General features: G+C 36.4%; 2 protein-coding genes and 1 pseudogene across 2 annotated transcripts; all 3 read right to left on the bottom strand.

Annotated features, from left to right (window-relative positions):
* Positions 1–12,692: 12,692 nt before the first annotated feature.
* LOC143531814 (putative inactive beta-glucosidase 14) lies at positions 12,693–15,216 on the bottom strand (annotated as a pseudogene).
* Positions 15,217–29,603: 14,387 nt separating this feature from the next.
* On the bottom strand, positions 29,604–53,829 carry LOC143531813 (putative inactive beta-glucosidase 14). Its single transcript, XM_077027026.1, has 11 exons — positions 53,779–53,829; positions 51,942–52,008; positions 51,784–51,842; positions 51,631–51,706; positions 51,474–51,557; positions 51,310–51,397; positions 51,127–51,226; positions 46,743–47,111; positions 46,567–46,669; positions 29,794–30,066; positions 29,604–29,680 (listed from the first exon to the last, which is right to left on the bottom strand). The coding sequence occupies exons 1-11, from the start codon at positions 53,827–53,829 to the stop codon at positions 29,604–29,606; spliced, it is 1,347 nt and encodes a 448-aa protein (XP_076883141.1).
* Positions 53,830–60,268: 6,439 nt separating this feature from the next.
* LOC143531832 (beta-glucosidase 18-like) lies at positions 60,269–63,117 on the bottom strand. The gene is made up of 12 exons (XM_077027039.1): positions 62,899–63,117; positions 62,760–62,826; positions 62,607–62,665; positions 62,139–62,214; positions 61,987–62,061; positions 61,803–61,890; positions 61,479–61,731; positions 61,276–61,391; positions 60,949–61,201; positions 60,772–60,874; positions 60,595–60,703; positions 60,269–60,486 (listed from the first exon to the last, which is right to left on the bottom strand). Exons 1-12 carry the CDS (start codon positions 63,115–63,117, stop codon positions 60,273–60,275), a joined length of 1,632 nt encoding a protein of 543 aa, XP_076883154.1. The 3' UTR covers positions 60,269–60,272.
* Positions 63,118–72,089: the final 8,972 nt, after the last annotated feature.

Raw genomic sequence — 72,089 nt, 5'->3', positions numbered from 1 at the left:
CCTCCACTACTAAAGGTTATCAAATGAGATTCTCTTTTCTTAAAGAACAAGTTTACAATACCTAGATTATGGGCCACCACAAAGTCTAGAAGATCTAGCCCAGCCTCATTCCTATCACCAAAACCGTAACCCCATCTATGGCTTGAAAACCATTGCTATCCTTGCCAATGTGTCCATTGAAATCACCTCATATACAAATCTTCTTATCCCTAGGTATGCCCCTCACAACTACGTCTAAGCAATCCCAAAATTCTCTCTTTTCCCGATCCCCTAGTCCGACATGTGGTGCATAAGCGCAAACTACTGCCACTATTTCCTCCCCTAGTACTAATCTTAGCAGCATAATCCTATCATTATGCCTTATCACCTCTACCACACTAGTGTGAAGTTCCTTAGCCACTAGAAACCCCACCCCATTCTTAGCCCCGTCCGAACCCGAGTACCACTCGAGTATCACAACTTATACCCATTGAACTCGGTTCCTCTATTCCCTTTCCATCTAGTCTCTTATTAAAAATAAGGATGGATCAATGAGAATGTGCATTGACTACCATGAATTAAATAAGTTCACAATTAAGAATCGTTATCCGCTCCGAATCGATGATCTGTTTGACCAACTCCAAAGAGTAAGTTACTTTTCAAAAATTGGTCTTAGATCAGGATATAATCAGCTGAGGGTTCAAGAAGAAAATATTCCAAAAACAACATTCCGAACCAAATATGGACATTATGAGTTCACCGTGATGCCTTTCGGACTCACTAATGCTCTTGCGGCATTTATGGATATGATGAATCGAATTTGTAAACCATATATAGATAAGTTTGTTATCGTCTTCATCGATGATATTCTTATCTACTCCAAGACAAAGGAAGATCATCGGGCTCATCTTAGAATCATGCTCGAAACATGATGTGCCTAAAAGTGGTATAAAAATATTGCAATAAATCAACCTAGTACAACGAGTAATAAAAACCTAGAATACCATAAACCAAACCACTAGCAACAGGCAAGTGAACTTATCGGGTGTAGAATAGCTATGGAAAGTCCGGGAATATCGAACCCTAGAGACACTAATTAAATTAACGAAACTAGATTCTATAAGCTAATATTAATAATTAATAAAAATGATTATTTTTGGATTTTTTTTATTTATTTTATTTTTAAACTAATAATTAATTAAACTAATTAATTAAGCTAAAGTGAACTAATAAATTAAACTTAAAATTCTAAGACTTGGATGAAAACCACTAATGAGAAAGACGTTACCTAGGCTTGAAATCTTACTTGTGAATCTTGGATGCTTATCGGCTATGGAAACTGTGATGGAACTGGGATCTAAAGATACGACGCCCTAGACATCCTAGTGGATCCCTGATCATTCTCTGGGTGTCACCTAAAAGGATTACCTAAGGGGCGATGACGCAAACCGGTTGGTTGGATTACCTCTCAGTCTCTCCAACAATATTAAAGTACTCTAATGACTAGATCACCTCTCAGTCTCACTAATCACAATACATCCGGGAGTGTAAGGGACGTAAGGAGTAACCTAAAGATGCTCAAAAAGACTTGGGATAGCAAAAATCAAAAGACAATAAGGGGGAAACCCACTCTCGTGTAATCTATACCCAAACCGCCTAATGAATAAGACAACCCCAACTATCTATTACCTCTCAGTCTCAAGATAGGTAGAGCACTTAAAATCTCTAAACCCTCAAATAATAGTTCCTGTGGATTATGTCGACTATAAATCATAAACTAGTTACGAACACACAGTAGGTAACCTAATATGCGTCTACATATGAAAAAACATTCACAAAGACACATATGGAACAATTGAATGTAAGTAAATTAATATTAAGCATGCATATTCATCTTAAAATCATCAATAAGTTTGTTACAATAATATTAATCCAACACCAATAACCCAATACCGACAAGCAAACCAAAAGTCAACAAATATTCATTCGAAGCTTAGGTAACCAAAAATGTTTTAGCCAATAATCATGCTCAAAACAAGAAAATAATAAATCGGTTCAACTAGTTTCATAATAAAAATAATAAATTTAAACCAAAGAAACCGTGTTTAGATGAGTAGACGTGAACCCGAACCCAAACTTGATTGACTTGAGGCTGTCTTCTTGTGTGGCTCCACCAAAGAATAATAATAATTAAGATGTGGCAGTAAGCTTTTTATGAAACCCACGTGAAACCCAGTAAAAACCTTGGCTCTCTTTGACTTCTGCTCGGCTCCTCTGATAGCCGCTTCCCTCCGAAAATAATAATAATAATATTTTGTGTGTGGCGGCCATTCCTTCTGTCTCCTATTAATAATATTAGTATGTTTTCCACCAACAAAAGCATTGGAGGACTTCTTCAAATTTACCCTAGTGGGCCCCAGCCCTATTTGATATGATGAAACAAAAGAATCAACAAGTTGCTTTAATTTTATTATTATTCTTATTTTTATTATTATTATGATACGTAAGTTTCTTTCTTTTTTTTTATTACATATAAGGTTAATTATAATAATAAAAATTAGTAATTAGTAATATATAATATATGCTCGACGCTTTATTTGTCGGTTTCCAAGTTTAGTAAAAGTGCTCCAGTTTAGTTAATAGTCTCTAGAAACCGTTAAACCCACATGTGAACTAAATATTAATAATATTCAATAAAGACTTGGCTCAAAAGAACTTAAAAGTGTCGGAAATATTTATAAAATGATATGTATATTTTAGCGAACATCAAAACATTAAGAAAAGAAAAACATTATGCCAAATTTTTAAAGTGTGAATTCTGGCTATCAGAAATAGAGTTCTTAGTCATATAGTAAATGAAAAGGGTATTCAAGTTGATACAGCAAAGATTGAGGCTATTACCAAATGGAAAACACCCAAAACCCGAACACAAGTTAGAAGTTTTCTAGGATTGGTTAGTTATTATCAAAGGTTCATTCAAAATTTCTCTAGAATAGTAGTTACTTTAACCTCACTCACTAGAAAATCTGTTAAGTTCGAATGAAGATCAAAACAAGAAGAAGCATTTGAAACTCTTAAGCAGAAACTAACAAATGCACCTATCTTAGCCTTGCCTGAAGGTCTAGATAACTTTACCGCATAATGTGATGTTTCGCACATAGGTATAGGATGTGTATTAATGCAAGTAAAGAAAGTTATTGCTTATGCTTCTAGACAATTAAAAGTTTATGAGAAAAATTACACTGGAGCTATAATTTTCGCATTAAAGTTATGGAGACACTATCTGTATGGTGTTAAATTCATTGTTTATACCGATCATAAGAGTCTAAAGCATATATTTGATCAAAAGAGTTAAATATGAGGCAAAGACGATGGATGTAAACTCTCAATGACTATGAATGTGAAATCATTTGTCATGAAGGAAAAGCCAATGTAGTGGCAGATGCTTTAAGTAGAAAAGAACACGATAAGCCGAAAAGAGTTCGAGCTCTTAGATTGGAACTTAAAGTTGATCTGCTCACCCAAATTAAAGAAGCACAGAAATTGGCACTAGAAAAGGAAACATAAAGGCTGAAAAAGAAAATGGTACTATAGATCAATTGGTCAAGGGCGACGATGAAATATTCATGTTAGGTAAGAGAATCTGAGTACCAATGGTAGAAAATTTACGAGAAAAGATTTTGAAAGAAGCTCATAAGTCAAATATATACAATGCATCCACGCAGTGATAAGATGTATCATAATCTTAAGGACGATTATTGGTGGATTAGTATGAAAAAAGAAGTTGCCTTATATGTGGCTCAATGTTTAACATGACCAAAAGTCAAGGCAAAACATCAAAAGCCATTAGGTTTATTACAATAAGCAGAGATACCTATCTTGAAGTACATAATAACCATGGATTTCATCATGAAATTCCCAAAGACTTCTCGTCAAAATGATGCAATCTGGGTTTCTGTAGATAGACTTACCAAGTCTGCCCACTTTATTTCAATTCAAGAATCATTTAGTATGGATAAGTTAGCACATCTATACGTAGAAAATGTTGTATCTTTACACGGTGTGCCACTATCCATCATTTCGGATAGAGATAGTCTTTTCACCTCCAATTTTTGGAGAAGTTTTCAAAAGAAATGGGTGAGCGGTTAAATTTAAGTATAGCCTATCACCCTCAAACAGATGGACAAAGTGAAAGGACAATTCAAACTCTGGAAGATATGCTTCATGCATGTGTTATAGACTTAGGAGGTAGCTGGGATACTCATTTATCTTTACTGGAGTTTTTATATAATAACAGCTATCATACAAGTATTCGAATTGCACCATATGAAGCATTATACGGACAAAAATGTAGAACGCCTGTGTGTTGGTCTGAAATCGGTGATAATCAATTATCAGGGACTGAATTGTTCAAAGGACAACTGATCAAGTAATTCAAATTAGAGAACGACTGAAAGTAGCTTGAAATAAACAAAAGAGTTATGCTGACATACACCGAAAACCGTTAGAATTTCAAGAAGGAGACAGATTATTGCTTAAAGTATCATCTTGGAAAGGTGTAGTACGTCTTGGTAAGAATGGAAAGTTAAGTCCACGTTTCGTCGGACGATTCAAAATTCTTAAAAGAATAGATCCTGTAGCATATCGTTTTGAACTACCAGAAGAAATGAAGGGAATTCATGATGTATCTCATGTATCCAACTTACGTAAATGTTTGATTGACGAATCACTTGCAATGCCTTTGAAGGATGTGCAAGTAAATGAAAAGCTTAAATTTGTAGAAGAGCCAGTATAAATTGAGGATAGTAAATCAAGTTCCTTAAGCGCAAGAGATTGAAGCTCGTAAAAGTTTGGTGGAATTCCCGACGTGGCCCGGAATTCACTTGGGAACTTGAATCCGAAATGAAGAAGAAATATCCGCATCTATTCCCATAAATCTCAAGTATGAGATTTTTCTAAAGGTAGGGAGGATGTAACATCTTAAAAATACCCTATTTAAGTTTTGGGCTAAAAATGTCAATTCTGAAAATTAAAGGGTTAAAAATAAAATTTTTGGTTTTCTAGACTCATTGCGCTACGCAACGGGATAAATATAACCCCATCGTGCTCTGCGAAGAAAATTCATCAAAATCAAGAAAACACTATAAAAAATGCCATTTAGTGGCACACATTTTTTATGGCATTTAGTTTTTGTACCACTATTTTAGGTTTTAGTGGCATTTAGCACTTGTGTCACTAGAATTTAGGTTTTAATGGCACTTTGTGTATGCCATATTTTCTTAACATGTATTTTTAATGGCATTTATTATTTGTGCCACTAAAAGTCAGGTATTTAATGGCACCTTGGGTATGCCTTATTTTTCTTAGCAACATTTATAGTGGCTTTTAGCATTTAGAATTTAGCATTTAGGTCATGCATATTTAGGCATTCATTTGTGTAAAATTCAATGAAAACGACACCTAACGAAATAGAGAAATAATCAAAGAAGACTAACTAGGACACTGAATTACATCAATTTGTCATGAAGTTACAGAACATAATCAGATTACCCGTATCCGAAAACCCATCTGACCCCGATCTCACTCGTACCTAAAGAACCGTTACCCCCATTACGCATATACCTGAATGCCATTTAACCAATTATTATTCGGGTCAGGTTTCAATTTGCCTTTCATACATCTAAAACCCCAATAAACGAAACCAATTAATCCAAAACACGAAATCCAAACCTGATATACATCGATGCATTAGAGGATGCTCATATGGGTTCTCTGTTTTTTTTAGTTAGAAATGAAACTGGGTTCTTTATGAGAAAGTTGTGAGTAAAGGAGAGACAATATTATATGAAAGTTCAATTATTTGGGTTTCATTATCATATTGTATAATTTTTTTAATATTTTCTGAATTTGGTTGTTAGTAGAGGAGAAACAAAAGATAGTGATAAAGGTACAAAAATTATTATTTAACTGAACAGAAAAGAGAAATTTAGTTATTTTTAGTGTAATTATTATGAATATGCATAGTAAATATATTGGCAATGCTCTTAAAACAACCAGGTATAAGATATGTTTAGGTAGGGAAAAAAACGCAATATGCCAAACAATAAAATTACGTAACAAATAACCGTAGATTACTAAAAATTTTATTTTGTATGTGTAAGTATATCATTTATAATTAATTTTATTAGTTAGTTATTTACTATAAATTATATTTAGCATTCCTTTCTAACTTAATTAAACTTTTTAATCCCCCACTAAAATCTTCTCTATCTTTCCTCCTAAAAATTCATGTTCCCGCTAGTTCCAGCCCCAAATCTGTTTTGAGGCCACTCCCACAAACCCTAATCGGAGCCTAACCCTCAAACAGAATCAACGCCGTGGTCTCCCGTCGTCGACTGAATGTAGCGGCTAATGAAAAAGAACCTGAACTTCATAATTATTTCTCATCACGGCTGAAAGCAGCAACACCTATGTCCCTGTCTGTGCCTTTGAAGCAGTGTGACTTCAGCCTTCCATTTGGCTTCATTTCATTTCTCACACTCAGGCTTTGGTTCATATGCAGTAGCGGGCTCTGATTCGAATTTACCATCTATCACCTAAGGTATAAGTTATAACGCAGAATGCCTTAATATTGTTGTCAATTCTTCTAATGATTTGGTTTCCATATGTTACAAATGTTAATTTTATTGTTATTATTAATATAATGGTTTCAAATGTGAATTTCGCCCGTGTATACGCACAGTAGTTAGTTTGTAGGTTGATTATCCTAATTTTTTTTCAATCTTAGCACAAATAATGATTATCAATACCTAAGAGACAACTCCACTAGCTAGTCTTCTTTTGATTATTTTTCTGTTTTTTGCAACATTGCTATAATACATGTATCTATATGTGTGAGTGTGTAAAACTTATTATCTATGATTGTGAAATGAATATTCGTACTCTATTTGTGGTTTACAAGCTATTTAGGCTCCGTTTATTTTATACAGGCATGCATACACTTATAACTATTTCAAAGTGTTTTTATCTTTTGTTTTGTATTTTTTTTTATCAAAGTAAAGCAAAAATTCACTACAGTTCATGGTACCCAAGTGTATTTCTGCAATCTTGAAACAAGTGTTGTTATGGATTGGAAAGGTATTGTTGACTATGGTTGAAGCATTGTTTTGTGTAAGATAAAACTGTAAACCATTGTTTCCAACACTAATAACACATGGTGCGGAGTAACAGTGAATGCAGCCAATTATGTTCTGGTCTAAGTATCATGATAATCAAGTTTAGGCTTATAATCTGATGAAGGTACTCTCTAGAGGATCCAGGAAGGTATCTGTTGTACATATTGTTTTCTCTCCATTAATTCGCAGTTGTACATCTTGTTTTAGCATCTAAGTGTTGCAACTAAGATGCTGAAACTGAGTATAAGAAAAAAGAAAAAAAATACAAAGCTGAGATTGTGAACAGACTACTATACTTGTATTTAGTAACGTTTATAAATTCTTTTAAGAGTCAGTGAACGTTTCACCAGCTCATCACGAACGTATTTTCCCAACCATTGTAGGTAATTAATTGCAGGTAGCTACAGTCAAGGATTAGAGTCATGGAGATAGATGATCGTGATAAAAGATGGCTAAATTTTGATAATAATCCATGTAATAATATAAAAACAATATTTTTTAACCGAATACTCGGGTATTTAATTCCCGATTAAGTTTTCAATGTAAATTAATATTTTATAAAGTCTTCCGCTAAAATAAACCCGCAACTCTGATACATTTACAAAATAGGCACCCACTGGGTGTCACACTCCTAGACCCTGAGTCAGGGTGTGACATAGAAAATCTTTGAAATGGCCCTATTGCATCTGAGCATGTGGTTGATCAGCCGAACACCATTCAACTGGCCACAGATGTTCTCATTAATGCTGCGTGTATCTTCCATCCTGTTGAAAGCCTAACTGTTAAACTTTAGACGGATCCCATTGAACAACTTGATCCGATTCCTTAGATTCCTATCCACCGATCACACCCAACAGAGAACATCAATGCCTTTTTGCTTGTTTTATTTCTCAGGTTGAACCTAACGACTTTCGTGTAGCTCTCAAGGAGAACTCCTGGGTTGAATCCATGCAAGAAGAGCTGTTGCAGTTCAAAAGGCTTAATGTTTGGAAGTTGGTAAAGAATCAATAGAACAAGAGACCAATCGGTACCAAGTGGGCGTTTAGAAATAAGAAGGATGATAAAGGGGTTATTATCATAAATAAAGCTAGGCTGGTGGTACAAGGCTTTTCGCAGTGTGAAGGCCTTGATTATGATGAATATTATGCTCCCGTTGCTAGGCTTGAGGCTATTCGTATCTTGCTAGCCTATGCATCGTATATGAACTTCAAAGTATATCAAATGGACGTGAAGGCTGTCTTCTTGTACGGGAAAGTAAAAGAAGAAGTGGAGCCTAAATGACCGCTTAAGTGTTTGAAGAAGGTCGGGAACTCCAAGAAGGCCCCTTCCTTGATAATCAACCTTTCCACCACAGGAACACAAACCACCACTCGACTTACACAAACTACTCAACCTGACCCTCACATTGCCTCACCCACTACCTTATCCTGCACTTTGGCTGCCATGAAAGGCAAACAAGTCAAGGTTCCCCGTCGTAAAACCAAAACCAAACATTCAACCAGAACCATACTCCATGACTCACCCGTGACCAGCCCCGAACTTTCCCCTTTACAACTTGCACCCATCCTCGGATCATCTCTACCCGACATATACATTCCCATAACCTCTCCAGACCAACCCATACAAACCTGACCCTTCCAACAAACACACTCTCCACCAACTTTCACCTCACCCTTTAGGTCACCAACATTTACCTCAACGCTTAGAGCCACAACCTTCTGGTCATCCACATTCCCTTCCTCGCCCTCTACTTTTTCACTTGCCATCCCACCACCTACCCAAGCCTTAACCCAAACCCAAACCATGCCCTTAGCCCTAAATGCTTCCTTTCCAACCCAAACCATAACCTTACCTTTACAAACAACAGCCGAACCTACCCAATCCTTCACTCCTCCCACTACCACAAAATCCCCAATCCTAACCCCAACACCCATGTTCGGTGGTAAGTACAAGAAGGCTTCAGTATACACTAATCCTATCCTTGATAGGATTATATCACTGGAGGAATCAAACGCCAAGCGGGCTGATCGAGAAAGGTGTTGCTTGAGTTTGTGAAGGACCAAAAGAAAAAGACAGTAGAGACTGAGAAGGAGAAAGCAGTGTTAGTTGAACGGGTGGTGCGATTGGAGAATGAAAAAGAGGCTGACAGAGCTCTCATTACTAGTCAACAAAGGACGATTAAAGTTCTCCAAAAGAGAGTTGACAATCAACATAATTTATTGACCGATTAATCTCTGTCACTCGCTCAACACCATGATGATGGTGTGAGACTGGAGTCAAGAGTCTCTTACCTTGAAAGTGATTTGCCATCTTTCTCTCGCATTGGAACAAGTCTAAGGAATGCTTTGGTGAAGGAGATTGATAGGCTGCTGCTTGAAACTGAATGTCTGGAGGCTAGGATTACCTTGCTTGAGGATATTCAAGGATCTTCAAGGAATGTTGGTACTCTTATAGTTGAGAATTTAGAACTCAGATATGAGATTGGTTGTTTGAAGGCCAAGACTAAAGAGCATGATCGTTTGAATGAAGCTCAACTAAAAATGAATGAAGACTTGGTCAACAAGTATCTAGCCGCTTCAGAAATAATAAAGTTCACATATCAAGATAGCGATGATCAGAAGGACTGTTTAAGGTCCGTCTTTGGAGGTTGGGTGAGCTTCGATTAGAAAAGATGGAGGAAATAAAATAGGAAAGGACAATCTGTCATGGCTGGTCCTAGTATTGGTGTTAGCGGTAGTGGTGCTGGTATTGATGTTACCAGCAGTGATGCTTTAGTGGTTGGCACGATTGTTGGTGCTAGAGTTGGTGGTTCAGGAAGTATTCATGTTGTAACTTGTATTGGTGGAGTGACTGAAGCTGGTGGTGATGAGGAAAGTGATGAAGATGAGGAGGATGAAGATGATGATGTTATGGATAGTTTTGACGAGCAGGATGACGCTGATAATGATTCTGATGGTGGAAATAATGGTGGTGGTAATGGAGGTGCTAGTGTTGGTGTTGGTGGTGGCAGTGGAGCAGACAAACAAACTGCTTCGCACGTTGATATGCGACGTGATGACCCCATGTCTGGTGATGCTGCTCAGAAAACAAGAGAAAGGGATGTAGGTTTGGATGATGAGTTTCATTTTATTTTTGAGGTTGATAAACTTGCAGGTACCCAGTTTCCTAAGAAGATGGCTCTGATGATGATGGCATATATTACTCTCCAAATCCATATACACACCTGAATAGGAGGCCTGAGATCCAGATCAAGAGACTGCTACTATTGTTGCTCTTCCTGTTACTGATACTTCTCAAATGCCTAAGCCCAGAAAGAAAAAGTGGTAAGTTATAAGCAAAAATGCCAGCATCAGATGCTGAATCTACCCGTGCCACGATCACTCCCCCATTCTTTACTTCAAATCACACGATGACAGCAAAACTTGGCTATCATATGTGCAAATGGAGATCTTACCTACATGCGCTACTCGAAAATGCATTTATTGTCTCAATTTGAAATGAATTATTTTCGAAGAATCGTGGGTAAGGGAGCTTGTGAAGATAAGTTGGAGGGTTGGTTTAAGAGATTTTTTAGCAGAAAGTGGAAGGATGACTACCCCAATTTCAAGATTAACAAAGGGAGCTTACTTGCATCCTACCGAAGTCGATCCTGTCACCGGCAAGAGAAGAAAGGCATGGATGTACAACATGTTGAAAGATCATCGGCAACCAATCTACCATGGAGAACCATTCTTGCCCAACATGCTCCATGATTTCATTAACTGGGAATTCGACAACAGCACCGGGGAGATCATCATTCACTGTGAGACCATGCATATGCTTCGCTTCTTTGATGAGCATGAGCTGGCTAGTCTCGGCAAGGAGGACTTGTTGAAGTTGTACAATTCTCCTTTGGCCACAGTTGAAGATGCTTGAAGGGACAACACCTACATGATAGTTGAAAAGTTCAACAAGTTCGTTCATTATCTTGTTGACAATCAACTATTTAATTGTGACTCCCCCTTTGAGTACGAGACCGACTGAAGACGAAGGCTGAAGATAATACTAAAGACTAGAGGGAGATTGTTTGGCCCTATTTTGTAATGTGGTTTTTTGTATTATATAATTGATTCACGTTGTATTTTGCTAGCTTTCGTTTTATGTTGTAATAACGTTTGGGCCTTAGGCCATGTACACAAAGCCCTTTAAGGGCCCATGAAATGAAGAAAGCATGGGATGGCTTACACTATAAATAGTGCAACCATACCCATTCAACACAATCTTTTGAAAATCTTATCCTTACCTTTCTCACCAACTCTCTCTACTCTCCCTCTCTCTTACTATTTTTGGCAATAAGTAACACAAAGTAAGATCAAAGATCTCGGTTGCTTGTGAGTGATTTCCGCTAGCTCACAAGTAAGATTGATTCAAGAGCATATTGTTAGATCCATTCAAGGGACCTACAAACGGTAATATAACCATCTGTCTACTCCCACACTACGAAATTTGTTGCTTCTGGAGCCGGTAAAGGCTTTTGTGAGTTGATAAATTGCAAGTATAACCATGTGATGCTTCCAACACAGATAGTTATCTCCCTACAATCTCATGATATTTGGTAATGAAAATTAAAGTTCCATCGTCTTCCAATAATCCCTCTAAATCTTTTGTTGTTTTCTTGATAAACTTGTAAGGTGTTTTGTTTAGATTATATAAGATGCTGCAACCTTGAATATGATGTAATAAACGATAAAAAGATATATAATGAGATGATAAAGATGCTAGAGCTATCTAATAACATTCAAATTATTCAAATTTTAGATAATGCTAAAAAATATCTAAATGAATAATACTAAAGAGATATATGAATATATTGGCTAACACAAACCTTCCTATCACAATTTAGTTCTTGTACCAAATGTTTTAAAAACCGGTACTTATCGGCCCGTTATACTGGATTTTCGTAAGGCAATCGGTATTTAGAGCCTGATATTTTTGAACGGTTTGCTAGAACATTCTAGTGCCGCTCTTTTTTAAAATACCGGTTTAAACCGGCAAACCGATTTAAGTCCAAGAGTTTTTTGCTATTTTTGCGACCCATATTTAACATAGCGGGATAAAATTTAAACGAGTAAACACGGTAAACGAAGATTCGTTACTCAACCAATTTTGTATCATGTAAATTCAATGTCCGTTTATTTACATCTTTTGTAATTGACGGATTTCGTATACAAAGTACAAACTTTCTATCTGATGCGACCTTGTTCATATGTGATATTTAGTTCAAGTGCGATGTTTATTAATGCAATTTTGGGGTTTTTTATTTTTAAATTGTATTTATATAAAATTATAAAGTAAATTATTCAACCCGGTTAAACATCTTGGTACGTTCCGATTCAACCGGTTGTACTATTTTTGAACTAAATCCGGTACGAGTAAAATACCGGGTTTTAAAACATTGCTTCTACCTCACCCAACTCCCTACCACTAATTAGTAACAACTCCACTTAACTCCATTCATTTGTAAATACGCGTGAAACCTGTTTGCATTTACTACCCTGCTCATATCTCATCCGAATCATTTTTCGCTTTCAATAATGAAAATTCTTGGATGTACCGCTGCTTATCAACGAGTTCACTGTTGTTAGTAAGAAAATTCTTATACATTCTTGCAGAAAGCTTTGGTATCCGGGATAGCGTTTGCCGATCCACATGGTAGAGCCCATACCTCATATTAAAACCACTATTCCATTGATAGCAGTCCATTAGCGACCATACGAAGTATCCATGCACATCTGCTCCGTCTATGTTACTCCAAACAACTTTTTTCTGATCAATGCTTGACAAGCAACTTAAAATTCAAAAGAATGATATAAATCAAGATTTCCAAGCCAACCTAATAGATTCGACTAAAGAAACAAAGTATTTCGCATTATATTCAACTCGCTTGATGTCATTTGTTAGCTCATTAACTCGTTTCTCATGCACATCCGGTGAAGAATACCCTGCAAAAGAAGTAGATATAACCGAAACAAGACAATATGTTACAAAATATGAAATTGGTGATACTAACCATTTTCAGTAATAAACATAGGCGTGTTGTTGTATCGAGTCTTGATAAGGTTAACCATCTCTCCCATGCCTCTAGGAACAACATATAACCCTTCTATCCCTGTCTGTTTTTGCAATAAACAAACATGTCATTATGTCATAATAAAAATATTAATAAAAGATTGTAATATCCTACACGTTCACCGATTAGCATGCCATCACGCTCTCTAACCGTCCCCACAAAACCTTCGATTGCGCGATTCTCGGTTGCCAGGCAACTAGAATTAGTACAATCCTTTGCATATGCAGTCGAATAATGGTTGATGCCAATAAAATCTATGCTATTCTTCATAAGACTCTTTTCATCAAGGGAGAAACTTGGCAATTCACTTCCAAGATATTCCTTTATTTCTTTTGGGTAGTCTCCAATTATTGATGGATCAAGGGTCCTGTTTAATTTCTCACAAGTTCAACAAAGATCATATATTTTTCTCGCAAATATTTGTTCAAAATAGTTACTACTTACCAGCCAGAAAGATAAGCAAATGCTCTTTTGGCAGCTTGGTGATCAGTTTCACTGTCTGTTAGTGGTTCATACAGGTTACATGTGACAGCAACACCAATTGAGCCACCTTGTTTAGGCTACACATACAAACCAACATGCCAAATAAACAAACCTTGAATTGCTGAGTCAAAATTTTAATAATTTAAGTTAAAGATTGCCTGGAAATATTTATGATATAGCTTGGCTGCCCTGCCATGGGCCAATATCATGTTGTGCATAGCCATGAGTGGCTCGACATCAGAATTTCCATGAAGACAATTGCCAAAAGGATCTGAACAACGAGACGGTGGATGCAACCCTAATTCGTAACCAAATTTTGCGATTAGTTCAGGTTCGTTCATCGTGAATACTTCACTCGGTCTCCAAAAGACTTGAAACAGATTTCTGCTGAATATAAAAACTCTTCCCTGCCAGTAAAGTATATAATAAGTTAACAAAAATCTTATAAGGAATTGTCAAAATAGCATCATTTTAGACATACTGCATTTCCGGGTTTAGCCAAGAACCGAAACTGTCTTCAAGTTCTTGAGGGAAATCCCCATGGTAAATCGTCATAAATGGTTCAATTCCTGTTCATTTTATTCAATCCATGAACAAAAAGCTTCTATCATCAATCAATTAAATCAAGATTCTTGAATTTAAAGTTGGTAGTCATAAAGTTTACTAAAATCAATTCATAGCACCTCTGAGAATGAGATTGTCTATGATCTTGTTATAGAACTTGACGGCAGCAGGGTTGACTTCACCCGACCTTCCTCCTGCTCAACAAAATACACAACAAATTACGCAAAGTTGAGAAGATAATGAAAATAATTCAGCGATAGTAATATACTTGGAAGAATTCTAGCCCAAGATATCGAAAATCTGTATGCTTGTACGCCAAGCGAATGCATCAACTCGATGTCTTCCTGTGTAACAAGAATCAAATTTTAAATAAAGAAACTGATAAAAAAAAATAAAAAGTAAAAAAAGTTTAAGAAATCAAATTTAATTTGGACCAGGAACGTATGATAATGATCATCTGCAATATCTCCATTGTCCCCATTTTTTGCACAGCCTAATAAAAATAGTGATATAATATTCATCACTGGAATCAAAATCAAATTGTGGTATATATAAACATTAAACATAAGAGACTCCATTATACTAACCTAGGGAGTGACAATATACATCCCAGGTGCTTAAAGATTTTCCATCTTCAAGATAGGCTCCTTCAACCTGTCAAAATAACTTACTTCATTGGTTAAGTGATAAAATGATATAATGATGAGCAAGAAACGGGAGTAAAAGGTGAAGATGGACTTGGTAAGCTGAAGTGGTTGCTCCGAACAGAAACCCAAATGGAAAGTCGGATTTTTTGATTGGGGGCTCTTCAAATAGGAATCTTGCATCGCTATTGTTGGAAGCTTCAAGAAGTGGCGCAGAAGCATAAATGAGGAAGAAAAAGAAAGAAACGGTGGGTGTTCTCATTTTCGCATTTGAAAATTGAAACTTGAGAGAATGGAGGTATTTGTTAGAAAAAAATCAATAACCAAAATATTGCATTTCCATTATTATTATTACTATTAGCCCTGTTCAAAAAAAACATTTATTGTTATAGCATTTGTATATTTTCCCTTCCTAAATTTATTTATTGCATATATATATCTAATCGAAAAAATAAATTTCATGTATCCTTTTAGTTAACTAAAATTATCAAATATATCCGTTTTAATTTATTTTTTAAAAGTGAATTTAGAATGACAACTTTACCTTTTTTATAATTATTTACATAAACTTAAAAACTCTTATAAAATATATCACGTTACTATATTTTTTTGTTTGAGTTTGTTTTTGTTTTCATTGTGGACTTGTGGAGTATCCAAGCTGCCCGGCACCACATAGACAGCCACTTTGGCTGCAATCAACGTCGGAAACATCATCACGCTGGAAACCACCGAAAACATTCCTCCACTTCATCTCCTCCCTCCTCCTGAGATCTAGGGTTTCTATGCGTTTTCCTGGTGAAGGGGCTGAATGGTGTGCATATACGATTTGGAAAAGGAAGATAGGAAAATCGATTGTGTGCATATATTAATCGAGAAGGGAAGGTGGAGTTGCAACGGCTAGCGATGGTCTTCGTCCCTAAAACCATTGACCCCCATAGATGGAAAAAGAGGGTTATATGGTGGTTCGGATTGATTTGGTGGCATTTCCAGTGGTGGTTGTCGACGTGGTAGTGGCTGGCCAGCAGCAAGGGTGGCGTTGAATGCTCATTTCTATAGAGAATGTATCCTTATTTTGTTGTAATCCTTAAAGGTCATAATGTTTAATTTTGTATTAATTTAAGATTTAAGATTGGGTATATATGTAGTTAGGTTCCTTAATAAGGAAATACTTGTAAATCTTAACCACCACCACCACCATCACGACCGCGACGACGAATATGACTACAACGACTACTAATTCGACTACGACAACTACGACTACCTCGACCTCTACCACTACGACCACCTACTACTACCTCTACTACTAGTTAGACATTCTTTAATTTCTATATCTACATCTTTATTTATGGTTTTTGAAGATGGAATTCATGACGTCAACCTATAGGGTTTGTAGTTTTTCTAAAGTATCGAATTTGAAACCCGATCCTTAATCAAGGAAAAGTCTTCCCATCATGGATTGATAACATTAGGCTATAATAGACTTGTGGAAAAGTTTGTAGCTCACTTGAAGATAGCTTAAATAATGGATGTTTGTATACGAGAGGATTTGAGCCTGATCCAGGGTTGTATCACGCCGTGGCTCGCTGAATATGAAAAGGTTTGTAGCTCACTCGAAGATAGCTCAAAAAAAGCTTGTTTGTATACGAGCGCAATCAAGCCTGATCTAGGGTTATCTCGCCTAGCTCGTGGCTCGCTCAATAGCCGGCTTGTTGGCTCGCTCGATTCCCTCGTCCAAATTAATCAGTGCATACACACACTAAGAGAGAGAGAGAGAAGCAGATCTAGGGACGAGCTTCATATAGACTGTCTGGTACTGTTTCCAAAATTCCCGGTCTTAGAATATTTCAAAAACTTAGTACCGGTAGTACCGGTTTCGAAACAGAAAATGCTCGGTTCGATATCGTAGGTAAAAATTCGCTAAACTTGGTGACTACAGTAAAATATTTGGAAAACCTGATTACGAGACTAGGATGTCCTATTCGATGTCTTGTCTTGTTAGATTATCTGGGATACCATGTCACTAATAACTAAGACTCACTGAAACACGTACTAAAATATGCCAACTTTCACTGTTGAATCTATAATTTAAGAAAACTTGAAATACTTATATTTATTATCAAGAGTTAATGGCCATTTTCGTCCCTGTGGTTTGCTACTTTCGCCACTTCAGTCCAAAATTTTTAATTTTGTCAATTTAGTCCTCATAGTTTTAAAGATTAGCCAATTACGTCCCATCCGTCTAACGGCATCCAGTTATGCCGTTAGTTTAAGGGTAATTTTGTCTTTCTTATTTTAATTTTGAGATAATGGTCATTTTAGTCCCTGTGGTTTGATATCTTTGCCAATTCAGTCCAAAGTTTGAAAATTTGTCAATTTAATGTTTAGTTTTCTTTTTATTTTTTATGTTTTTTGTTTATAACCCTGAAGAGCATAATTCAAGCCCAAAACCATCGAGCAACCTCAAATACTGGTATGCATTTACTCTATTGTCAACAGTAATCATACCCCCCCTTTATATTTAGTTTCTAGACATTACCTAAATCTTCTCCATGGTGGAATTCAATGGTAAAGTGGTCAAGGTAATTCCCTGAAACCGAATTATACAGAAAAAACTAAAGATTGTTTTGTTGATTAATGTATAATAGTTGATTACGACCCAGATTTTCGTTATGATATGTTAATCTCTAAACCCTAAATATTATGCATTCATCAAAGAAACGATTTTTTGTTTTTTCCGTACAATTCGGTTTCACGGAATTGTTTTGACCACTTTACTATTGAATTCCACCATGGGGGGGAGTTTAGGAACCGTCTAAAAACTAAATACGAGAGGAGGGGGTATGATTACTGTTTTCGACAGAGTAAATGCAGACTTGTTTTGGGCTTGGATAATGCTCTCTAGGGTTATAGAAAAAAAAACTGACTTAAATTGACAAAAGTTCAAACTTTGGACTGAATTGGCAAAAGTATCAAACCACAGGGATGAAAATGACCAATAACTCAAAATAAAAAGGAGAAAGACAAAAATACCCTTAAACTAACGGCATAGTTGGATGCCGTTAGACGGATAGGACGTAATTGGCTAATATTTAAAACTATGAGGACTAAATTGACAAAAATACAAATTTTGGACTGAAGTGGCGAAAGTTGCAAACCACAGGGACGAAAATGGCCATTAACTATATAACTTTCCAAAAACTAGTTCACCTCCCGTTTCATATGCTTTATTAATAAAACAGTTTACTAGCCTACATCTGTAACCCTTAACACGTGTAGGATATTTTAAAAACATCTGTCATCTTTTCAAGTTACTTTTAAGCTCACACATGTGTTGATCATGCATGAGATTGAAATTCATTGGCATCGATATTTTGTCAACGTGAAGCCTACACTTCTTCCACGTAGCATGGAATTTAATTATGCCACCTCGAGTACGTGAACTCTAACTTGCCAACACATATGCTTCCTCCGAAACAACCCTTCTCTTCTCAAAACCCAGAGTCCAACGCCTTAACCAAAAACTTATTGGAATTTTAGTGAAAATGCGTTCAAATTGTTTGTATTGTTGTTACTAATATAATTATTATTTATTGCGTTTGTGTCCTTCAACGTGAGAGAATCACAACGAATTAAAGCGTGTCAAAAGTCAAGCTAAGACGAAAGAGATATCGACACTATATTATGTGATCGAAACATTTAAAACTATGAACATGAAGCTCTTTCCACATCGGTGGTGGAAAGATGTATACATATACTAGTTTAGCCTCGAGTGTCACGCGGGTTAATCTTAGTTTTTTTGTTTTCTCAGTAAGCCGACTTACCTGCAACAAAACACAATTGATTAAACCACATAACAAATCATTGTTCACTTAAGCGTTTCAAAAATCACCTAGCATGCAGGACATGTGTAAGTCCTCGATCCCGACAGCCTTACATTCGGTGTTGACACAGTTTTAAAATCAGAATTAATTAAAACTTTTGTTGAAATATAAAATTAAGTCAACCATTTCTTACAATCATAAGGTACATGTCTTAAAATAACATAGCGATAGTCTCAACTGTAAGTCTCGTGGAACGGATCTTTCAATGTGATATCAAGTAAAACCTTTGTTAGGCGGAATCTAACAAAGAACCGATTCTAGAGTAATCAAGTAACACAATAGACACGATAGATCTTGCTTCAAAACACACGTATATATTACGTCGGGTGCTTAAGCCCTTTAGTATCGACTTACACGGTGATACTCTCTATTCGGCTAACAACGACCAACGACCAACGATCGACCAACCCCAACATAAACTACATACATCATATATATAGTGACATATAATACCTAAGCCCAAGTACATACAAAGCCCACCAAAATCCCTTGACTTCGGTTTACATAGTGTAGCCCAAAACAAAGCCCAAAACATAAAGCATAAACCATAAATATAGCCCAACATTCTCCTCTTTGGTTTATTGCTTGATTTTACTCGTGCTCAAGAATATCAGCATCAGCTTCTTTGTAAACACCTGATCCTGAACCCATCGCAGTCTCGTCTTGATTTTTCTTTAAAACCCATGTAGGTTCGTCACCTTTCGACACGTTTGAACTTCATGCCCCCAATCCTGAACCACCACTAGTTTCAGATGAAGTAGTCTTGATAGCACCCCAGCCACCTGAAGATTTATTCTGTTGACCAAGGTCACCTTTCGCAGTTCCTTAATATGTTTTTTTAGTGATTGAAAATTAATCTCAAATGCATTGCCATTTTAATCTCGAATATCTTTTCATATAGACTAAAAATCAGTCTCTTATAACAAAATTTACCAGTCTTTCAATACATTTAATCAGATTTTGAAAATCAATCTCTAATATGCTCCTTCAGTAACTATAAATCAGCATTTGATATTATATTTAAATCTAATTTTGTTATTTTAGAGACTAAAAAATAATTTTCAATAAAATCTTATTTAGTCCTTAATATGTATTTGCATTATCTTAATTTATTTACTTTTAGGACTAAAAATAGTCTCCATATATCTTCATAACTTTCAATATCACAACATTGTAATGGTAAACCAACAATATCATAACTTTGAAATGCTAGACATAAAAAAAAAAAAAAAAACTTGGTTCAGTATTTTCAAACATTAAAATGCTAGTAAATAAAACAAGTAATAAACCATAAAGAATAAGTCTTAACTAACACGCTAGCTAGATCAGATCTTCACTACCACTTTCATTGAGTTGTCCACTCAATTCATTTCCTCCATTACTTGAAGATGAAGCTACAATGCTCTCAAAATCGGCAAACTTTGAACTCATGAACATTGACATTTTTTTCATACAGCTCATATCTTTGTCTAAGTTTCTCCTGGTTCTGTTTCAGTTCCCCCTTGAGTGCAACAACCTGATTTTGAAGATTTCCGGTCTCACTTGAACGTGGTTGTGATGAATCCGGTATCATCCATTTGATCCTTTTTCCTCTGTAACGGGAAAACGAAGATGAAAGATTTTCGGTGTCACTTGAAGGTGGCTAAAGTCCCAACAAAGTTTTTTGTATCAGGAGCTATGGTTAAAGAAATTTTAGAACCTTCAGGCAGATTCTCAAAAGCATTTATAGCACTACGGATTATACTTCGACCACGCCTATTTGGTTCATCTACCGGTGGTTGATCTTTGTGTTGGTCAATATTATTTCAAAAGCTAAGCCAAATATAATCAGTTGACATTAAGTGGCTCGCGTTGTCCCCTTGGACACAACTAAGAAGAAGCTTCAAAACCCATTCTAAATCATAAAAACATTGACACTTTTTTTATTGGACCATTCTGACCAAACCCATTCATAGAACCATAGTTACCAAAAACCTGCCCTAACATGATCCTAGCTTGACCCAAAAACCATTATGACCAATTACCGTGTCCAACCCAACCCGCCCATTTTGTCATGACAGATCACAAGATTTATAAAAAATAAATATTTAGTCGAGTAGGCTAATTCCCCCACTTGCCCATTTCAGTTAAGCATAAGTTTATACTAATTAAGCCAATATGAATAGCGAATTATACATAGTATACAACATGTAAACAAGTTTCTTTGAAACATATCGGTAGCTTGAGTGTCAGCCAAATGACGATTGCGCTTACATGTCGAATGTGGTCTTCTTTCAGATTCACTTCCATCAACGTGTCGAATGTGGTCTTCTTTCAGATTCACTTCCATCAACACATGATTGCATTCTAGGTTGTTCGGAATCTTCTTCAGATCTCTTTCTTGTAGAAAGAGTAGCCATCGTCACCAGCATAAAAATCCGCATCCAGCAAAAAATTGATAGTGTTAGTTAACTAGAAAATATATAGTTATATACGTTATAAAGTATTAGCAGCTCAAAATAAAAAAAAATAATATCTATAAATTAATTCTATAGATTCACCATAATATTAATCAATAAATACCATACAAAATAGGGGAAAAAAATTAATGCAGTTTAATAACTTCATATACAACTAAACAAACTTATAGCCAATAACATACATATTAGATCAAAATAGCTAAAGAAGCATAAAAGTAAATCAAATAAAAAATTGGAGAAAAAGAAAATGAAAAAGAAAGATAACACTAACACTAAAAGTTATGTTTAAAATAAACTAGTTTTAATAACCCGTGTGTTACACGGGCTTGTGACTATAAAGCTAATTAGATGCAACGTGTGGCTGTCAAAATGGTGTTGTGATCCTTGAATTTCACAACTGAGGACATCAGATTCTATCCAACCATTTCTAAAAGAAGTATATAACGATGAGTAACAATACTTTTTGAATGCCATTAACAATTGATTCACTTAATGTACCAATATTGAGTCCTAAAAATACTTTTTTATAAATGCCAGTAACAATCGATTCACTTAATTATAGTTAAGTGCTTGAAATCATTTGTGCTAGGCCTGCCCGTGTTGCTACATGGTAATACACATATATAGACCGTTTTTGACCCGTTACACGATGGGCCTGTTCCATTTTTTTGCAACTCGTTACACAACCGACTCGTTACATTTCAGTTATGATATGTTATAAACTATAGAATGATCAGGAGTTGGCAATTATCAAATGGCAGCAATAACTATGTGTATTATGTGTATTCCCAGCCCTATATGGCTGTAATATGCACAGCCTATACGGCTGCATAAGTGCCCCTTCTTTACCATACAATCAAATTTTCCAGCATTATACAGTCGTGTAAAACCACAATTTACAGAATTACGGCCATGTATCACTGTACTTTTATAGCCTTACTATAGGATTTGATTTATAAACTTCAAGATAGACTCAAATTCCATAAATTTAACTGACATGTTAGTAATATCCTGTTCCCGTACGTAGCATCTGATCATTACCCAAACTACACAAATCATAATGCTATTCTTAAACTTTTACAAAAAAATCCAGGAAGTAGCATATAAAAAGGGACATCTCACCAACTATATTATGAGTTTTTTCATTGTCAATATATATTTCCACGATGATCCGTGTAATCGATTGCTTTCGTGAGCGATATATCTGAGAAAGAAACCTAAAGTGCAGTCAAGATGAAGCGGTGGCATAGCAACGTGACTTCCTTTGATCTAGCACCTTCCTTAGGGCCAAGAAACCATCATTTGGAAAAATAAAAGCAACAACAAAACAAATAACTAAAACACATGGAAACTGAATGAATGAATATATGATAACTTACCAGAGAAGGAAGAATTTTGGCGACAGAATCCATGGTGGTCCTTGGTCGTCGACCTCCACCTCTTCATCACTTCCGAAGACAACAATCTTTTGAGAAACAACGGATTGTTGTGGCCTACGAAATCTACTTCTTTTAGAAATGACAAAAATATAACTACAAACAGAGAGGTAAAGTCCCAAATGGCCACAAAGGCAAAAAGACATAAAGCTTAAACAAACACACTAAACCCTACATGACCACAAAGGTAAAGAACCTGAATTCATCATTTCCTCCATCAATCTTCAAATCTGAAGATTGAAGGCATGAGGTGTGTCAGAGTGATGAAGAAGTGGTGGGGTGGTGGTTGTATATTATTGAAAGTGGGTGTGATATGAGAAGACACGTATGTCTATACGTGGCAAAAAAGAAGACCATGTGCCTGTCAAAGTCGAAAGCACAGTCCAATGAGCTGAAACACCAATTGTACAATCAGTAAACCTCATCGTGCAATCAATTTAAGAAGCATGAAAGGAACAGTATGTAGATTTTGTGTCTATGACTGACCTTTCAATTTAATATATGTAGTAATAACATCACAAAACATCATCTTTTGACTCATCATTTTCCATGTTATTAGGTGACTCATCACTATCTGAATTATCTAGGTTAACTCTGAACCAATTTCAGCAATTTCTTCCATGCTATGATAAGAATCATCTATCTCATTATCAATAAAATCATCTACAACATCGTTAGAATGTTGAGTATCAACGTTTTGACAATTTCTTCCTCAACATCTTCACCGTGAAGGTTGACATCTTCTAACAAACATACAGAAATGAAGCCAAATATATGACAAAAAAAATCACAAATAACTTAATATTATCACTAGCTTAAAACCTAAAACGGATTAACCTCTGAGATATTTTTCCAAATAACTTGAAGTGTTTAGGTTTGATGAGTTTGTTTGTCTCAAAGTAAATATTGTTTGGAGCTGTTGGCCTAGCTTGGGCTAAGTGGTTCAAAACCTGTTAGTGTTCCAATTCAACAAAGCCATGTTGTTAATAATTTGTGTATAAGTGACAAGTCTCAGTTGCAAAATGTATTAGAAAATAACAGGCAATTAATTTACTTGTCACATACTCCACCAGATATTTAATATTAGGTGACGTTTCTGAGTCAATATATGCATAGATCTACAAGTGGTCACTTGCTTTGAGACTGTAGTGTTATCTGAATTATCTTTGGGTAATGTGGCGATGATATCAAGTAAAGGTGATGTGTTTAATATTAATGCATTTGCTAATTTAGACTGGGCTAAGTGTTTGAAAAGCAGACGGATTGTTACACACTTTTGTATTTATGTGGGAAATTCTATGATTTCATATGGAAAAATAAAAAAGCAAAGAACTGGTTCCCGTTCTTTAGCCGACGGTGAGCACCGGGCTATGTGTGTAGCTGTAGATCGGGTAGGCTGACTAACTTGATGAAATAGTTAAAGGTGTCTGTAACTTTGCCAACAAAGTTGTTTTGTGACAGTTTTGATGTTATTTTTATTTTGAAAATCTTGTATATCATGATTGGACGAAACATTTTGAAGTTGACTTGTTCTTCTTAGAGCATTCATAGTCCATTCCTTAAAAATATGTGAGTGGATTTTTTAATTTATATGAAGTTATTGTGAGTGTAGGAGAGAAAAATGTTGGGTTTTGTAAATTTGAGAAAATGCACTATTCACGTCGTATATATTTCATATTATATAAAGTGGTTATGAGTGGAGGAGGGAGAAAAGATAATGATAATATATAAAAAAAATTCTTGAATTGAAAATGATAGAGAAAATGTAATAATTTTTTTAGTGTAATTATATAGATATGGATAAGGAATGGATTGTGAATGCTAATACAAGAGAAAATTGCTTCGGGGTCGATAAAGGTTGATAAAGCGAATTCTAAGAAACAATTGACTTATATCTTTATGGGAGGTTTGTTTCCTAAACGACATTCTCTCATATGCAGAGACGGACTTACTCATTAGGTGAGGTCACACCCATGAAATTTTCTTTTTAATAGTATATATGCAGTGAAATCTTGATTGACTTAATGAAATTTTGACACCGACCTCGTTTAAAGAGAGCTATGGATGTGTTCAAAATTTTTCCTGCAAGCGGAAACGAATGGTGGTGCCCTATAGGGAGAAACAGAATAAGTTAAAATTAAAAGATAATGTGTGGTGATTGTGATTGGTAACGTCTATACTTGTACAGTTGTACTAAAAGGTTTTCGTGGACATCCTTTCAAAAAGGAGGTTGTAGGTTTAAATCTTTGCAAATGCAAGACAAGGCGGATTTTATGTGAAGAAATTTTTTGTTAAAAAAAAGAAATTGGTTGTTAAAAAAAGATCTTTTTCCACAATTAAGCTTTCCAAGGCTATTTTTTTTTCAAATGATGAAATTAAACAGTCTTACAGTTTTACAACGTATGGCTCCAAGAAATAGAATTTCAAAGAATCAAGTGTTACAACTAATCTTACATCTCACATATATAGTAAAAGAAAACCGTCTAATGTCACATGTCATTTTCTAACTAGCTCCTTTAAGTTATATGTGGCAATTTTCATATCCCTCTAATTGTCATGTGTCATTTAACTCTAAATTAAAATTTTAAATCTGTGAGTTCTTCAAATTGAATTAACATTAGCATCTACATATAAACCCTTATTTCAAAGACTTAATATGTGTACTTCTAAGCTTAATATGATATTGAAAATGTTAATTTAATATTAACAAATGGAGATTTATCACACATTGAATAATAGTAAATTTAACATTATTAAACAACCAATTTTACCTTCGTTTACCTCTTAATATGGATTGAAATGTATTTGTTAATAGATCCGCATGAAAATTTTGGGCAGTTTAATATTCAATCTATAAATGTCTTACAACAAAATGTTAGATCATTTTTTTAATTAACAAGTTAAATGAAGAATTACAAATTTATTAATGACTAGAATCTTTACATATTGTAAGTCTATTTTATTATATGCCTTTGTAATGTTCATTTTGCATAATATAAAATTTATTTCTCTTTATACGTGTCCACTCTACTAAAAACCAACTACTCGCATGATACCTATTAGTAGTGTTGTAAAAATTGCTAGTCGGTTGGTGGGGTGGGGTGGGGTTAATTAGGATTAAGCGGATCAGGCTTCAATGTATAATTTTCAGTTTTATACACACACACACACACATTTTTATATAATTTTTCAGTTTTATATATACACATACACATTTTTATATAATTTTCAGTTTTATATATACACATATACATTTTGGCTAGAAATTGGTCAGGATCTCTTTAAAACCCGCTGAATTTAACTGGAATCTCTTCGAAAATCACTGATTTTGCCCGGAACCTCGCCAGAAAATGCCGACTAAGTCAGATTAATCGCAATTTTGGCCAGATTTGGCCATTGACCGATTAATTGGCTGACTAGCCCAAAATTAATCAGTGGGGTGGGAACTAACGATTAATTGGGGATTAATTGGCGCATAAACAGGATTTTTGCAACATTGCCTGTTAGCCTTTTTCATATATGTTAAGTATGATTTAGTACCGCAAAATTTGTTTCCTAATTAATTATTTAAAAATATGATTATAAGTTTATAACAACGATTTTCTAATTAAGATAATATAGCATAATAAATCATGATGCGATTATCATTTATTAATTAAGTCTCTGTTAATCAAGAAAATAGAAAGTATCTCATTCAAACCACTTTTAAATCTTAATTTAATTTACAAAATTGAAGTCATTAAGCCACCTTTAACTCCAAATGAAAAAGTAAACCTTCTTTTAAAGTTGTAAAACATATTATAAGGAGACTACAGCTTGGGCTTAAAAAAAAGTAGCTACAGGACTTGGTCTTGGATGGCTTGCTGGACATTGCTTAACGGGCTGACTTGGGCTTAAGCTTCCGAATGCTTAGAGAGTTGTTGCAACAAACTTGTGAATAAAACAAATGAGTTTAGGGTTTTTGTATATTCATTCGAGTCTCTCTCTCTAGCTCGCTCTCTCTCTCTATATATATATATCTCTCGTTTTGTTTCAATCTAAAATTAGGGTTTCGATTGTTAGTTCTTAGAATCTGGATTTTGTTTTGTTTCAGATCATCGCATTGTTGATCTAAGTCTATTTCTACTATCTAGTTGTTTTGTATTCATCTGCGGTTCGTTTTGATTTGAAGATAATCTCATATCTGGTTCTCTTATTGCTAATACGAAATATGTTTTGTGACGAGCACTCACAAAATTCCCCCATTCATAACTTCACTCTTAAATTTAAAAAAAAAATATTAAAAACGTCTCAACATTTCATTTGTCTCCACTATCATCCCATATACTTTTATGGAATGGAAACAAATCCTCAAATTTGTTTTTAACTATACTTCAGGCAAATATTTTTTTTATTGTTCTTTATTAGTGGATATGAGTTGATGAAAGAGAAAAAAAATATTAAAAGTAATTATAAAAAAAATATTATTTAACTGTATAGAGATAAATATGAAGAAAGAAATGTAGAACCAAATTCAGAAAAATATGATTTTTAGTTGAAGTATAGAGCTTGGGATGGGGGATGAAATGTGAATGCTCTAACCTTGTAGAGAATTTCTCGGCTGTTGAAAGTTTTACAAAAATTTTATCAAACAAAAAGGGTTTTAGTACGTGGGGTAAATCACATGGAAACAAAAAAAAATGATTTCATATATCACATGACTAATGAGCAGAACGCTAAAATGGTTATTACGTGAGTGAGGCATCTAAGATGTTGGCAGACGCTTATCGGATATGAGATTCTTGTGATCATGTTCAACTATTCGATCAACATATTCATAATTGAGAATTTACATGTGGAAGCCCAAACATGCCTGCATCTTCTTTTGTGGCTTGATTATGATATTGAAGGTGAAAATATCACTTGCTAAGTTACAAAAGTTTGTATAGCTGTGAATCCTAGACTCGATATTTTTAGGGCATGTTTCTCGTGATAAGTATGATGGTCATATTCAGATTGATATACATGCAACACTTGGATTTCTTGTGGAAACATCGTAAAAGAACATGTGTCTAAAAAAGTTTTCAAGATCAAGTGTAAACATAAAACGCTTAGTGGCACAACAAAGTTTAACTACATGTAAACTTTGTACTAGTCAGTTTCAATATCTCCTCCAAACCCTTTCAACACTCTAGAGCTTCATAATCGAGTGTCTCGTTATTTCAAGATGGTGTTGAATGAACGATGCAATGAAGGTTAGTTTAAATAAGAAAACATGATTGACATTTTCACTTTTTTTTGTTAAAATAAATCATTTCTCATATTTTTTTTACTGCTTAATTTGTTTTTTTAGGTTACAGAAGACCTTTACATGTATGGTTTTATAAGCTACCCCCGTACTAGAAATGAATTTTATGCCATAGTAAACGACAATGAGTTACATGTGGGTATATTTTCCTCAAATTAAACCGTCATTGCAGCACCAATAGTCTACTTTACTTATATACAGAATAATAATTTTATGTTATTGAATTATAATTTTGTACTTGGTGTCACCAAGAAGGTATCAACACTTGTTATCCTTTTTTAGGTTCTTTCTTTTTCTTTTTTTTTTCCTTTATTTTTTGCTAATTTATTATTCTTGTAAAAGGGTTGTCTTTAGGGAGACCGAAATGAAGCTAGGGTTTTAAACCTTCATTTCTTATGGCCTCCAATTTCCAAAACAAAATTAATAATTATACATTTGTAATTTGAAATTTGGATTAATGTGTGGATTTGAGCGGCGTTTAAACTGAATTAGTTTTGACAATATGCTAGAGACTGCATTACTTTTATATTTGCAAAAAATAATGATAACATCTTGATTTTTTTAAATGAAAACAAGATAACTCTTTCGCAAAAGGGCCCTTTTCAAACATCCCTTTCAACCTTCGAAAAGGTTGAGCCGGCCGAAGGCCCCTTTTCAAACATCCCTTTCAGCCTTCGAAAAGGTTGAGCCGGCCTGCCTCGTAAATTTTTTTTTGCATAAAGATATTCTTATCACTCTAATGTTATAAAGTAGTTGATCTTATTTATCGCATCTAGTTGATCGGGGGATATGCCCTTTGGTACACAATTTCTTAACTAATCTTAAATATGTATAAACGAAATATTTAAAAGCTTTTTAGTTATTTCCTACATCTTCTCAAGTTATCATATTATTTTATTTATAAATAGAGGTTTTTCATACATTTTATTTGAATTCACAGGTATTGGTATCACCAAACCCAGATAACCCTTAGGCGAGTTATAACATCTCATTATATTAAAAATTAATCTCACAAAGTTTTTGGTATGAAAATCCTATAAAATAGGAATATACTAAAATTAATATCCATTTTTTAATATATATATATATATATATTATTTATATTAAGAAATAATTTTATAGTAAAAAAATAAGCAGGTCACGGGTCTCACCAACCCCAGATAGATTTAAACGGGTTATAATATCTCATTTATTTGTGAAACCCTTTCATGTCAAACCCTAAGTATATTATTAACTTACTTACGATAAATAAAATTAAAATCCAAAAAAATATAGACAGAATTACAGAAATTGCCCTATATCTTTCACCCAAATTTCACTCATGGTCCCTGATCTTCAAAATTGATCTTTTTTGTTCTTTACGTTTCAAAATCCTTCAGCGTTTGTCATTTTTGTCTAACCCAGTTAGAAATCCTCGTTAAGTCAGGTCATGTGCCTTGCACATGATGGCAAATTAGTCATTTTACCTAATAAATTAAAAAAATGTTTTAATAAATAAAGAAAAACAATAAAAAAAAACTAAAATTATATATTTAATTCTCACACTCTCTCTCCTCATCCTTCTTCTTCCTCCTCCTCCACCACCACTACCAATCTCCGGGAGCCACCATCACCACCGTCCCCACCTGCTGCCACCACCAGCCCCCATCTTCTTTCAGCTTACCTTCAAAGTAAAGAAAACATAATAGTTCCTAAACATGTATATCATCCTAAAATGAACCTATAATACATCTATTTTTAGGTCCAATTGATTAATGAAACTAACCTTCAAAGTACATGAAACGCCGTCCTTTCGGTGCCACGGCTTGCATTGGCGAACAATAACCGCCGGCATAACCTTCTTCCTCATATCCAGCTTACCTTTCTTCACCGTAGCCATCACCATATCGCCGACACAAGCCGACGGGAGCCGGTTAACCCGTCCTTTGATTCCTTTCACTGAGATGATGTACAGGTTATTGACGCCGGTGTTATCCGTGTAGTTCACTATTGCAGCCACCGGCAAACCGAGTGACATCCGAAGCTTGTTCCCAACGGAACCTCTGCGACCTGAAATCAACAATTGAGAATGAATATATCATGAAGATTGATTCTGTTTTGGAGATTGAGGTTTTTCGGGTTTTGATTGACTTTTCGCTGTGGTCAAAGGTCGAAAATGTTGGGTCTATTTTTAAGTTGGATGATTAATAGGGCTGTTCATGCGGTTGCTAGAGGCGGAAGCCTCGAAATCTTGAACCAGTTTGTTGAAGGTGGTGACGGTGGCGGTGGTGGTAGCAGGTGGGGACGGTGGCGGTTGTGGTCGCCAGAGACTGATAGTGGAGAAGGAAGAAGAAGGAGGAGGAGGAGGAGGAGGAGAGAGGGTGAGAATTAAATATATAATTTTAGTTTTTTTATTGTTCTTTTCTATTTATTAAAATATTTTTTTAATTTAATAGGTAAAATGACTAATTTGCCTTCATGTGCAAGGCACATGACCTGACTTAACGAGGATTTTTAACTGAGTTAGACGAAAAGGACAAACGCTGAAGGATTTTGAAACGTAAAAGACAAAAAAGATCAATTTTGAATATCAGGGACCACGAGTGAAATTTGAGTGAAAGATAAAGGACAATTTCTGTAATTATGTCAAAAATATATAAACATTGGAAACGAAAAATGAAAACAACCACCAGGACAAAACCTAGTTGTGTGTGTGTGTGTATATATATATAGGATTAGGTTCAAATAAGAAGTTTGATTTTCCTAAGAAGGCTAGGTAGGAGAGTATTTTAGTCTAATAATTTAATATCAAAACTCACTTACTTTAATCTCAAAACTCACTTAAATTAATTTTAAAAATCCACTTACATAAAACCCAATTACATCTTTACTCATCTCTTACAACCACCACCATTCCACCGCCCACCGCCACCACAACCGTCACCCACCGCCACCACCTCGCCTGAAAAGTCCGAAAAAACACAATGAAAAAATACACTATGAAAAAAAAACACAATGATAAAAACATAATAAAAAACACAATTGTATGACACAATGTAAATAACACAATGGAAAAAACACAATGAAAAATACTATTGTATAACACAATTTTGTAAAACACAATTCGGTAAACACAATTTGTAAAAAACCCACTAATTTTTTTTTAATTTTTATATTACAATATGGTATTCATATAAAAGATAAAAAGACACTCGTTATTATGGTGAATTTGTTTTTCAATAAAAACGTCGTAAAAAAAGTTATGGAGGTTTTAAAATGATGGGGGAATTTGGCATGTGTCTTGCATGTGGAGAGAGAAAGTCAACAAATGTGTTATTTTTTTTATACCCTTCCCCTTATGTTCACACTTCATTTCCCCCTAAACTAATCTCAACCATCCATGTTTAAAATCAATGGACAAGATTACTTCTTATCCTTCCTACAAAAAATATACTTCCTATTATAACTTAACCCTATATATATATATATATATATATAATCTTACTTTCATATTTTAGTGCGATTATGTATTATGAATTGGATCCTGATAGAATCAATTAAGGGGTGAAAGATCTCTTAATTATGGAATACAATGTTTTTGGAAAGTGTTTTATTTGGTATTTTTCCATAGCTGCGTTAGGACCTTTAATACGTTAGGGCCTTTCATGTTTGAGTATAATGAACTTCTGTTCTCGATTTTTTTTCAAGGGTAATAAGAAGCGACAAATTAGTTTTTCACTGTTGTCCTTTTAATTTCTGATATGATTGTTACTGCTAACATATTTTCTATGGTTCTAGGTACTTGTACCGAGCCGGTCCCAGTACTAAATCGGGTATTGTCGATATCAGATTCTTGAGGTCTAGGGATCGGTACAGTTTGGTATAGTACTGTTATTTTACTGAATTGTTGTCTTCTGTACCTGTACTGCAAATGGCACCAGTACCAGTGCCCATTCTTAAGGGGTGTTTGGGATTCCTTATTTGCACCTCTTTATACCTTATATAAGGGGTTTTTCATAAGTTACTCAATCCTAACTTATGAAAACTCATTTTTTCTTCTTTAAAAGGTTTAATAAGTTATATTAGCCAAACACTAGTTTACTTTATAAAAGTTAATAAGTTATAAGGAGGTAAAAATAAGGAAACCCAAACAGCCCCTTAGTGATTTTTAGTATCGGTATTTTCAGAGACCTCATCCCTACTTGTAGCAAGACAACATAGGTATAACATGTGGGGCGACTATTGTAAACAACTCTTAGATAGGAAAAGTTACTCTTTGATATTTGTGTGATAACGATAAAGCAGGTTACTCTTAGTTGTTTTGTACGAAAACCCGGGTGGGCTCGGATCCAAACTAACAACCTCGCAAGACCTAACTTAAATTCTTCATTGCCAATATCCACACAAAGTGACACAAGTAAGGATCGAACTTGAGTCTTTGCTGGAGACCCTAAGCATTCCTACCACTAGGCCACAAGTCGAGGATAAGGGTTATAAAACTTGTTGACTCATATTTTTTACTCAATTTGTAAATAAAAACAAATTATCTTTTATATATATATATATATATCCAATGAGGTGATCAATATGATATGTGCTCAATAAATTTTATATCCTGTGTTATTTGTTTATTTATTTGTTTGTTTATTGCACTATACATCCTAGCTAACTGTTGGCAACTTATTTGCTAATTAAGTGATGTTCATAATCCTCTTCCTAGATAGTTTAAAAAAACAAAGAAGGAACCTTAACTGCCTGTGTGATTATGAAGGGTTTTAATGCTGTTATGTAACAAAATTGTTGTTTTTGTTTTATGCAAACCATTCCTTCACTTGCTAAGAGTATGTTTGGCAATAAGCTTTTAGGAGCTTTTAAGACCTTCTAGATTCAAACTTTTAAGAAAAAATTCTTAATAAATAATATATGACAAGATTTATTGTTTACCCCGAATATGACACATATTCATCTTAAAACATTATCTTAAACCTAAACACACTTAAAATCATGTAACTCTAACACAACTTGTTTAACCAGTTTATCTAAATGTGTCATACGGGCAAGAATCAAGTTGTGAAAGTGTTAACTGAGTTGAGTAGCTGTAATAATTGGGTTAAACAAGTCATAAACATGTTAGTGGGTCAATGTGTTTAGCTAAACAAGTCAACCTTAATACAAACCATTTAATCAAACATGTCGACGCGAACATGATCCGAATGATTGGTAAATAAATTGTTTGAAAAATCATGAAAAAAAAAATAATTAGCATGCTATTACAAAATAAACGTGTTAAAGGACAAAAAAAAAAGAAAAAAAAAACATGATCCGAATAAACCACTGAAACTTACAAGCCTTGATCATCACCCTCAGAGATGATATGAAAAACTTCAGCAAATTCAACATACGAAGAAAATATTATAAATGTATCAATATTAATTAATTGACAATCTAAAAACATATAAAACTGAATTCATTGGACATATATTAAAGAATATATATGCTAGAGATTGTATGCGATTATATCATATTCTAATATGGTTACATCTTGATTAGAATATACTATTACCTCGTAACCAATAAATAAAAAGAAGTCTCATAGCACAAGTATGGTATAAAATATATTAGAATATAAGTTCTTGAGTATATATAAAAAAAAAACCCTTCGACGTAGAACTACATTTTCATCATTATCATAAACATTTTATCTAAATGCCTGACTTAGGGGGTGTTTGAGTGAGCTTCTAAAACTTGTTTATTCGCATATTTGTTTGTTGAAAAACAAAAGATGTTTGGTAAAACTTCTTCAAAAGCTTCAAATAAAGCTTTTCAAAAGTGATTTTTGTTTTTCAAAAAGCAAATAAGCAATTTTAAAAGCTTACCCAAACACCCATTCGATTATTTGCTAAAGTAGTGACATCATAATCTCGATCATGATTAATATCATATTCATCACTATCCCTATTTATATCTATAAATATAAAAAATACTAGTTGCGCCTTGAAATAAAATAATAAGTATAATTACGCATATTAAAGTAAAAGTTGGGGCACAATAAGGCTTATGTGACCAAACAAACCGAACACACGCTAAATAAGTTGTTCGGTGAAAAATTCATTTATGTTTGTACTTTTAATAAACGAACGAACATTGTCAATTTTTTTTTTCTTTTAGTAGATGTCTCGTTCATTTATGTCATTAATTACTCTACATTTGCTTAAGTTTGATAGTTTACGTGTGCTAATATATATTCATGATTTGATTTTTTAAACCCGTTACACTTTAATTAAATTTTAATAACTTTTTAGTGCAAACACCTTGCTATTCACATATACTTTTAATTGGTTTTTATTTCATTTATGTTTGCTCAACTATGTTCAGTTATGTTCGTTCGTTTATATTTATGATCATTCATTTATATTTTGTTAACGAAAGAATATAAATGAGCACGAACATATTCAATTTCTTAATAAACGAACACGAACAAGATATTAAAAAAAATCTGGAGTTGATCGTGTATAAAAATCTCGGTTATAAACACTAAAAATATTATCACATCATATTAACTAGTAGTGTTCCCCGCGTGTTGCGCGGGAAACTCGGCAACGAACGCAAACATTAAAACACGAATATACAAACACATCATGGCGACTATACCTTCGACATAAACAAAAGTTTATCTAAATATTAAAAGAACTTTGTTCTTTGTATACCAACACATCGTAATGACTATCACTTCGATACAAAAAAAAAGTTTATCTAAATATTAACAGAACCTGTTTATTATTGGTTCGACTCGTTACGGTACCTATGCGATACCGACACTCATTATATAGCCTACAATACAAAAAGATATTTTATTGTGTATACACTCTGTTTTCAACAAACCTTACACACTTTTACTTTATTGCAAATACAAGTCCGTTTTAAGGGCATAGCATGAATGTGTTAGGGCACTTAAAACGATAAAAATTGTAGTGGTTAATATCCAAAGTAAACAAATTAATTTTAGAAAATATTAAAACACAAATTAAAAGCATTAAAACTTTGGGTGCTAAAGTACAAATCAAAGAAAATTACTCCATGTTACTTTAAAATCATGTTGAGCTTACAACAACACAATATAAAAAAAAAATCAAAAACCAAGAATCAAACTCAAGACCAACGGCTTAGATCAAAACTGCAATACTACTATAGTAGCTTCCATTTTTTCAATTATTGGTAGTTTCTAATAAAGAAATACATAAAGTAATTTCGAAATACCAAAAAAAAATAAAAATGAAATCAGTGATATCCATATGACAGCTAGGTTTCCAATTAAATATAGTATAATAGATAAACAAAATATTAAGTAGGCAAATTGGAAATAAATAATCTCAATTTTTGTGTATTGTCCGATAATAATCCTAACTTTAAAAATCACTACAAGTGGTCATAACTTTCAACTATTTTTGTCTCAATGGTCCTCCGTTAAAAAACATTTAACGATGCTATGTTTTTTTTCGAGTTTCAAACCGAAGTTTTAGGGCTTTTGATCGAAAGAACGATACGATTCGACTTATGTAAAACTTATCTTGAAACAATGATTCAAATGACTTGATTTTTGTTAATTGGAAATTCAAACACCCAAATTGAAACATTGTTTCGTCGCTTGGATTACCGTTTCGAGATAAGTTTTACATCGGTCGACTCGTATCGTTCTTTCGATCAAAAGCCTTAAAACATCAGTTTGAAACTTGGGAAAAACGTAACGGCGTTAAGTATTTTTTAACAGATGCCATTGAGACAAAAATAGTTGCAAGTCGGAACCGCTGATAGTAATTTTTAAAATTGAAATTATTATCGGTACACAGAAATTGATATTATTTATTTCCAATTTTCAATAATATCCACATAAACACCTCACCTTTCTCTACATACGAAAGTGAAGACCATATCAATCTGTTCAGCTTTTTCTTTAACCAACTCTTATAATTTATTTAAACAAGAATCACAACCACATTTTGTTCACTTTATTTTTCCGGCCACTGAAGCCTTCTCCGGCTGCCACACTAAACACAAAACAAACCCAACTCCGACCATCTCCACCCCGGCCGACGTTTCCTGGAACGCTTTGGTACAACAATTTTCTTTCAAAATTGTATTATGTTACTTAACAATTTTCATTGAGTTCATAGATCTGATTTCTAGTTACTTTGAAGGTTTATCTTAGACCGATTCGCCAACAAGGATGAGGTTTACTAGGATCTGTTCAGCAAATCTTCAATGGCGTCTTATTGAAGGTCATTATCAAGGAGTTATTATTATCATATGACCTTTTTTTAAGCTTTAAAAAGGTAAGTATCATATTATATCAGTAATGTTACCGGATTAAATTTGTTTTGTTACTCTTCTTTTTCTTATTATTGAAGTTTATATAGAAGAGTAAATCTCAAATTAAAACTTTAATTTCTAGAAAAAGCTGAGTAAATCACAATCAGAACTTAAATTTTAACAAAATGGGGCTTTAGAATTCTAAAATCACTCAAAGCTGAAATCGACAAACTATTCGGAATGATAGAAAATAGAGTAGTACTTGGATGGTCTTGAGGGAAGTAGCTCTTTCTTTGGATAAGACGTTAATGCCCCCTTCTTGAGAAACACGGATTCAACACATAACCCGTTAATAATATCAAACATTTGCACATCACAGGGTTAGTTTTAACCCGTTATTAACATACGTTGTCATGTGTCAAAGCGTGTTAATAATACATTAATACCATTTTCTAAGTCATTACCAACATAATTGTGACATGCTAATAATAGTAAAAAAAATATATTACCCGTTTCTAGGTTTTTTTTTGTACCCATATTCTTATTTAATTTATTTTAACAATCATATTTTAACAATCAATCGTTAACTACAAAGGTAGTTATGCTTACCTTAACCACAGTTTTAAGAGGGATACTTTTGAGCCGATTCAGGTAGACGGTAAAACTGGGTCATTCTATAAGAATATGGGTACGGGTTTAAAAACGGATCTATAAAAGTATGTGTCATTAGGGTTTTCATTCCACTCCTTCCTATCAATCCGCCTCTCCCAGAACAATTTGCTCCTGGTTTTTCTGGTCATTTGGTCCATCAGTGTTAGGTCAGTATTAGATGGAATCGTTCATGGTTTATTTTTAACTTTATTTAAAATGGAAAAGGAAGTAATAGAAAAGTTTATACTTATTCCCCGATAGTTGTTTATTATATAAGTGTTTTTATATAAACAAATTATCCCACAAGATAAGATTTGATGAGATTTGTCCAACAAAATGGTGTATTATTCAACATCATTCAAATATTAAAGAGCTATTATCATGAAGGTGAATTCATTATCAAAAACTAAATGAATTCCAAACTAGAATTGAGTTTTATTTTTAAACATATAGGATTATATTAAAAAAACATTCTTTTCGGGAGAAAGCAATACTTTTTTTTTTATAAATATGTTCAATTATTCGAAAACATAGCCAATTTTACCTGATTGTAACCCAACATAATTTTCTCTTACAGAGTCATCTGGGAGTTAGTAGAATGTTGAAATGGTCTTTTACATCAGTGAACGGGCACATTTCTCAACTAGGCTTCACAGACGCTTATCAGAAATGAGATTTTTATGATCTCGTTCAACTATTGATCTACCTATTCACACACGTGAACTTAATTCCACGAAACTCATCACGGAGAAGTTACACGTGAAAGCCCAAACGTGTCACAAATCAACACCTATATTAATGCCCTTACCATTAAAGCCTGCTTTGTAGCTATACAATCCAACAAAAGCCTCAAGGAAATCAATTAGCCTTTATAGGTGGCCTACCATCATTAGATCCCCTACACAACTAAACCTGTCATCATTAGATCCCATGGCCACACTAAACATGCCATCATTTCACCTTGTTTTGTGGCTTGATTGTGATCTTCAAGGTGAAAATATAGCTTTCGAGGTAGAAGTTATTTCAAGGTGATATATAATATTTAATTTCATTTTTGTAATAAATTGGATTCTTTCTTGAAATAACTTCTACTTGGCACATGTTACAACAAAGCTTTTATTGTTTACAATGAAGGATGGCATGTTTACAAACATGCCAGGTAGAAGTTATTTAAAGAAAGAATTCAATTTGTTACAAAAATGAAATTAAATAAATATATCTATGATTCTATGTAATTAATTAAAGTTTAGCTACTTGTAACTTTGTACTACTTTTGAGCTTTATATTAATGACGAGAGTTGTTATTTTAAGATTGTGTTGAACGAACGATGGAGGTTAGTTTAAGTAAGAAAACATAAACAGTACTTCACTCACTTTCGTTACATTAGTGTATAAAAATATTCAAACCATGTCCCCTTTTGGCCCATCCCTGATTACAAATACATTTAATTGTTAATGGGTTCCCCGTGACACTCACTCGTATCCTAAATCATTGGACCATCTTTAATTCCGAAAATTACCATCACTTCACTCTGATCACACTTTGCTATCTTCAAGATTCTTCACATTTTACCATCTTTGATATGTATTTTGCTTTAATAGTGAATATGCACAAGCCAAGTTTCTTATTTTCTGTCTAGACAAAAACAAATGGAAGGTGGAGTGTGGAAAGTTCTCTGTCTCTCAAGCTTTAGAAGCCATTAAAATGCTTAGAGCATTCCCGGCCTATTCCATATATTTTTTCCTATAATTTAGCTAAAAAACACAATTTCCTAAATTTATTTATCCTTTTTCAAAAATCTTCCACATTCTATTCCCTATTCATATCCATAAATTCTTTATTATTATTATTATTATTATTATTATTATTATTATTATTATTATTATTATTTCTCTTTTTGTCTTCCTATTTATATCCATAAATTCTTTTTTTATTATTTTTTTCTCTTTTGTCTTGTTATATAGTATATGATGATTAGGAGATAGTTTATATATTATATAATATTGATCAAAAGTGAGTCCCTATATTTAGGTTTTTACTTAAGCTGTTGTGTAACTCATCCATATAATATGGAATTGACTGAAGAGGTGATTTTGATGGTTTTCTCAAAATTTACCCTAAATTATGTAGGCTTGACAATTTTAGAGAATGGGCTGGGGAATGCTCTTATAGAAAGAAAAGACTACTAGAAAAGTTAAAAATAAAGCTAATAATGTTGAATGTGTTATGATTTTAACAAGAATTAACACAAGATTAGTGCTAAAACTTGAGAACTTTAGAAGATTTAGCAAAGAGAGAAAGTAGTGAAATGTATCACTTTTTAATGTGTATGTATGAGGTGCATTTTCTCCTTTACATTGAGCTAGTATTTATACTACAAAAGATTAACTTTTTCTCTAAACAAGATTAACTATTTGATGGTCATGTAGTATGGCACATTATCAATAAGTTAGACAAAGTGTTCATCCACTTGCTTGGAAGATCTAGATGGGTAAATCTTGATTGTGAAATAGATATTCATAACACTCCCCCTTGGATGACACTTTGCAAACTTTGGGGTCTTGAAGTACTGCCTCGTTAAAAACCTTACTAAAGAAAAACCCAATGGGATAAAAACTTTAGCTAAGGGAAAAAGAGTGCAGTTTGTAGCTCCCCCTCAAGTTGCAATATATAATGTGTTACGTCCTTTGTACATGGCGCATGCCAATGTCATGAACGTGTTTCCGGAATGTTGCCGTGGGAAGTGTTTTTGTGAAAAGATCAGCTGAGTTGTTGCTCAATTGGACATTTCTCATCTCAACCTGATTGTCTTAATAAGGTCCCGAGTATACTCAAAGTATCTTGGTGGTATATGCTTTGTTCAGTCACTTTTGATATACCCTTCCTTCATCTGCGAGACACAAGCAGCATTATCTTCATAGATAGTAGTTGGACCTCGATCTTTCTCTAGTTCACTAGAGGTCAATATGTGTCGTGACATAGATCTTAACCATACGCATTCTCTTGAAGCTTCATGCAGTGCAATGAATTCAGCATGATTTGAAGATGTTGTAACAAGTGTTTGCTTCTGTGAACGCCATGAAATCGTTGTTCCTCCATTCTTAAATACGTATCCAGTTTGAGATTTTGCTTTATGGGGATCAGACAAATAAACTGCATCTGCATAACCAACTAACCCTTCTTTTGAATTGTTAGGATAAAACAAGCCTAAATCAACAGTACCTCGAAGGTATCGAAAAATGTGTTTAATCCCGTTCCAGTGCCTTTTAGTAGAGGCTGAACTAAATCTTGCTAACAAATTAACTACAAAAGAAATGTCAGGTCTTGTACAGTTAGTAAGATACATAAGAGCTCCAATTACATTGAGATATGGTATCTCTAGACCAAAAATCTCTTCATTATCTTCGCAAGGACGAAATGGATCATTGTCAACGTTGAGTGATCGAACAACCATCGGGGTGCTTAAAGGATTTGCTTTGTACATATTGAAACGCTTTAAGAGTTTCTCAGTATAAGTTGACTGATGCACAAGTATGCCATTATGCATATGCTCAATTTGTAAACCAAGACAATATTTTGTTTTTCCAAGGTCTTTCATTTCAAATTCTTTAAATTTCTTTAAAAGAGCAATTGCTTCATTGATTTGTTTTTGCGTTCCAATTATATTTAGATCATCAACATACACAATTATGATCACATATCCTGACGTTGTCTTCTTAATGAAGACACGTGGACAAATAAGATTATTTGTGTATCCTTTACTTATCAAATAATCACTCAAACGATTATACCACATCCTTCCAGATTGTTTTAGTCCATACAACGATCTTTGTAACTTGATGGAATACATTTCCTTAGGCTTTGAGCTTAATGCTTCGGGGAGTTTAAATCCATCAGGAATTTTCATATATATGGTCACTGTCTAGTGATCCATACAAGTAAGCTGTGACAACGTCCATAAGACGCGTCTCTAAATTTTTAGAGACTGCTAAGCTGATTAAATATCTAAAGGTTATTCCATCCATAACAGGGGAATATGTTTCCTCATAATCAATCCCTGGCCTTTGTGAAAAACCTTGAGCTACAAGTTTAGCTTTGTATCTTGTAACTTTATTTTTCTCATTTCGTTTTCGTACAAAATCCCATTTGTACCCTACTGGCCTTACAACCTTTGGTGTAATAACAATTGGTCCAAAAACCTTTCGTTTGCTAAGTGAATCTAATTCAGCTTGCATAGCGTCTTTCCATTTATCCCAGTCATGTCTATTTTGACAATCATTAACAGATTTTGGCTCAGGATCATCATCTCCACTCATGATGTCACTAAGAAAATATTTCATCAATATTTTCCATTTCATCTTGATTCCACAAGATACGTGTCTGACCATAGTTTATTGACATTTCTTTATTATCATCAACATCCTCCTCATGGAGGTTTTAGTATTCAATGTTTCATCAAGATCATTCACTTTGTGATTAACTTCTTTTTAAGAGTTTTTCTTTTTCGAGGATTTTTATCCTTTGAACCGATTGGTCTTCCACAAACGTTTCTGAGATTCATGAGTCATTTTGTTATCTACTTGATTATTTGGAATCTCAATTTGAGCTGGGGCATTAGCAGCTGGTACGTGAGATTTAGTAACTCTATTTATATCAGTAAATGCATCAGGCAATTGATTTGCGATTCTTGTGTGTGCATTATTTTTTGAACCTCTGTCTCCCATTGTTTAGTCCTTGGATCAAGATGTAACAATGTAGTTACATACCATGAGACATCATTTTCTTGTTTTTTCTTTTCTCCCCTTAATGCAGGGAAAATGCCTCATTAAAACAGCAATCAGCAAAACGTGCTGTAAATACATCACCCGTTAAAGGTTCAAGATATCTTATGATGGAAGCCGATTCGTAGCCAACATATATTCCAGACCTTCTTTGAGGACCCATTTTTGTGCGTTGTGGTGGCGCAATAAGAACATACACTGCACATCCAAAAATTTTAATATGGGATATGTCAGGTTGTTGGCCAGAGGCAAGTTGTAGGGGAGAGTATTTATGATTTGCACTTGGTCTCACACAAATTAATGAGCCAGCATGTAAAATTGCATGACCCCAAACAGACACAGGAAGTTTTGTTCTCATTATTAATGGTCTAGCTATTAACTGTAGATGTTTAATCAATGATTCAACTAAGCCATTTTATTGTGTGTACATGAGCAACGAGGTGTTCGACTATAATTCCCACAAACGTGCAATAATCGTTAAAAGCATGTGATGTAAATTCACCAGCATTGTCAAGTCTCACCCTTTTAATGGTGTAATCAGGGAAATGCGCTCGTAATTTAATAATTTGGTGCAAGAAATTTAGCAAAAGCTATATTATGAGTTGATAACAAAGAGACATGAGACCATATACTTGGTGCGTCTATTAAAACCATGAAGTATCTAGATGGTCCACATGCTGGATGAATTGGTCCACATATATCTCCTTGAATTCTTTCAAGATGTACACGGAGGAATTTTATCCGATTGTGGAATCTTTTGATATTTCAATGGATGCCCATGAGTATTCTCAATTATTCTTTTCATCATTGTAGATCCTAGATGGCCTAATCTGTCATGCCATAATTAAATGTCTCAGGATCACAAAAATTTTCTTTGATTGCCACATGCGCTTGCGGCACATTAATATGTGTATAGTGTAAGCCAGAATGGAGCATTAGCAGTTTTTTCAATATCTAATCTTTACTTATGATATGCAAATATTTTTCATTACCAACAGTCCTTGGCTGAGTATCATATCCATTATAATATATGTTTTTGAAACTCAACAAATTTCTTGTTGATTTTGGGAAAAATAAAGCATTTTTTATTATGAGCTTTGTACCATTTGGTAATGCTAAATTAGCTTTTCCCACTCCTTCTATCAAGTTTGTAGGATCTGATATTGTATTCACGATCTCTTTTGTTGGTTTCATTTCATAAAAATATTTTTTAGATCTAAGTATAGTATGCGTGGCTCTACTATCCGCTATACATATATCTTCTTCATTTGTTTGATCTTGTGCTCCACTGATGTTCATTTTAATCTTGAAAGTATTAAGAAATATAATAAGTGTATAACGAAGACATTAAGATATTTTAATTAGAACTTTATTTCATCGAAAGACAAACAGTACATGAAGGAAAACACATAATTAAAGATAAAACACACAATTAAAGATAGTAGGAAACACACTTAGTTGTTGCATATAATTACTGTGGTCAAGCAACATTTGTTTCAAAGTTCCACATCAAAGTCTATCGTATTCAGCTCAACATTGAGATCATCAAAGTTATCCACATGGTTCACTTCCTTCTCTTTTCTTTTGAGAGAGGGTTGGTATAATTCACAGAGATGTGGAGCTGTGCGACAAGCCTTTGACCAGTGGTTTGTACTTCCGCATCTAAAACAGGAAGTGCTACTGTTTTTGGACCTAACAGCTTCATTCCATTTATTGTGTTGGTTGGAATTATTATTTTGTGGAGCGTGGTAATTGGTAGTTCTTTGATTTCAACCACGACCACGTCCACGGCCATCAAAATTGCCTCGGTAATTATTATTACCTTTGAAAAGACGGTTTCGACCATTAAAATGGTTTTTATCAAAATGGCCATGACCACGACCTTGTACCCACTTTTTCCTAGAGTCTTTAGTATCATTATTAGTAGCATCATTTTCTTCTAGGATTTCTAGTGATCCGATGGGACGAGATTGATGATTTTTATTAAAAGCTCGTTATTCTTTTCTGCAACGAGGAGAAATGAATTTAGATCAGAATATCTTATAAAATTTTGCAACCTATATTGTTGTTGCAAATTTGTATTCGATGCATGAAATGTGGAGAAAGTTTTCTCCAGTATATCTTCCTCAGTAACAGTTTGCCCACAAAATCGGAGCGTTGAGCATATTCTGAATAAAGCAGAGGTGTACTCATTTACTTTTTTGAAATCTTGGAACCTGAGATTGTTCCATTCATCTCTAGCAGTGGGAAGTAGAACTTCCCTTTGATGGTCAAATATGCTTTTTAAATCTTTCCACAAAACGTATGGATCCAAACAATTTGAATACTCAAATTGTCTCGTCAATGTGTTTGTGGAGGAAGACATCAGCTTTTGCCTTGTCTTGTTCTTCACAATTATTTCCCTCCATTATCGTTTTCAAAACACCCATTGATTTGAGATGTCGTTTAACATGTGCCGTCCACGGCATATAATTATCTCCGGTGATATTAAGAGCCGGAAATTCAAGTTTTGCGATGTTTGCCATTTTATTACTAAACACAAGTAACATAAACATTAGGATTACATACTTATTAAAACTGAAAGAAAATACAAAGGTAGAGCTAGAAATAGATAAAGGAAAATGAAAAAAATCAAACTCCTTAGGTGGGAGATTACAAATTAAGAATAATAGGATTATCAGCATTATGGTAGTTAACACCAAAACCGGATGGATCATTTCTTGAAAATTATCTTGAGTAATCTTGAGTTGAAGAGTGTTTATGGTGAAAGAAATAAGATTAAAAATTGAAAATTTATAGGGTAATTTTATACCCGTTTGATAACGGTTATATTACCGTTATAACCGTTGCATAACGGTTATATATATAATATTAATTATTTTAAAGTAAGATAATAAATAAGATATTAAATGAAGTTTATTTTATAAAGTATATAATTAGTGCGCACAATGATAAGAATAAAAATGTTAGTAAACATAAATAAATGTAAGCTTTAACTGAAATATTAGCGTGCATATATAAATAAAAGTTAGTTGCGATGAAAGTAAAAGTTAGATGCATAATGAAAAGTTAGATGCGTAAATGAAAGTTAGTAAAAGTTTGATGCTTAATTAAATGTTAGATGCATAAATAAAAGTTAGATTGTTAGTAGTCTCATTGTTGTCAAATTTTAATAACATTCTTTATACTTACTTATTATTGGTATTACTTTATATATGTATATGTGCGTATATATATATATATAATGTATAAAATTAAATAAGTGTTTATGATGTTTATGTGGATACCTTTGTGCCTAATACCTTTCTTGATTATGATATAAGTTGTTCGTGCTAATAACGTGTTATGATTTTAACAAGAATTAACACAAGATTAGTGCTAAAACTTGATAACTTTAGAAGATTTAGCAAAGAGAGAAAGCAGTAAAATGTATCACTTATGAATGAGTATTTATGAGGTGCATTTTCTCCTTTACATTGAGCTAGTATTTATACTACAAAAGATTTAACTTTTTCTCTATAAAGATTAACTATTTGATGGTCATGTAGTATGGCACATTATCAATAAGTTTGATAAAGTATTTATCCACTTGCTTGAAAGATCTGGATGAGTAAATCTTGATTGTGAAATAGATATTCATAACATAACAGAATCAGAAATTTTACTTGATAGAAATTAAACTTTTGGAGTCTTTTTCACTTTCTTCTTGATCAGAAGAAGTGGGTCCGCCGGTTTTTGTATAATAGTGCCTTTCGGGGAAAAAAAAAGTTATGGTGTTATTAGTATACCGTGTATTTGTTTTATTGTTGTTATTGATTTAAGTTTGATATTGATTTTCTTTTATGTCAAATTAAATCCCAAGAAATCAACAGATCAGTTTCTTCTTTGAAAGACCCTTACCACCCAACATCATGACCACACCACCATCCGACCATCATCACCTTCGTTTGCCACCACCTCTACCGATCATGACCGCCATCCACACCGGTTACCACTTACACCACTGTTTAACAGATATTACTGTCGCAATCACCATCAATATCACAAAACTTAGTAGGAGAAAAAGTTGTTGGAAGGGTATATCTTAGTCATGAACACTTATTTTTTGTTACATCATAAAAACAAACGCTTTTTTATCTTTATAATTAGTACAGTATCATATTATATATATATATATATATATATATATATATATATTAAATACGTTTTTCAGCTCTTTGGATTTATTGATTGTCACAATTCAAGAAACAAATTTAAATCTTCTAACTCACCCAACTCCCCATCACTAACTAGTAACAAATCCACTTAGTTCTATTTATTTGTAAACTGATGAAAATCCTTCGATCAATGACAGCTTATCGACAAGTTCAGTGTTGTTGGTCAGAAAATACTTGTACCATCCTGCAGAAAGCTTTGGTATCCTAGTTAGCATTTGTCGATCCACATAGTGGAGTCCGTACCTCACATTATAACCAAGGTTCCATTGATAGCAGTCCATAAGTGACCATACAAAATATCCTCGCACGTCTGCTCCCCCTCTGTTATTTCAAACACCATTTCTTCTGATCAATGCATGCCAGACTGACTTTTCAAGTCAAACAAGCAACTGTAAATTTAAAAAATATATAAATCAACATTGCAGAGCCAACCTAATAGACTTGGCTAAAGAAGCAAGGTATTTTGTATGAAATTCAACTCGCTTGACATCATTCGTTAGCTCAGTAACGCGTTGCTCGTGCACGTCCGGTGATGAATACCCTTCAAAAGTAGTAGATATATACATATAATCGAAACGGGACCATTTATGTTACTGAAAATGGAGACACTAACCAATTTCAGTAATAAACATGGGTGTGTTATTGTATCGGATCTTGATAAGGTTAACAATCTCTTCCATGCCTCTAGGAACAACATATGATCCTTTCATCCCCGTCTGTTTTTGTAATAAACAAAACCGTCGTTATTTCAACTAAACAAAATTAATATGTATGATTATAATATCCTACAAGTTCACCGATTAGGACGCCATCACGCTCTCCAACCATGCCCAGAAAACCTTTGATTGCACGATTCTCGGTTGCCAAGCAACTAGAATTCGTACAGTCCTTGGCATTTGAAGTCGAATAATGGTTTATGCCAATAAAATCTATACTGCTCTTCATAAACTTCTTTTCCTCAAGGGAGAAACTTGTCAAGTCACTTCCAAGATATTTCATCATTTCTTCCGAGTAGTCTCCAAATATTGGGGGATCTAGTGACCAGCCAGCATTAAAAGCGAATGCCCTTTTGGCAGCTTGATGATCAAGTTCACTATCTGTTAGCGGTTCATACATGTCACAGGTAGCTGTGAGACCAATAGAGCCACCTTGTTTAGGCTACACATGTCAAATAAACAAATCTTAAAAAGTTGAGTAAAATTTAATGATAAGTTAAAGCTTAAAAATTGCCTGGAAACATTCATGATATAGCTTGGCTGCCCTGCCGTGAGCCAATAACATATTGTGCATAGCGATGATAGGCTTTACGTCTGAGTTTCAGGTGCGTTAAGACAGTTTCCAAAAGGCTCTGAACAACGAAATGGTGAATTTATCCCCGTTTCGTAAGCACATTTTGCGACTGTCGAAGCACGAAATGAATCTTACCTGATCCATGACGATGTTTCCACGGATTTTCGAGATGAACGAACCACGTCTTGATCTTCTTCTTCTTCGGCTGCGCCTGTGACCAGCAATGTCGTGACCTGCAATGGTTTCGGGGGTGTGGAGGCGACTGCTAAGATATCCTGAGGATTTCTTGTTTACAGACACAAAAAGTGGTGGTGGCTCTTATTGAGCATGACCCATGATAAGGAGGTGGAGACCTCCTTATATAGAGTCTCATGGCCACCATCATGGTACCCTAATGGGCCTAGCCCAGTTAGGGTTACCTCCACAAAACCCCCTCAGCCCAATAACATTGTATTAGTCCATGTAATGAAATAAGCCAAACATAATAGATTTAGGGTCGTAGAACCGGGTTTTAGTACCATACCCCTACAAGCCCCCCCAAGTCCAGTGTTGCTCCTGGGCGCGCAAGCGTCTAGGTGGAGCGCTGGACTTTATAAGGTGTGAGGCGGTTTTTTCCCTTTTCTTTGGCCTTGTCTTTATTGTCTGAGTTTTGGGAGGTTTTCCCCATGATGGTGACAAGCTGTAAAAATAATGAAGCCTGCGCGTGAGGCGACTTACGAGCTATAATAATAGAGCCTGCGCGAGTGGCGACTTACGAGCTAAGAATAAAAAAGCCTGCGCGCGAGGGGCGTCTTACGAGCTGAGAATAATAATGCCTGCGCGCGAGAGGCGACTTACGAGCTAAGAATAATAAAGCCTGCGCGCGAGAGGCGTCTTACGAGCTGTAGCATAATAATGCCTGCGCGCGAGAGGCGACTTACGAGCTAAGAATAATAAAGTCTGCGCGTGAGAGGCGTCTTACGAGCTGTAGCATAATAAAGCCTGCGCGCGAGAGGCGACTTACGAGCTGTAGCATAATAAAGCCTGCGCGCGAGAGGCGACTTACGAGCTGTAGCATAATAAAGCCTGCGCGCGAGAGTCGACTTACGAGCTATAGCATAATAAAGCCTGCGCGTGAGGCGTCTTACGAGCTAAGAATAATAAAGCCTGCGCGCGAGAGGCGACTTACGAGCTAAGAATAATAAAGCCTGCGCGCGAGAGGCGTCTTACGAGCTGTAGCATAATAAAGCCTGCGCACGAGAGGCGACTTACGAGCTAAGAATAATAAAGCCTGCGCGCGAGAGGCGTTTTACGAGCTGTAGCATAATAAAGCCTGCGCGCGAGAGGCGACTTACGAGCTATAGCATAATAAAGCCTGCGCGTGAGGCGTCTTACGAGCTAAGCATAATAAAGCCTGCGCGTGAGGCGACTTACGGGCTGTAAGAATAATAACAGCTTGCGCGCGAGGCGTCTTATGAGCTGTGAATAATAAAGCCTGCGCGTGAGGCGACTTACGGGCTGTAAGAATAATAACAGCTTGCGCGCGAGGCGTCTTATGAGCTGTGAATAATAAAGCCTGCGCGTGAGGCGACTTACGGGCTGTAAGAATAATAACAGCTTGCGCGCGAGGCGTCTTATGAGCTGTGAATAATAAAGCCTGCGCGTGAGGCGACTTACGGGCTGTAAGAATAATAACAGCTTGCGCGCGAGGCGTCTTATGAGCTGTGAATAATAAAGCCTGCGCGTGAGGCGACTTACGGGCTGTAAGAATAATAACAGCTTGCGCGCGAGGCGTCTTATGAGCTGTGAATAATAAAGCCTGCGCGTGAGGCGACTTACGGGCTGCTTTATGTCACGCGCCACGTGCAGATGTTGCATGCGCGTGCGCGTAGACTTTGGTTTTGTGTTATGCGCCACGCGCAGATGTTGCGTGCGAGTGCGTGTAGACTGTGACATGTGTGAGCATGTGATGCGTAAACATGTGTAATATGCGTGAGCATATGTGATGCGTGAGCATATGGTATGAGGATTCCCAACCCCTAAGTTTGGCGCGTAGCCATATGGGATATTATGAGGATTCCCAACCTTGAAGTTTTGGCGCGTAGCCATATGGGATATTATGAGGATTCCCATCCTTGGCGCGTAGCCATATGGGATATTATGAGGATTCCCAACCTTGGCGCGTAGCCATATGGGATATTAGGAGGATTCCCAACCTTGGCGCGTAGCCATATGGGATATTAGGAGGATTCCCAACCTTGCAGTTTTTGGCACGTAGCCATATGGGATATTAGGAGGATTCCCAACCTTGAAGTTTTGGCGCGTAGCCATATGGGATATTAGGAGGATTCCCAACCTTGAAGTTTGGCGCGTAGCCATATGGGATATTAGGAGGATTCCCAACCTTGGCGCATAGCCATATGGGATATTAGGAGGATTCCCAACCTTGAAGTTTGGCGCGTAGCCATATGGGATATTAGGAGGATTCCCAACCTTGAAGTTTGACGCGTAGCCTGATGCGCGCATGCACGGCGATAGAGTGGTGACTCGCGAGTGCGCGTGCATGGCGGAGGTCTCTTGCGCAAAACCCAGATGGTGGTTTCCGCGGCGGCACATGCACAGCTGCGGAGTGAGAACCCACGGGCGTGCGTACATGGCGGCGGAAGTCTGGTAATTTCTGGATCTGCAATTTAAGAGTCAGATCTGCAACTTTAGACCTAAAATCCAGGTCTGTAATCTAGACCTAGATCTGTAAATCAGATCTGGACAGATCTGAAGCCCGGAGCAGATTTAAAAACATCACAGATTCGGAGATCTGATCATTCGAATCACGGATTTTCCTTCTTGCCCAGATCTGGAAGCCTCTTTTTAGATCTATGGATCTTTTTGAGCTTTAATAGAACAAGCTTTGAAGCCTTTTTCTGTAAACTTCCAAATCTGTGTTTTTCTTGGGAAAGATCTGACAGCCGAGATGAAGATCGAAGGGCAGTTCGTTGCGGTCCCATGGATGGCGCCAATGTCGAAGCACGAAATGAATCTTACCTGATCCATGACGATGTTTCCACGGATTTTCGAGATGAACGAACCACGTCTTGATCTTCTTCTTCTTCGGCTGCGCCTGTGACCAGCAATGTCGTGACCTGCAATGGTTTCGGGGGTGTGGAGGCGACTGCTAAGATATCCTGAGGATTTCTTGTTTACAGACACAAAAAGTGGTGGTGGCTCTTATTGAGCATGACCCATGATAAGGAGGTGGAGACCTCCTTATATAGAGTCTCATGGCCACCATCATGGTACCCTAATGGGCCTAGCCCAGTTAGGGTTACCTCCACAAAACCCCCTCAGCCCAATAACATTGTATTAGTCCATGTAATGAAATAAGCCAAACATAATAGATTTAGGGTCGTAGAACCGGGTTTTAGTACCATACCCCTACAGTAGCTATTTGTTTAAACTCAATTAAATAAATTACTAGGAACACATTTTGCGACTGTCGAAGCACGAAATGAATCTTACCTGATCCATGACGATGTTTCCACGGATTTTCGAGATGAACGAACCACGTCTTGATCTTCTTCTTCTTCGGCTGCGCCTGTGACCAGCAATGTCGTGACCTGCAATGGTTTCGGGGGTGTGGAGGCGACTGCTAAGATATCCTGAGGATTTCTTGTTTACAGACACAAAAAGTGGTGGTGGCTCTTATTGAGCATGACCCATGATAAGGAGGTGGAGACCTCCTTATATAGAGTCTCATGGCCACCATCATGGTACCCTAATGGGCCTAGCCCAGTTAGGGTTACCTCCACAAAACCCCCTCAGCCCAATAACATTGTATTAGTCCATGTAATGAAATAAGCCAAACATAATAGATTTAGGGTCGTAGAACCGGGTTTTAGTACCATACCCCTACAGCGACTATTTCAGGTGCGTTAATCGTGAGCCAATACTTCACTCGGTCTCCAAAAGACTTGAAACAGGTTTCTGCTAAATATACAAAGTCTTCCCTGCCAATATAACAAATGATACCCACAATAAGCTATCAAAACATCTAACTTGCCAAGAACTGTGTTTGCATTTGTAGACATACTGCATTTCCGGGTTTAGCCAAGAACCATATTTGTCTTCAAGTTCTTGAGGGAAATCTACATGGTAAATCGTCACAAATGGTTCGATTCCTGTTCATTTTTAACAAGATCCATAAACCTTGGATTTCAAAGACTGTTTTAATATAATTTTTATTCAACTATCAACTCATAGCATCTTTAAGAATCAAATTGTCAATGATCTTGTTATAGAACATGACACCAGCAGGGTTAGCTTCGCCCAACCTCCCTCCTGGTCAACAACATGCAACAAATTATGTAAAGTTGAGAAGATAATAATTAAAGTAATTTAGGGACGGTAATACTTGGAAGAATTCTAGCCCAAGATATCGAAAATCTGTATGCTTGTATGCCAAGAGAATGCATCAACTCGATATCTTCCTGTGTAACAAAAATCAAAATTTCAAACAAAGAAGATGATGTATGTATGTATGACATTGAAGTCAATTAAAATGAACCAGGAACATATGATAATGATCATCCGCAACATCTCCATTGTCCCCGTTTTCACCACAACCTAATAAAAATGGTGATAGATTCAATATTCATATTCATATTCATCACTAAAATTAAAATCAATTTGTGGTATAAACAGAGGAGAACATATTATGCAAACCTATGGTGTGACAATACACATCCCAGTTGCTTAAAGATTTAGCGTCTTCAAGATAGGCTCCTTCAACCTGTAAAATTAACTTCATAGGTTAAGTGTTAAAAAGCTATAATAAATATGGGAGCAAGAGGTGAAGATAGACTTGGAAAGCAGAAGTGGCTGCTCCGAACAGAAACCGGGATGGAAAATCTGATCTTTTGATCTGGGACTCTTCAAATAGTAATCCTCTATCACCATTGTTGGAGGCTTCAAGAAAATAAATGAGGAAGAAGAAGCAGAGGAGAGAAATGGAGATATTTGTTGTCATTTAGTAGGACTCAGCTTCGATCGTTCAGAGTTGAAAAGTGGAGCTCCCTTGTCTCATAAAAAGCTAGAGCTAGTGTATAAATAACACATTAAAACCAGTTATTGGTTTGGTTTCACAATTGGTTTTTTTTACCTAACTTTCGGTATGCTGGTTTCGATATTTTCAAACCATAGTGAATGGTTTGATTTACATTTTATACCGAAAACCAACCGTATAAAACCAGACCGAACCGGTCCATAAGAAATTTATATATTAAAGTTTTAAAATATTTCAAATAAATATATAAGACATTTAGACATGATTAAAATTACTGTTTTAACTTTAGTTAAGTTGAAACAAATCAAAAGTAGGCTAACCTATTTATTTCATTCTCAATTCAGTAACCTAATGTGTTTTTAAACTGCAGCTTTGCAACATAATAATTCTCATATGCTTATTTTATGAAATCCTTATAAATTGTTTATAAAGATGGTTCAAGTGTTTGTCACTCATGCCAATTTTCTAATAGTAAACGGTTGCCTTTTCTTGATTCTTTGTCTATTACTGTTTCTCCTTTTGATATAATTCATTGCGACCTATGGACTTTGCCGGTTATTAGCAATTCCGGCTACAAATACTACATGGTTTTAATAGACAATTTTACCAATTGTGTGTGGGTATATCCATTAAAATTCAAATCAGAAACCTTCACTAATTTTTCCAAATTTCACAAATTAATTGAAACTCAATTTCACAAACGCATAAAATCCTTTCAATGCGATTTAGGGGGTGAATTTAATAATAATGAGTTTCGTAGTTTTGCCAACCAACAAGGTCTAACCTTTCGCTTTGCATGCCCTCAAACATCACCCCAAAACGGTCGTTCAGAACGAATGATCCGACGACTAAATGATATCGTTCGACCTCTTCTTATGCATGCCCACTTACCTCCAAGTTATTGGGTTGAAGCCCTTCACACGGCTACTTATTTGCATAACATTCTTCCCTCTAAACGCCTAAACTCTAATACTCCCACCTTTGCCCTTTACGGCCGAGACCCAACGTACGATCATCTTCGGGTCTTCGGGTGTGCATGTTATCCCAATATGTCGGCCACCATGCCACACAAACTCCACCCACGATCCATACGATGTGTTTTTCTCGGTTATCCTTCGGACCACCGAGGATACCGGTGTCTTGACCCACTCACCGGAAAAGTATATATATCACGACATGTTGTTTTTGACGAAACATCATTTCCTTTCACCGATCCATTACCAGATCACACTTATAACTTTCTTGATGATGAACCCGCCACACACACTTTCTCGTTTCCTACTCAACCTACTACCACTCCCACACCCATGGCACACACACGTATACCCACTACAAATTCCACCCAGCCCACTCAACCTTCAAATCAGCCCATTACAACCAACACCCAACCAGCACCTAGTCATGTATCACCATCTACCATTCCCTTATCTTTTAACCCCCTGCCAACATTCCTCATAATCCTCATAGCATGCAAACCCGAGCCAAGTCGGGTATTACCAAACCCAATCCTAAATACAACTTCAATACAATAGCTACTTCACCACCCATATCCCCTATACCCACCTCCTATAAACAAGCCTTAGCCGACCCAAATTGGAAGTTGGCAATGATAGATGAATTTAAAGCCATGAAAGATAACGATACATGGGATTTGGTGCCCTACCCGGATCAACAACCTGTTATACGCAGTTTATGGTTGTTTCGGCATAAATTTAATCATGATGGTTCTCTTGAACATTATAAGGCCAGATTAGTTGTTAATGGAAAATCCCAAACAATTGGGATTGATTGTGATGAGACCTTTAGTCCGGTGGTCAAGTCGGCTACTATTCAAGCAGTTTTATCTATTGGTTTATCTCGTTCGTGGCCCATTCATCAACTGGACGTCAAAAACGCGTTTCTCCACGGACATTTAAATGAAACAGTATACATGCATCAGCCTGCAGGTTTTGTGGACCCCACTGCACCGAATTATGTGTGCAAACTTAAACGATCTTTATATGGTCTTAAACAGGCACCGCGGGCATGGTTCGAACGGTTTTCCACTTTTATTATTTCCAAGGGGTTCAAGCAAAGTCTATGTGACAGTTCTCTTTTTGTCTACAGAGATAGACAATCTATGGCTTATTTATTACTTTATGTAGACGATATCGTCTTAACAGCATCGTCTATGGATTTTTTGAATCGCATCATTCGGTCACTCTCGTCTGAATTTGCAATGAAAGACTTAGGGCCTCTCCACCATTTCTTGGGCATTACTGTCTCTCGTGACACCTCTGGTATGTTTTTATCTCAATCTCAATATGCATCGGATATACTCGCACGTGCTTCCATGTCTTCTTGCAAACCATGTGCAACACCGGTTGAAACGGGTTCTAAATTAACGGCTGATGCCGGACCTTTAATTGACGATGCCACATCCTACCGAAGCTTGGCTGGCGCATTACAGTATCTTACGTTTACTAGGCCTGATATATCCTATGCCGTCCAACAAGTTTGTCTCTTCATGCATGCTCCACGAGAACCGCATCTTGCTTTTCTACGTCGCATCTTAAGATATCTACGGGGTACACTTGATTATGGTTTACGGCTTTCCTCGTCCTCTCCAAACACTTTAACAGCCTATTCCGACGCAGATTGGGGCGGTTGTCCCGATTCTCGACACTCCACGTCGGGCTATTGTGTGTATTTGGGTAACAACTTGATCTCGTGGTCTTCTAAACGACAACCTACGATATCTAGGTCTAGTGCTGAGGCCGAGTACCGGGGGTAGCTAATGCGGTGGCAGAGACCTCATGGATACGTAATTTATTATTAGAATTACAGGTACCGCTTCTACGAGCCACTATTGTTTACTGTGACAATGTTTCTGCGGTATACTTGTCTGGTAATCCGGTTCAACATCAACGAACCAAGCACATCGAGATAGATATTCATTTTGTTCGTGAGAAGGTACGTCTCGGACAAGTTCGTGTTCTACATGTTCCGGCTCCTTTTCAATACGCCAATATATTCACTAAAGGTCTACCACAGGAACTCTTTCAGTCTTTTCGATCCAGTTTGAGTGTTCGGCAAAATCACCATCAAACTGCGGGGGCATATTAGAGTATTATATTTAGACTTATATTTACCATATAATTGTGTTTAGTAAGTTGATTGAGGATGATATCCTTTCCATATCAATAGGGTAAGTTTGTTATGTAAATCCCTAGATATTGTAATTATTGATTGAGGGAATGACATACGAAATTCAATAACCTTCATTTTTTTCAAATTAAAACATATCTAAAATTTTATAAAAAAAAAAAGTCGAACCTGCATGGGTGACCGGGCAGGGAGTGTTGCCCTCCTCACTGGCAGTGGTAATAACACTGTATCGTCTATCCTGCCCCATTAAAAATCTTCTTGATAAAACCATTAGAATGTAACTTAGCTAAGAAAAAATAATATAGTGCGTGTGATTGATCTTTTATAGGAATTGCTCAAAACTAGTTTTTGAGAAAAATCTACGATACTTTCCCTTGACTTGATTTTTAAGAGAAACATTTCTCAATCATAATTTTCAATCGAAAACACGTAAATTTATACTTTTTAAGATAAAAACTAGGGAGGGCCATAAGCTTCGCCCAAGAATATATACAACTACATATTCTATAGTATAAAAAGTATACTATGTGTCAAATCGAATGCATTTTTAATTTAAAATTAAAATATATATTATCTATATAGAAGTAAATGTGACATGTCAGTGTCACAAGACTCTTTTTCGATTTTTTTTTCCTTCCAAAATATGTTTGGTTTTTGGTTTTTAAGTTATGCTTACACTCGACGAACGTAACAAATACTAGCTTTTTGGTTTTTTAAGTTATGCTTATACCCAACGAACGTAACAAATACTAACCATATTTGCGTCTGCTTGCCATCTAACGTTCGGGTTTTACCAACGTCCATGTTTCAAAGCTCAAGTTTTACTAACATCCAGGCTTCACCGACAACACCCTGATTAACACTCAGGCTTTATCAACGTCCAGGTTTTACCATCTGAGTAAACACCAGCTTTATATATTTTAATTTCTTTTATATGCATATGCTAAAAGTCATTTTATTTGTTAATTTCACAAACTTATCTTTTGTTTTTAGTTATGGTACCGTAAAATGTACCGATACCGGCAGAATATAAGTCGAGTCACCGACGCAACGCTCATGTTTTACCAACTGAAAAAACGTTGTTTTAAATTAATCTAATTTTTATACAATAAGTTGTATGAGTGCAACTACATTTTTTTTGTTTTTTTTTTAAATATATTAATTTGAAGAATCTGTGTTTTAGTTGGTGCCGCAAGGTCCTAATTGGGCCAAGTGACATCACCTTAATGGTCCAAAATTTTGTTTTTAATTTTTTTATTAGTTAAATGTTTTTTCTTTTTTTTTTTCTAGATACGTAACAAGCATTATGTTTTTTGTTTTACTGAAATCGTGTTAATTTACCGCCACAACGTCCGGGACTAACAATGCTGGGGTTTTACCAACTCATCGCGCAACGTCCAGTACATACAACGCTCGGGTTTTACCAACGCCCGGGTTTTGCCAAATTTTATTTTAGTTCCGATACTGTAACAAATGTAAACGAAATCTATGAAATTTGCGTTGACCCGCCGCCGAAAAGCTCGGATTTTTACCTGCGCCCCGGTCTTACTGACTCACCACCACAAACGCCCAAATACGAGTCGATTCGACGTTTCGATGATCAGGTTTTACCAACGCTCGGGTTTACTGACCAAATAAACATTGTTTTAAATATGGTAACAGAAAAAATTATAATATGTTATACGAGTGTCCTAGAGTCACTGTCTCAGCGTCTGGGACCGACCGCGACGTCACCCCATTGGCTCACCTTAATTTTTATTTTTATTTTTTGTTTTCGTTTTGTTTTAGTTCCAGTACCATAACGAACGTAGCTAATACTGACTAAATTCACGTTGACTAACTGTTGTCGTCCGGGACCAACCGACGATACCCCATTGGCCTACCTCAATTTTTATTCTTATTTTTTTGTTTCCATTTTGTTTTAGTTCCAATACTGTAACGGACGTATCTACTATTGACTGAATTCGCGTTGATTCGCCACTGCAACACCCGGGTTTTGCTGACCTATTTTACCGCGCAGCACGCTAGTAAATCACTGGTATATAGTAAAGGAGAAAGTTGGTGCCACAAAAATGATATAGGTTCTATGATTTTTATATATATAAGACTAAAATAATAACCCATGTTACACACTGGTGAAAAACATATCAACAAACAATATAAAATATAAACTACGCATTCAGTCAACACAAATATTTAATATAAGTTTTTTACCCTCAGATGTTACAAAAGATGTTAAACTATGTCTATAACATAAAAAGAAAATACTTTATAAATAAACAATGTAATGAATAAGAAATAATATAACATAAATGAACCATTAGATCTGAAAAAATAAAAAACACATATTAGTAAAAGATTTTGTAATATTAATTGAAAACTAAGTTTACAAATATGTACCAGCTTTAAACTGTATCACATTAAGTTTCCGAAAATCTCTTTGTAAACAGCTTTATTTAATTTTTTTAAAATGTTCCTAACTGTTCTAAAGAATGTTTTTTTCTTTTTTCTTTTAGAGAGTGTTTTTTATAAATAATTTTCAAAGATATCTATATTTTTATAGCATTTTTCACGTCATTTCTTAATAAATAAATAAATAAATAAACTTAAAGAACATTAGGTTTGATCACCATTCACCGGCTCTTCTTCTTTCCTCAAGAGTAAATTAAATCTTTAGCATTACAATTTAATTGTTAACTAATAAATTCAATTACTTATTATTTAATTTACTTAAATGCACTTAGCTTAAACTGAACTTAAATGATTTTTTTTTCTTTTTTTAAATGAAACAGAAACTTAAAAAGAAAAACATACATTTGACAAGGTGATTATTAATTGAAATAAATAGACTTAATCATGGAGTTAATTGCATTAATTTGAATAAATAGATTTAATTGTAGAATTAATTGAATTAAATTGGAATGCTGATTTTAATTTAGTGGATTAAAATAATTATGAATATGTGAAAATTATTGATATGGAAATGTGGTTACATGGAATTCTATGTGGATTGGCTAGAATAAAGACATGTGGAGAGAATAATCTTGCTTTAATATATTAGTAAGAAGTAAGATACTTGTGCAGCTAAAGCAATTAGGTTGCTTCTGGTCTGTTGGCTTTAGTGATGTTGTTAAGACGGTGTTTCAATGCTCTTAAACACCTCCTTCGTTATCTCCACGGCTCCATCAGTAAAGGCTTTTACTTCGTCATAAGTCTCCATTACAACTACATGCCTTTACCGATGCAGATTGGGCAGGAGACAAAGACAATTATCGGAGTACCGCCGATTATATTGTTTATCTCGGGTCTAATCCGATCTCATGGAGCTCTAAACGACAACCTACTATAGCCCGCTCGACCACTGAAGCTGAGTTTCGAGCCGTAGCTTCAACAACAACTGAAATACTATGGCTAAACTCACTATTACATGAACTTGGTTTCACCTCTACCACCATCCCAACAATTTTTTGTGACAATCTTAGTGCCACATAATATTCAGCCAATCCTGTTTTCCACTCCCGTATGAAACATCTAGCTCTAGATTTTCATTTCGTTCGGGAAAAAGTATATGACCACTCCATTCGAGTTACACACATTGCAGGGGACGAACAGTTGACAGACCTTCTCACAAAACCCACTCCACGATCAAGATTTAATCTTCTTATTTCCAAGATCGAGCTCACTTCAAGACCGTCGATCTTGTGGGGGCATATTAACACACATGATTAATATTCATTAATTCAAGATATTTGAATTAATGTCAAGCTAAGACAATATCTCTAGAATTTGTTATGAGTTATTATCACATTATTGTATAGATGTTAATCCCTTTATTTATGCCATGTATACTCTTTATATTCTGTAACTTGTCATATGAATAAACAACTTTTCAAAGCATATTGGGATAACCTTTCTTAATACTCACTGGATTGCCTACACATGTTTTCCATCTTCCACTCGTTGCAATGAGTTTATGTTTATATACGTTTCGATATTAATTTTACAAAAATGGAACCATAACAAATATATCGACAATTTTTATGCTTGATACAGCTCCAGTTTTTATAAAACATGTATTCATAGGTAAATAAATGTAAACGCATTGCAACACTATCTTCTTTTTTTATAAAACACAATATACTAAAACTTACAAAATAAAATTATATTCTAACTAAAGTCACTTCATTTTTATATAACAAGTAAAATATTGGTGCATATATATTACACTTCCATTCTAAACCATTAAAAGTCTCATGTCGTTGAAGCGGAACTTTACTTTATATCGATCGAAAACCATAAAAACGAATATCGATATCAGTCAAATGATATTGACACTGGTACCCATGCTCTAGAAGATATCGACACGTGTTTTACATTGATTGAAAACTATAAAAACGAATGTCAATACCGGTATCTATGTGGATTGATTCTTCATCGTACCGATACGTAATGATACTTAGTATAGTTTACTATCCTAAAAAAACTACAATATTTATAATACAGTTTCATTTTTAATAGAATTTATGTCGGGACTGATAAAAAGAACTAATCGCACCGCTTAATTATCCATTTTTTTCAACTTGTAGCGAGCACAAATTATTAGAGAAAATTAAAATTACTAAAACTTTAAATTGAGTAAACATATATTATTTACACTATAAGGGTGAAACGCAAAAGAAAACCAAACCAAATATTGAATATTATTTAGAGTTATACAATATACATTAAAATCTAATTTTGTACTATTTTTCACAACACCTACTTGCTTTGAATAATATATATTACATTCTTTGAATGCATATGAAATTCTTTGAATATGTATGAACATCTCTTATATGACAATCTTATGAAGTTGTATAAGATCTTGAAGCTTTCTTATCAATAAGATGAGTGTTGTTGCTCAGAAAATTCTTATACCATTTTGCAGAAAGCTTTGGTGTCCGAGTTAGCGTTTGTCGATCCACGTAGTTTAATCCATACCTTACCTTGTAGCCTTTCAACCATTCATAGCTATCCATAAATGACCATGCAAAATATCCGCGGACATCTGCTCCCTCTCTGTTAGTTCAAACACCATTTACTCAAATCAATGCCACACACTTTTCAAGTTAAACAACCAACTTTCAGAATTTTAAAAATGAGATGAATCAAGATTTCTGAACTAACCTAATAGACTTGGCTAAAGAAGCAAGGTATTTGGAATGATATTCAATTCGCTTGACGTCATTCGTTAGCTCATTAACTCGTTGCTCGTGAACATCTGGTGAAGAATACCCTGAAAAAGAAGTAGATATAATTGAAACAAGGCCATATGTTACCACATATAAAAATGGTGACACTTACCATTTTCAGTAATAAACATGGGCGTGTTATTGTATCGACTCTTGATAACGTTAACAATCTCTTCCATGCCTCTAGGAACAACATATGATCCTTCTACCCCTGTCTGTTTTTGCAATAATTAAGTATATCATTTTATCAAGTAAAACTATTAAAATCATAAAGATTGTGGCTTCCTACAAGTTCACCAATAAGCACGCCGTCACGCTCTCCAACCATCTCCACAAAACCTCGGATTGCACGATTCCCAATTGCAGAGCAACTGGAATTAGTACAATCCTTGACATATGAAGTTGAATAATGGTTGATGCCAATAAAATCTATGCTATTCTTCAAAAAATTCTTTTCATCGAGGGAGAAACTTGGTAATTCATAACCAAGGCATTCCTTAAGTTCTTCAGGATAGTCTCCAAATATAGCGGAATCAAGTGTCCTGTTTTTGATAACAAGTTGAAAAAAGATCATATGTTTTCTCGTGAATATACGTTCAAAACAGTTACTACATACCAGCCAGAATGAAAAGCAAATGCCCTTTTGGCAGCTTGGTGATCAAGCTCACTATCAGTTAGTGGTTCATACATGTAACTGTGAACAGTGAGACCAATTAAGCCACCTTGTTTAGGCTGCACATATAAAATCAGCATGTCTAATAAACAAATCTTAAATGTTGAGTGGCGATTTAAAAATTGACTTAAGAGTTAGTTGATTGCCTGGAAATATTCATGATATAGCTTAGCTGCTCTGCCATGTGCCAATAACATGTTGTGCATAGCGATGATAGGCTCGACATCTGAGTTTCCATCAAGACAGTTTCCAAAAGGCTCTGAACAACGTGATGGTGGAATAATCCCCGTTTCGTAAGCATAGTCTGCCATTAATTTAGGTTCGTTTATGGTGATCCAATGCTTCACTCGGTCTCCAAAAGTCATGAAACAGATTTCTGCTAAATATAAAAACTCTTCCCTGCCAGCAAAATAAATAATACGCTAACGAACATCTAAGGAACTGATTAAACAATGGCATTTCAGACATACTGCATCTCAGGATTTAGCCAAGAACCGTATCTGTCTTCAAGTTCTTGAGGAAAGTCTACATGGTATACCGTCACAAATGGTTCGATTCCTGTTCATATTAGCCAACACACATGAAAAGAAAAGAAAAAAAAAACTTCAATCATCAATCTATCAAATAAGAAACTTCTAATATTAATTCATAAACCTTTAAGAATCAGATTGTCTAGGATCTTGTTATAGAACATGATGGCAGCAGGGTTGGCTTCACCAAACCTTCCTCCTGCTCAACAAAATATACGAACAAATTACACAACAAGTAGAGAATATAATCGAAATAATTCAGGGACGGTAATATACTTGGAAGAATTCTTGCCCAAGATATGGAAAATCTGTATGCTTGTATGCCAAGGAAATGCATCAACTCAATGTCCCTCTGAATTACAAAAATCAAAATTTCAAATAAAAAAAATTAATACAAAGAACAATCTATGAAATTGATAGATAAACGTTAATGAACCATCCAGGGCCGTCTCCGAGAATCGTTAAAGTTTTGGACCGAATACAAGTATAAATTCGGGCCTTAAGTAAAATATAAATTAGATAACTCATATATAAAAAGTAATCGAGTATTGCATATGATTTGGAATTTGCGTCTGACGTATTGAGTATTGTTTAAACAAAACTTCTGATCGGCATAATACAGTTTTTTTTATATGTATACATATACATTTTTTTTTTTAAAAAATTCAGGCCTCTGGGATGATCGAGGCTAAGACGGGCGACCTCCCTGCCTCCCTATCCCAAATGGCCCTGGAACCAACTCACCAAGAACATATGATAATGATCATCTGCAATATCTCCATTCTCTCCATTTTCTCCACAACCTAATAAAAAAGGTGATGGATTAAATATTCATATTCATCACTGGAAATTAAAATCAACATGTGGTATAAACAGAGGAGAACACATTATGCAAACCTATGGAGTGACAATACACATCCCAGTTGGTTAAAGATTTTCCTTCTTCAAGATAGGCTCCTTCAACCTGTAAAGTTAACTTCATGGGTTAAGCTATAATAATGAGCAAGAAAAATGGGAGCAAGAGGTGAAGATAGACTTGGTAAGCAGAAGTGGCTGATCCGAACAGAAACCCGGATGGAAAATCGGATCTTTTGATTTGAAGCTCTTCGTTTTCTTCGAATATGAATGCTCCATCACCATCACCATCACCATCACCATCACCATCACCATCGTTGGAGGCATCGAGAAGTGTTGCAGGAGCAGAAATGAGTAATAAGAAGAACAAGAGAGATATGGTGAGTAACTTTGGTTTCATAATGAAACTGAGAGAGTGGAGATTTGTTAAAACAACAGAAAGGAACATATTTTTGTAACAAGTGCATATGAGTTTAAGGAATTAAGGGTGATACAGTCTATAGTGTAGATTTTGGCTGAGGCAGTATCTTCAGTTTTTTTTTTTAATTAAAAATTTATTCTCAAATCAAATGCATTTTTAATTTAAATATTTTAATTTAAAGGCACTCAATTATTGTAAGTATTGTAAATTTGTTATCAATAAAATATCTGTCTCGCCTAATATTTTTAAACACGACATTTTTAACATGTTAAAGTATGATTACAATACCAATTCCTTTTTTTATTGAAGAGGTAGGTCCCAGCAGAGCCCAGTTGGACCCGCAAGACTCACATTGAAGAGGGACGTCTGCGCAGAAACCAACTGGATCCGCAGGACCAACCATGCTCAGAGACGTGACGTCCTTACGCGCAGTACGCAAGCTGTTCCCGCAGGAAATGCCTCCCGATGGTGAAGGACTCCGCCTGTTCCCGCAGCTTCGGATACAAGCCATCAGGGAAGGCCACCCGCGCAGCAAGGCTACACGCACAAGGCACTTAGCTCTCAATTACTCAGTGTCACCTGAAGGAATGAGCAAAGCCGGGAACAATCCCGCACAAGGGCGGGAGGGGGAATACTCCCGCCCAAATAAGCCAGTCCGTACGATACGGGAAGATCTTCTGTACTGTACCTTACGAGGTATGGGAAAAAGATCTGACTAAAGATACGACAGCTTATTGACAACAGTATGGCGAGCAGCATGCTCCTGTACTGTATGTCACTATTAGCCGCTGCCTACTCACCAACTACTGCCATACCACGTGCATAGCCGGCAGTTGGTGGAAAAGGAATAGTACACAGCAGGCCTGGTCACTATCAGCCGCTGCCTATCCACCAACTGCCGGCAGGGCACGTGCGTAGGCCACTGTTGGTGGAACAGGAACACTGTTGCAGCCGGCCACACCTCCTTGGAAACCTACCTTCGGCTATAAATACCACAAATGGTATGACCATCTCATCTTATCATATCTTAACATAGTATCATCATATTATACCTGATATCTGCTCTAGCAATCTCTTAATATACACTTATATTTAAAGAGCAATCTAGTCTGATTCTCACGCCGGAGGGTGGTCACAAGGAGGAACCCCCCCCCCCCTTCTCAGTGACAAGCTCACGGTGTCTGTTTTGCAGGTTATCAGAAGAACCATCTTCTCTGGGTCTAATCCCTCGTGGGAAACATCTATCTAACCCCCAGGTTACCAGTAATCTGCCCGGGGTCCGGTTAGTGTTTCTTCATTGGCGCCATCCGTGCATAAAGCTAGAACATTTTTCTCCAGTTTTTTCAAACTTCTTGAAAGATGGTTAAAGAAACTCCGGTAACCACAACCCCAGCTACTGAGGGAAATACCGGCTACACAGTTTTTACAAACACTACCCCGGTTACACAAGCCGGAGCAAGTGAAGTAAATTTTACGAACACTACCCCAGTTACCCAAGCTGGGGCAAGTGCAGTAAATAATCGCTCACTGGGAATCACCGATACCCAGTTAGAGAAACGAACAAGACTCCCCCGCCAAACACTCGATGAAGTTAAGGCATGGGCGGAGGCACGTCAAAAGGAATTCCAAGCTGAGTTGGACGAACGCTTGCGTTCCGTCCAACAGGCTGACGAATTCGAAGAATACTGGGACGATGACTCGGAGTCCGACTCCGACGCGAACCCTCGCCATAGGGCAAAAGGGAAGCGTAAGAAAACGGACTCCCAACCGAGAAGGCATTTTGGAGAAGCCTTCAAACCAAAAAACACAGGTGGAAGTCCACGTGACTTCTCCAAAACATTCAGACCAAACGTTGCAAATGCAGGAACGTCCAAATTTGCAAGGGACATTGCAGAAGCAATTGCCCCAAAAAGTGCCAAACAAATGTCCAGCATAGGCACATATGATGGTATATCCGACCCAGATGATCATTTGAACAGATTCATAGCGGGGGCAACCGTCAGTAGTTGGACGGAACCCACGTGGTGTTACATGTTCCAAATGACGCTTGTCGGAGCTGCTAGAGCGTGGTTCGATCGTCTACCGGTCAACCACATCTACGACTGGGCTGACTTCCAACAGAAGTTTAGCCAACACTTCAGCCAGCAAAGAAAGTATACCGAGGAGCAATGGACAATCCTCAAGTGCATTCGAGAAAAAGATGAATCTTTGCTAGACTTCATCACTCGCTTCAACTCGAAGAAGCTAAGTCTGGGTAACATTAGCGAAGATCTTGTTCGCGCTGCTTTTATTCAGGGCGCGAACGACCCAGAGCTTATCCGCACCTTAACGGGTAAAGATGGCATGCCATCCACATGGGATGCCATCATGATAGCAGCTAAACGCTTTGCGGAAACGGAGAAGCAACTGGGTAGAGATCTCCCACAGAGCACAAACCTCTACACCCAGAAAACAAGAGAAGACAACGTCCTTACCGCCCGATTAAACAAAAAGCGGAAGCTAGGCATTTGGCAGTCAAGGGTAAACTTTGACACCTCATCCGGCTTGCAGCATCGGTTAGGCGGAAGGGATAACGTACAGTCAAACAAGAACTCCAGATGGACGCCGCTCACCAAAAGCGTCACCGAGATATTCGCTACTGAGGAGCTCCCATGGCCAAAGCCTCAAATAATCCGACATCGTCACAATGCTGATCGGAGCAAATACTGTGACTTTCACAGGACAAAAGGCCACAACACCGAAGAATGCATAGACGTAAAGGACATGGTCGAAGCATTTGTCAGAGATGGGACGCTCGCGCACCTCGTGGCGCAATGAACGCTGAGCAGGCTGATGCGTGTAGAACCCCAGCTGGGGAAAACACTAATAAAATTCCAGCTTCAATGTGGAGACTACATGCTGCGTAAAGAACGAGATCCCGAACCAGGTGCGTATCGGCTCGATGGCACTCCCATCCCAACAACATGGAAGGGAGCTCATTTACACAGTTTGCATGTAAATCAATTCCAAATTTGTAAAGAAAAGGCCAAGAGCCACTTCTAATGGAAATGATTCTCCTTAAAACATCGACGCTGATGATTTTACATTTATACTTTATGAACTATCAACACTGATGCCGGTTTTCACCGCATAAATACGTGGAAAGTCGTTGCGTGGGGAAGGCGGCAAAACCCGCATAAACCCAAAAAACGACAAACCTTCACGCAGGTCAGTTGAAGGGGAAAAGTTCAGTCATCCTACTAAATGAAAGTGCCGGTCTATCCGCATGAATCATGATAGAGGAAACTGAACACTAACCTATTAACAACCGCGCGTCGAACGGTTAATTTATTCAACACGGATATGCCGGTTTTCACCGCATAAATACGTGGAAAGTCGTTGCGTGGGGAAGGCGGCAAAACCCGCATAAACCCAAAAAACGGCAAACCTTCACGCAGGTCAGTTGAAGGGGAAAAGTTCAGTTATCCCACTAAATGAAAGTGCCGGTCTATCCGCATGAATCATGAGAGGAAACTGAACACTAACCTATTAACAACCGCGCGTCGAACGGTTAATTTATTCAACACGGATATGCCGGTTTTCACCGCATAAATACGTGGAAAGTCGTTGCGTGGGGAAGGCGGCAAAACCCGCATAAACCCAAAAAACGACAAACCTTCACGCATGTCAGTTGAAGGGGAAAAGTTCAGTTATCCCACTAAATGAAAGTGCCGGTCTATCCGCATGAATCAAGAGAGAACTGAACACTAACCTATTAACAACCGCGCGTCGAACGGTTATTCAAAACAGAGAATTTCTAACAAAAAGATAAGGAAAACCTACACGCAGGTCAGATGTAGGTTAAAGTTTAGCCATCCTACTAAGTGCAAGTGACGGTCCTACCCGCACAATCACGAAAGAGGAAGCAAAACTTCAACCTATTATCTACCACGTTCAAAGGTTAACTTATCCTAAACACTTAGAAATTTCAAAAAAGATAAGGAAAACCTACACGCAGGTCAGATATAGGTAAAGTTTAGCCATCCTACTAAGTGCAAGTGACGGTCCTACCCGCACAATCACGAAAGAGGAAGCAAAACTTCACACCTATTATCTACCACGTTCAAAGGTTAACTTATCCTCAGAAAAGGATGAGGAAAACCTACACGCAGGTCAGACGTAGGTAAAGTTTAGCCATCCTACTAAGTGCAAGTGACGGTCCTACCCGCACAATCACGAAAGAGGAAGCAAAACTTCACACCTATTATCTACCACGTTCAAAGGTTAACTTATCCTCAGAAAAGATGAGGAAAACCTACACGCAGGTTAGACGCAGGTAAAGGTTAGCCATCCTACTAAGTGCAAGTGACGGTCCTACCCGCACAATCACGAAAGAGGAAGCAAAACTTCAACCTATTATCTACCACGTTCAAAGGTTAACTTATTCTACACTTGGAAAATTGCTAATTTAAACTAAAGTATGCAAGTCATATAACGTTTATAAAGCAAGGAATCCAATAAAAGAAGCGGTCTTACCCGCACAAAGATTTATATTTCACAATGATTCATTACAAGAATGGCCGGGTAACTACCCGCCTACAAGAAAATAAATCTATACAAGCTAAATCTATCCTAGCAGTGGGAAGGGATCTTCAGGATCAGGCTTCAGGGCCACTTCCACTTGGACCAGCACCGTCAGTAGAGCGTGGCAGTTCAAGGAAAGCTTTAAGGATAGCTAGCCCATCATCAGCAGCAGCAACTTCATTCACCTTCTCCACCACCGGATGCGGGAAGGCGGCGTACTGATTCACTGCTTGGTCGTAAACAGCTTCAGTATCAACATTGTACAAAGGGAAGTTGGAAGGCGGGATGCCTTTCTCAACGAACCCTACACCAAGCAGGAAGCCGACCTTTTCCCCATCCTCGTGAGAAGCGTTGAGGGCTGCGCTCATAGCATCGTCATACGACGTCTCAGCGAAGACTCGATGCACAACCTACAAAAGAAAATATACAAGTGTCAAAACCTTTTCTATTTACAAAGAAAAGCGTAAAGACAATAAAAGCTTACCTGAGACAACGCTTCTCGAAGAAGCCATTCCTTGGCAACCAGGGCTTTTTGGAGGGCAGCTTGAGCTTCGTTACGGGCGCGATCGGCTTCACTCTTGTTGAGGTTGGCAAGCAACACTTCTTTAGCAGCAGCCTCTTCGACGCCCTTTAGCTTACGCTCAGCATGGTCAAGCACCCCCCTCTGGTCCAGGATTTCTTGGAGCTTTTTGGCGTCTTCCATCGCCAAGGCATCATGAGCCTGCTGGAGAGCCTCTAATTTGGCTTTAAGCTCCTCATTCTCCACGCGGAGAGGCTCAGCAACAGCTTCAGCCTTGGTGGCCCTCTCGGTTGCGTTCCTTGCAGTTTCCTTAGCCAGCCGAAGCTGTTCATTAACAGCTTGGGCAGCCTTGGAACGGGCCTCGAGCCGAGCCTGAACTTCAACCTCGAGGGCCTTGAAGGCCTTCTCCTTCTCCGCAGCCACTGCGGTAAGTTTTTGGTTCTCCTCCCGGACAGCCCGCGCCTGAGCTACTTCTTTAACGCGAGCTGCTTTTAACTTGTCGTTTTCACGACAAAGCAGCTCGACGCGCGGCTGCATCCGGGCCAGGAGAACCCGAAGCTCATTGCTTAGCCTACCCTCCTGGTAGCTAGCCATGGCTTCCCCCAACGCACCACTAGGAGCAGCGTGACGAGCCCACTCCACGCACTCCACAGGGGTGCGAAGGGTTGTTCCTCGGCGAATGTTCCATCGTGGAACATACACTTCATTGGAATCCGACACTGCAAAAAACACAAAGCAGTTAGGAAAAGATGATAAAAAAAAAATGAAAAGGGCCAAAAGAACCCTACGCACCTGTAGGGTCAATAACAGGCCGATAGCCGCCGAACCCATCACCTGAACCCAAGGGAAATCCATCCAAGAGGTCAGGCAGATGGGAAGGTGGCAGAGATTGGCGAGAAGCCCCATGCGTACCTGATGGATCGGCCGTCGTTGCCGATGACGGGGGCATGGTAGCAGCCGCCGCGGTCGCCGCCGCGGAATCCGCCGCGCAAACAAGTAACCGTAAGACGGATGCGGGTACAGTGTAAAGGCAAAACCCTTCACATACCTAGCACCCGCAGGGAATTGAAGCCAAGAAAACCTTGGCAAACAAGTAACCGTAAGACGGATGCGGGTACAGTGTTAAGGCAAAACCCTTCACATACCTAGCACCCGCAGGGAATTGAAGCCAAGTATACCTCGGCAACCAAGTAACTATAAGACGGGTGCGGGTACAGTGTAAAGGCAAAACCCTTCACACACCTAGCACCCGCAGGGAATTGACGCCAGGAATACCTTGGAAGTAAAGTAACCGTAAGACGAGCGCGGGTACAGTGTTAAGGCAAAACCCTTCACATACCTAGCGCTCCGCTGGGAATTGAAACCAAGAAGGATCTTCTGGGCAATGCTTGCGGAAACGGAAATAACATCCCCGCATAGCGGGAACGTCGAGAACTACGTTGTTTGAAGCTCCAGGATGGAATTGGTGGTTTTAACATAATTGATCACTATGTTCAAAACTACCAAAACCTCATGGAGAATCCACACAAGTGGGACTCAACGCTCCTGACTTGCGAGGAGGTTACAGACCTACCCGCATCATACCCAAAGACCAAGCAGGAAACTCGGGAATTTCTGCAAGTGACAAGGACTTCCGCGGGAAGAATCCCCATGGAAAACCTTTTAAAACCCTTTTCAAAACCCTTTGCTTAAGTCCAAAAGTTCACCTCACTTTATTAAACACTCATGAGAAGAACATTGGACTGGGGGGACTTGAAGAGGTAGGTCCCAGCAGAGCCCAGTTGGACCCGCAAGACTCACCTTGAAGAGGGACGTCTGCGCAGAAACCAACTGGATCCGCAGGACCAACCATGCTCAGAGACGTGACGTCCTTACGCGCAGTACGCAAGCTGTTCCCGCAGGAAATGCCTCTCGATGGTGAAGGACTCCGCCTGTTCCCGCAGCTTCGGATACAAGCCATCAGGGAAGGCCACCCGCGCAGCAAGGCTACACGCACAAGGCACTTAGCTCTCAATCACTCAGTGTCACCTGAAGGAATGAGCAAAGCCGGGAACAATCCCGCACAAGGGCGGGAGGGGGAATACTCCCGCCCAAATAAGCCAGTCCGTACGATACGGGAAGATCTTCTGTACTGTACCTTACGAGGTATGGGAAAAAGATCTGACTAAAGATACGACAGCTTATTGACAACAGTATGGCGAGCAGCATGCTCCTGTACTGTATGTCACTATTAGCCGCTGCCTACTCACCAACTACTGCCATACCACGTGCATAGCCGGCAGTTGGTGGAAAAGGAATAGTACACAGCAGGCCTGGTCACTATCAGCCGCTGCCTACCCACCAACTACCAGCAGGGCACGTGCGTAGGCCACTGTTGGTGGAACAGGAACACTGTTGCAGCCGGCCACACCTCCTTGGAAACCTACCTTCGGCTATAAATACCACAAATGGTATGACCATCTCATCTTATCATATCTTAACATAGTATCATCATATTATACCTGATATCTGCTCTAGCAATCTCTTAATATACACTTATATTTAAAGAGCAATCTAGTCTGATTCTCACGCCGGAGGGTGGTCACAAGGAGGAACCCCCCCTTCTCAGTGACAAGCTCACGGTGTCTGTTTTGCAGGTTATCAGAAGAACCATCTTCTCTGGGTCTAATCCCTCGTGGGAAACATCTATCTAACCCCCAGGTTACCAGTAATCTGCCAGGGGTCCGGTTAGTGTTTCTTCAAAATGCATTTTTAATTTAAATATTTTAATTTAAAGGCACTCAATTATTGTAAGTATTGTAAATTTGTTATCAATAAAATATCTGTCTCGCCTAATATTTTTAAACACGACATTTTTAACATGTTAAAGTATGATTACAATACCAATTCCTTTTTTTATTATGCATAGAGAGTAAACTGCAAAAGGCCTGCCATCCAATTGTCTAATTTAATTTCTCTTCTTTTGTTTTTATTGACTTTATTTTCAATTATTTATTTCCAAACTAATAATACCTGTCTTTTTTTTTCTAATTTGGGATTGGGATCTGTGTGCTTACACGTCACGACAACGAAAGAAGTAATATTCACGAGTTATTTTATCAATTTTTATATTCATTCATTTCTTTTATTAAAAAACAAATTACTTTTATATTAATTAGCCACTGCCATTTTTATTGGTGACCTCATGTGGCACTATTCAAGAATTAAAATTTAAAATAAAGGTAAAATCTTTTTTGGTTTACAATTGGGTCACAACCCACCAACTCATCACATGATCAATTTAATATTTTTTTTTCTTTCAAAATATTTATTTTATATATAATTTGATTTTTGTTTAATAATGTATATTATTTAACTTTTTTTAAAAAATCTAAAAACATATTATCATTTAGTTTATTCTTATGAACATTTCAATATAAAGTTTATTAAAAGCGGAGTACTTTAAAAATATGTATTTTTTAGTATGAGTACGTATGTTTTGTTTTGTTAAAACTTGTAAAAGTTTAAGGTTTGGGTTATTAGTTATAATAAATTTTATAAAATAAATTAAAACCTAAATAAGATATATGTAATAAAAAAATTAGTTTTGGTTGGGTTGTGAATAAAAGTGAAAAGTTAGGTTGGGTTGGGTTGGGTTGGGTTGGGTTGTGTAGGTGAAAGAGAGATAAATTAGTTTTTTTTATTAAAATGTGAGTTGGGTTAGGAATAAAGTTAGTCTAAGAAATAACACAATGAGAAACTCATTAATGATTACTTGTAACTAACAACTTAAAATATCTGACTGAACATTAAAGAAAAAAAATCAATTGGACCTCCTATAGGGGTGCTTTGGCCATCAAAAAACCCCCCCAAAAGCGTCACCAAACAC

Source organism: Bidens hawaiensis, unplaced genomic scaffold, assembly GCF_021521415.1.
Source record: "Bidens hawaiensis isolate Kalapana, Puna unplaced genomic scaffold, B.hawaiensis_p1.1 tig00009253_1, whole genome shotgun sequence".
Taxonomy (NCBI): domain Eukaryota; kingdom Viridiplantae; phylum Streptophyta; class Magnoliopsida; order Asterales; family Asteraceae; genus Bidens; species Bidens hawaiensis.
This window is presented reverse-complemented; position numbering and strand designations above follow the sequence as displayed.

Bases quoted from the DNA above. Each gene is read 5' to 3' on its own strand.
- LOC143531813 (XM_077027026.1), bottom strand. From the start codon at position 53,829: ATGGGTGGTGAAGTAGCTATTGTATTGAAGTTGTATTTAGGATTGGGT. The intron at 51,227-51,309 runs GTATGTCTACAA...TTATATTGGCAG, and splicing joins TGGCTAAACCCGGAAATGCA to GGAAGACTTTGTATATTTAG. The intron at 46,670-46,742 runs GTAGGATATTAT...TTACAAAAACAG, and splicing joins GCGTCCTAATCGGTGAACTT to ACGGGGATGAAAGGATCATA.
- LOC143531832 (XM_077027039.1), bottom strand. From the start codon at position 63,117: ATGAAACCAAAGTTACTCACCATATCTCTCTTGTTCTTCTTATTACTC. The intron at 62,215-62,606 runs GTGAGTTGGTTC...TTTGTAATTCAG, and splicing joins ATCATTATCATATGTTCTTG to AGGGACATTGAGTTGATGCA. The intron at 61,392-61,478 runs GCAATCAACTAA...TTATATGTGCAG, and splicing joins TATATCATGAATATTTCCAG to CCTAAACAAGGTGGCTTAAT.